Source organism: Hibiscus syriacus, unplaced genomic scaffold (genome assembly GCF_006381635.1).
Source record: "Hibiscus syriacus cultivar Baekdansim isolate YM2019G1 unplaced genomic scaffold, ASM638163v2 tig00110890_pilon, whole genome shotgun sequence".
Taxonomy (NCBI): domain Eukaryota; kingdom Viridiplantae; phylum Streptophyta; class Magnoliopsida; order Malvales; family Malvaceae; genus Hibiscus; species Hibiscus syriacus.
Genome location: NW_024062900.1, coordinates 15373807 through 15445895, shown reverse-complemented (window position 1 = coordinate 15445895; position 72089 = coordinate 15373807). Strand labels below are relative to the sequence as shown.

At 35.2% G+C, this 72089-nt stretch overlaps 3 protein-coding genes, 1 long non-coding RNA gene and 4 pseudogenes across 8 annotated transcripts; 4 read left to right on the top strand and 4 right to left on the bottom strand.

Annotated features, from left to right (window-relative positions):
* The first annotated feature begins 15300 nt into the window (after positions 1-15300).
* On the top strand, positions 15301-15892 carry LOC120144858. The gene is made up of 3 exons (XR_005518075.1): positions 15301-15347; positions 15591-15723; positions 15820-15892. It is a non-coding gene; the product is annotated as an uncharacterized LOC120144858 (long non-coding RNA).
* Positions 15893-18701: 2809 nt separating this feature from the next.
* LOC120144771 lies at positions 18702-21764 on the bottom strand. The gene is made up of 6 exons (XM_039158749.1): positions 20939-21764; positions 20392-20472; positions 20275-20340; positions 20057-20081; positions 19667-19820; positions 18702-19358 (listed from the first exon to the last, which is right to left on the bottom strand). The coding sequence occupies exons 1-6, from the start codon at positions 21762-21764 to the stop codon at positions 18702-18704; spliced, it is 1809 nt and encodes a 602-aa protein (XP_039014680.1).
* Positions 21765-33190: 11426 nt separating this feature from the next.
* Positions 33191-34927, top strand: LOC120144770 (annotated as a pseudogene).
* Positions 34928-45552: 10625 nt separating this feature from the next.
* On the top strand, positions 45553-49029 carry LOC120144856 (annotated as a pseudogene).
* A 1290-nt stretch (positions 49030-50319) lies between these two features.
* Positions 50320-51936, top strand: LOC120144768 (annotated as a pseudogene).
* A 522-nt stretch (positions 51937-52458) lies between these two features.
* Positions 52459-56350, bottom strand: LOC120144819 (probable galacturonosyltransferase 3). 5 transcript variants are annotated; one of them, XM_039158780.1, is made up of 9 exons: positions 56073-56350; positions 55388-55440; positions 55252-55294; positions 55023-55070; positions 54804-54941; positions 54393-54536; positions 53979-54316; positions 52951-53893; positions 52459-52785 (listed from the first exon to the last, which is right to left on the bottom strand). In XM_039158780.1, the coding sequence occupies exons 1-9, from the start codon at positions 56145-56147 to the stop codon at positions 52510-52512; spliced, it is 2058 nt and encodes a 685-aa protein (XP_039014711.1). In that variant the 5' UTR covers positions 56148-56350; the 3' UTR covers positions 52459-52509. The 5 variants fall into 5 exon arrangements, with proteins under 5 accessions (XP_039014711.1, XP_039014712.1, XP_039014714.1 ...); XM_039158781.1 differs by having other exon boundaries at positions 56085-56350; XM_039158783.1 differs by having other exon boundaries at positions 52460-52785; positions 54804-54915; positions 56085-56350.
* A 3149-nt stretch (positions 56351-59499) lies between these two features.
* On the bottom strand, positions 59500-62219 carry LOC120144820 (probable serine/threonine-protein kinase PIX13). The gene is made up of 6 exons (XM_039158785.1): positions 62111-62219; positions 61545-61876; positions 60572-60707; positions 60294-60436; positions 60036-60159; positions 59500-59890 (listed from the first exon to the last, which is right to left on the bottom strand). The coding sequence occupies exons 1-6, from the start codon at positions 62175-62177 to the stop codon at positions 59520-59522; spliced, it is 1173 nt and encodes a 390-aa protein (XP_039014716.1). The 5' UTR covers positions 62178-62219; the 3' UTR covers positions 59500-59519.
* Positions 62220-63619: 1400 nt separating this feature from the next.
* Positions 63620-65606, bottom strand: LOC120144499 (annotated as a pseudogene).
* Positions 65607-72089: the final 6483 nt, after the last annotated feature.

The window sequence follows — 72089 nt, the reverse complement described above, 5'->3', positions numbered from 1 at the left end:
GTAATTTAATTCGAAAAGGTGCAATTTTGGTAATTATTTTAAAAAGGGTGCTATTTTTGTAAAATGATTGACAATTTGTTGACCACCTTTGGCCAGAACTTTGACCGGCTATTAAACAACCGTTAATCTTTTCCGAGAATACCTATCATGACAGTTTTCGACGTCCCGAATCCGTTTTTGGGGTCGGTTTCACAAAATTCAAAACCGAAAGTCTCTGAATCTTTAGTCAAACCCGTTGACTTTGATTTTGACCAAGAATTCAAATTTTCGAAAAGTCATACTTTATGTTTTTCGACGTCCTGAATCTGATTCTGAAGTCCGTTTTGCCACATTCTGATCCGAAATTCCCGAATCGAGCTTGTAAACCCAAAAGGCTTAATATTTTAATATTTTGATTATTTAATTGAGATTTGGTCAAGGATTGATTCAATAAAAATATTTTATGAAGGTACTCGTGTTTCACCTGAGCAAGGATCAATTAGGTCCGGTGTTATCCGTTCGTTAGATCATCCTGAACCGCGTACTATGAGAATTACCCGTAGGTTTCCGTATATTATTTAAATAATATTTAGATTATTTATATTAGGATTTCAATATGGATTTTTCCAATTCGTAGGATCTAGCGCTGCAGCAGAACATGATCGACAGACCCAGTAATAGGCTTCCCTATCTGATTTCCCAGACTGTTACAGGTGTGTTTCCTGACAGTGTTATTTTACTGTTTTAAACTATCATATAAATAGTTTATCTGATTTTTGACCTGGATTCTGATATGATATTTGACCTGAATTTTTATATGATACTTGACATGGACTCTGATTTGTACTTGACCTGAATTATGTTTTAATTTTTTATATATATATATCAGTTATAAGCGGAATATGATTATTTGGGGGGAATAATGTTGGAGGAAGTATACCTGGAGGTTCCTCTGCTGTGTGCTCAGGACCTTATTTACCGGCTCCTCTGCTGTGTGCTCAGGGCCTTACTGGACTTGTTGGTGGGTGTATGGTTCTGGGGAACCTACACAATTTGGACTTGATGGATGGGGATAGTATTCATATTTTTTAAAAAAATAGAACATGTTTGATAACTGATTTTACTGGAATATTTTATTCGTATGTTTTATACATTGTTTGGAGCACACTGAGCTTTTTAGCTCATTCTATAGTTTTTATCCTTTTTTAGATAACAACAGACCGTGAACTAGCAGATTTGGCATCAGGGGAAATCAACTACTTATTTTGTACGAACATATATTTCTATATGTTTTTCAGTTATGTTTGGCGACATGTATTTGCTATAATTTTGGACATATCTGTATTATTAATAGTTTGTTCTATATTATATTTAACGTTCTATAAGTTATAAAAAAACCTCTGAATGGGATATGTGACCACTTAGGTTTGAGTTTATCTTACAGACAGGGTCTGGGGGGTTACATTTGGTGGTATCAGAGTCTTCGGTTTTAAACACTCGGACTGTATATGGGTCCTAAACTTTGGATTTTTAAGAAATTTAAAAAAATGTCACCTTATTTTATAATTTAAAGTTTTCTCGGGATCCCTGATGCTAATCTGACATATGTTTCAAATTCTTTCTGTAGAGCCTTATACGATGAATGCTGCTAGAGGTCGTAGGACAGGACGTGGACGTGGTAGAGGGCGAGTCGCTCGACCTTCTGTTACGATAGACGATTCGATGTCACCACGTGATCCTCCTGTTCCGCAAGTAGATCCGACTCTTTCTCATGATGATCAATTTACTCCTGTGAGAGACCCTCCCGTCACTGAAGATGAGGATTCTGAGATGAATGAAGACGCCGTTAACAGAGCTATCTTCCGCATGTTTCAAAGAGCTGCTAGAGCCCCTAGTAACATGACTGCAGTGGATATTTCAAATTCTTTGGTTGCTACTGGTGTAGTTCCATTCGAGGGCATTACTGGTGGACCTCCGACAGACGCTGAGTAATGGCTGGAGGACACAGAGAGGATTATGGATGAGATGGACCTCAGACCTAAGCAAAAGTTAAAGGAGGCCCTAACTATGTTGAAGAAAGAAAGCTTCAGATGGTGGCAATCCATTTCTGGTAGTATTCCAAGGAACCAATTAACAAGGGATCTTTTCAAGACGCGCTTCCGAAGTCGCTACATCGGAGAGAGATATCTACAGGAGCGACGCCAGGAGTTTCAGAATCTAGAGCAGGGTAATATGTCTGTTATGGATTACGAGGTGTAGTTCATCCGATTGAGCCGTTATGCTCCTGGACTTGTTGACACTGAGACATATCGATGCTTGAGGTTTGAGAATGGACTCAGGTATGAGATCAGGAGTCGAGTCGCTACCCACCGAGAGAGGAATTTTGATGCTTTGGTTGAGATAGCCAAGACTGTTGAAGAAATAGAGCGACTGGGTATGGAGCACAAGAGAGATAGTGATCGAGCTCAAACCCGATTCAGGAGGCCTTCTGGTTCTGTTGATTCTTCTGTATATCCTAGCAAGAGAGGATGGGGTGATTCCTTTCAGAGAGGCGGTGTGAGTGTCAGACCTGCTGCATTTGGTTCTTCAGCTGTTCAGCCTTCTAGACATGGTGGATCTTCTGGGTTACAATCTTTGCGGACATGTGATTATTGTGGGAAACATCATCTTGGAGAATGCAGAATGAAATTGGGCACATGTTATAAGTGTGGTTATGGTGACCATTTTTTGAGGGACTGTCCAGAGCGAGATCGTTCATTTCAGACACCAGCTCGTACTCCCGCTAGTTCTCATAGTACAGTTCAGACTCCAACACGGGGACGTACTCAGGAGAGAGCACTTGGATTGGCTAGCAGAGGCTGAGCATCTCAGAGTAGGGGTCCAATCAGATCTGAGGCCAGACAACCTACATTGGTTTACACTGCTAGACTTCGACAAGATCGTGATGGGCCTAATGTGACTACATGTACTATTACTATTCATTCAGTTCCATACTTTGCATTGTTTGATAGTGGCTCTATAAATTCCTATGTATCACATTCCGTTTCTGAGGGTCTAAATATTCCTGTTGAGAATACTGAGCATTCGGTGATAGTTCAAAGTCCCTTAGGCAAGTCCATTGTGTTGGATCGTATTTATAAAGAGTGCCCTATTGAGATCAATGGAGAGCTTTTTCTGGCTGACCTGATGGAGTTACCTTTGGAAGAGTTTGATTTGATTCTCGGCGTAGATTGGTTGGACAAACATCGAGTAAATATTGATTTTGAGGCTAAGAGAGTTGTTCTGAAGACCCCGGATAATCGAAAGATTGTAATGATCGGGGAACGTCGTGGATTTCTGACAAATGTTGTATCTACTTTGATAGCTGAGAAGATGATCAGGAAAGGTTCCGAGGCGTTTCTTGCTTATATATTGGATACTAGGAGTTCTCAGTCTGATATTGAAGGTATCCGGATTGTCAAGGGATTTTTCGATGTTTTTCCTGAGGAGTTGCCTGGATTACCTCCGGATAGAGAAGTTGAGTTTGAGATTGAAATCTATTCTGGTTCCACTCCAGTTTCAATGGCTCCTTATCGTATGGCCCCAAAGGAACTTAAAGAACTGAAAGTCCAACTCCAGAAGTTGTTGGACAGGGGATTTATCCGACCCAGTGTATCACCGTGGGGAGCCCCAGTTCTCTTTGTCAAGAAAAAAGATGGGACATTGAGACTTTGTATCGATTATAGGAAACTGAACAGGCTCACGGTTAAAAAAAATATCCTTTGCCCAAAATCGATGATCTATTTGACCAATTTCAAGGGGCTTCTATCTTCTCAAAAATAGACTTGAGGTATGGGTATTATCAACTCAAAGTGAAAGATTCAGATATTTCGAAGATTACTTTTCGAACTCGGTATGGGCATTATGAGTTTTTAGTGATGTCGTTCGGGTTAACAAATGCCCCTGCTGCTTTTATGGATCTGATGCATAGGGTGTTTCGACCTTATTTGGACCAGTTTGTAGTTGTGTTCATCGATGACATACTGGTTTATTCTAGAAGTGAAGAAGAACATGAGGAGCATTTAAAGATTGTTTTACAGACTATAAGGGAGAATAAGCTATACGCTAAGTTGAGCAAGTGTGAATTATGGCTCAGCGAAGTGACTTTTCTTGGACATATCGTTTCTGCTGATGGTATTCGGGTGGATCCAAGCAAAATAGAGGCTATTCTGAACTGGAAGCAACCCATGAACGTTTCTGAGATTCGTAGTTTCTTGGGCTTAGCTGGTTACTACCGTCGTTTTGTTGAGGGGTTCTCCCTTATTGCAGCTCCTCTGACGAAACTATTGAGGAAAGATGTTCCATTTATCTGGTCTGAGAACCAACAAGCTAGCTTTGAGAAACTGAAGACTGTTATAACTCAAGCCCCAGTACTGATTCAGCCTGAATCTGGGAGGGATTTTTCTGTCTACAATGATGCTTCTCACTCTGGATTAGGTTGTGCTTTGATGCAAGATAGGAAGGTTGTCGCTTATGCTTCGCGTCAATTAAAGCCGCATGAGCGTAACTGTAACATCCGCAATACCGGGTTAGTGACCAAATTGTAAAGTTTTAGAATTTGGTGACTAAAGTATAAGAATGAAATAGTTCAATGATTATTGGATATATATGATGAAGGTTAATTAGTAATTATTAAAGGAAATTAAGGGTGAAATGTTCATTTGACCAGAAAGATTTTTATTTTTCTTTTAAAGGTGATATAAACGTGGGAAGGGTGAGAAGAAAAGAAAGTTCTGGAGCTGGGTCATTTCCTTCCTCCTCTCTTACCGTATGCTCCATGGCAAAGGTAAGTTTAATTTCAGTTGGTTAATTATGGAGTTTTAAGCTTAGTTTTGATTCTTTGGGTATTAAATAAGCTTAAGGAAAGCTTATATGGGATTTAAACAATAAGATAAAGGAATTATGAAGGAATTTGCAATATGAGTTTTAAGATGAAATTTTGATATGGTATGGTTGTTGAAGTTTTATGGATGAATTTGACTTGTCATCAATCTAATTAAGAAGTATGAAGTGTTAGAATTGGAATTAGAACACATTGAAAATTTGGTATGATTCTTGAATCTCATATGGAAGATAGGATTTTGAGGTTTAAGATGAAATAAATGAATATAGATTGGTTTAAGTATGTGTAGTAGAGTTAAGAATGAAAAGGGGATGATATATGAAGTGTTTGAGAGGAAATGAAGTAATTTTCGAGTTAAAAATATGATTTCTGGGCAAGGGGAATCGGTACCCATTCAAGGGGAACCGATACCCCTTCAAACGACAGAATTCCAGAATGTCATAAGGGTATCGATACCCCCAGTAGGGAATCGATACCCCCCTAAAGGAAATTGTGAATATGGGTTTAATAAGTTCGTTTAAGTTGCTAGTATCTAATTACAAGGTGTAGGTATCTAATGATTGCCTCAAAATATATATTTATGTAGATTCTGCGCGTAAAGCAATTCCAGAACATTTGGCAAGTAAGATCGATCAAGGGAAAGATAAGAGATTGAAATTGACTAGTGAGGCCAGGTGAGTGCATACTAGTGATATGTAGTGTTTAATGGAAATAAGACTTGCGATGAGTCTATTTCCTAGAGTAATATGCATGAAGTCATGGACATGATTATGTGTGGTTATAATTATATGTGATTATCTGTATTACATTGATTGTATGTATGCATGACTAAAGATAATGATATGTTTTGTATATGCTATATATGATGTATGTAAGACTTTAATATGTAATAATGGAAGAACATGAGATAAGTTATATGATAGAGTCATAAGAAATGAAATGAACAAGAGAGAATAAGATAATCAAGTATAAGTTATATGATATGGTATAAGTGATTATACGAGAAATGTTAGGAGACTCTAAGAGAATAGTATGAATTCGAAGGCATAATAAGGATACATAAGTAATATAGGGAAGATTGATAAATTAAAGGAAACTATGGTTTATGTATTATAGTGAAGAGCTACAAAGTTTTATTAAAGAGTATTGTGGAAGTCATGAGAAATTGAACTAAATAAATAGATGGTTTATGTGAGTGGAAAAGGAAAATGATATAAAATAAATGGAAATTATTTATAAGATAGCATGAGACTAATTGAACATGGAATATAAACTTTATAAAGGAGTACTTGGGTAAAATCATTATATGATACAATTATAGAGTATTACTATACAAATTATATTAAAATATGATATATAAGAATATGAGTAAGTTTATAGGATATTGATAGGACATATAAGAATATTTAAATGTATGCTGATATGAAAAAGGGAATACAAAGAAATGGAGCATAAGGTAGATAATATGATATCTGTTATTATATATATATATATGATATGATATATGTCATCAGGTAATATGAAAGGACTCTGAAAATTGATATAAGCTACGTGAAAGTGTTCTAGGTGTTTCTATATGTTATATGAAGTATATGATCTTATGTAAACAAGATATGATAAGTATGTTTACATGAATAAATGTGATTGGGTGAGAAATGATAGAAATTATATGAAAACATGATATATGTGACATGTGAATTATATGGAAATGATCTACGTGTAAGTGAACTATGTGACTATGTGATAATATGAAAAGAAGCTATGTGATACGTGATATGTGAAAGCGAATTACAAGTTTATGTGAATATTTGAAATGAAATAAATGATAACGCCCATGTTATGTGTCATGAGAGCTAGGGGTATAGTTGGCATGCCAAGAGTCGAGGGTCTACGCGGTCCTTCGGGACATATGTATATTCTTTGGAACATGTGTGAAGTCTTGAAAGACACATACTTGATCCCTAGTATATGTATATGATTCTTAAGGAATAATATGTGGTCCTTATGGACATTATTATATGGCACTACGGTGCAATTCTACGCGGCACTTCAGTGCAATTATACGAGCTGTGGTGACAGCATTAGTGCACAACCTCTATAGACTCACATATCGATAGTTCTCACATATGTACATGGGCTAATCCAGAGATATGAACAAATATATGTTAGTGGTATGATAAATGTTATAGAAATGATATGATGTTGTGTGTGTATAGTGTTTGATTGAAAAGGTTAACCATAAAAGTATGTGATTACATGATAAACTGTTAATGATGAATTATGTGTATATATGTATTTACTGTAATTAATCTGATATGATTTTATATGATACGAAGAATGCATGGAATTGGTATAACATGATAGAACAGAACATGCATGTATTGATATATGTTATAAAGTGCATTATAAGTTGTTATGTCTCACTAAGTCTTCGACTTAGCGTGTGATTGTTTCACACGTAGGTTTCGAGAAGAGTAAAGAGTAATGCGGAGCAAGACAGGTCAGTTTTCCTTACCAAATGTCAGATCAGAAAATATAGGTACTGTATATAGAGTGTAGTTGGCATGTAGTCTAAAGATATAAATTGTATGAACTCTGATATATTTTGTAAACGATTTGAATAAGTTAAATGTTATCAAAGTTTTTAAATTACTCACTATTTTATACGAATAAATGTTTGAAAAGTCAATGTGACACTTCGGACTCGTATCCGGGTCAGATACAGGTTGGGGGTGTTACAGTAACTATCCTATTCACGATCTGGAGTTAGCTGCCGCAGTTTTTGCTTTAAAGATCTGGAGACACTACCTATACAGAGAGAAGTGTTATATTTATACTGATCATAAGAGTCTGAAATATCTGCTTACTCAGAAAGAATTGAATTTGAGACATTGTCGCTGGTTGGAGCTTCTAAAGGACTATGATTTGGAGGTAGAATATCATCCAGGGAAAGCTAATGTAGTGGCAGACGCCTTAAGCCGTAAGACGATATCAGATCTCAGAGCCTTATTCGCCAACTTGAGTTTATTTGATGATAATAGTCTGTTAGCAGAGTTGCAGGTTAAGCCTACTTTGGCCGAGGAGATTAAGACCAAACAACTTCTGGATAACCCATTGCTTTCCATTATTGAGCAAGTTAAACAAGGATCGAGTTCAGAGTATACTATGGATCAGGATGGTATTTTGTGTTTTCATGGTCGTTACTGCGTACCTAAAGATGATGATTTGAGGCGAGTTATTCTTCAGGAGGCTCATAGTAGTTCTTATGCTATGCATCCTGGCGGGGACAAAATGTACAATAATCTCAAGGAGCGTTACTTTTGGACTAATATGAAGAAAAATATTTCAGATTTTGTGGCGAGGTGTTTGAATTGTCAGCAGGTTAAGGCAGAACACCAACATCCATCTGGATTATTACAGTCAATTAAGATTCCTGAGTGGAAATGGGAGCGCATTACGATGGACTTCGTTACTGGTCTTCCTCTAACTCATTCTAAAAAGGATTCTATTTGGGTAATTGTTGATCGACTCACCAAGTCAGCTCACTTTATCCCTATTCGGGTTAATTATTCTCTGGACAAACTGGCTAGATTGTACATTTATGAGATCGCTAGACTTCATGGTGTTCCGTTGTCTATCATATCTGATCGAGATCCGAGATTCACCTCCAGGTTCTGGAAAGCTTTGCACGAGGCTCTGGGTACTCGTTTGAATTTCAGTATAATTTTTCATCCTCAAACTGATGGACAGTCTGAGCAAGTAATTCAGGTGTTGGAGGATATGTTACGAGGTTGTGTGATTGATTTTCGTGGTAGTTGGGAAGATTTCTTGCCGTTATCTGAGTTTGCTTACAATAATAGTTATCAGGAGAGTATTTGTATGGCACCGTACAAGGTTCTGTATGGACATAGATGTCGTACTCCTATATGTTGGACAGAGTTACATGATAGAAAAACTTTGGGTCCAGACTTGGTTCGAGAGACTGAAGATACTGTCAGACTGATCCGTGATCGCTTAAGAGAGGCATTTGATAGGCATAAGTCATACGCAGATAAGCGACGTAAGAATATTGAGTTTGAGGTTGGAGATCAGGTTTTTCTCAAGGTATCTCCATGGAAGAAGGTATTGAGATTTGGACGTAAGGGTAAACTGAGTCCGCGATTTATTGGGCCGTATCGTATTCTGAAGAAAGTCGGACCTGTTGCTTATCAACTTGAGTTGCCTCCCCAGCTCAGTCGTATTCATGATGTTTTTCATGTGTCTATGTTGAGACGATACTGTCCAGATCCAGATCACATCATTCAGGTTGATGAGGTAGAGCTGAGACCTGATTTGTCATATGAGGAGGAGCCTGTTCAGGTTTTAGAGAGGGATGAGCGAGTTCTTCGGAATAGGCGTATTCCAATGGTCAAAGTTCAGTGGAGTAATCGTAGCCCCTCAGAAGCTACTTGGGAGACATTGAAGTCAATGGAGGTTCAATTTCCTCATCTATTTTCATAAGGTAAATTTCGAGGACGAAATTTCTTGTAGAGGGGGAGAATTGTAATAACTTGAAAATTTCAAAATAATATCTAATTGAAATTTGAGAATTTAATTGTGTAAATTAGTGAATTTTGGGGACTAAATTGAAAGATTTTAAAACTTGAAGCTTGTTTTAGAGTTAAAGAAAATTTAGGGACCAAGCCTTGAATTTGTCCAATAAAAGTAGGTATGTTGGATGATATATACGTGCAATTGGTTTCAATCAGAAACCAATTGCTCCAAAAATCCCCTTCCCCTATGCCAATTTCCAACGACGATCCCGACACCGTCCGAATTCCGATCGTCGTTTTGAAAGCACCATCGTGTTCGTTATCGAGTCAGGAACAATTCCCGTAAATTAATTGAAGCGAAACGCTGCCAAACGCCGTGAATTTCAAGTCAAAGCATCGACGTTTTTTTTAGCTCAATCACCTAGAAAATCCTAAATTCATCGCCGATCGTTGCTCCGTTTACGACACCTCCCGCACCATCGTGTTCCTTGTGCCGTTCCGAGTCCGCCAGTGTCATCCTCGGTTTCCGTCGACGACGGCGCGTGGTGAGGTGAAGCAGTTAAACTTTCCGATTTGTTGAAAACGAGCTCTCCGCCGTTCAAAAATTTGAACTGATCTTTGTAAGTATCTAGAAATCGCTCAAAATGATTTTTAAGAATTTTCTGTAATTTTTCCGACGCTTATAGACGCCGCACGCGCCCCCACACGCCGCCACTGCGCGTGGGGAAGACTAAAATAATCGGTTTAACCGGGTTTTCAAAGGTTTGACCGGGTTTGACCCGACCGTTGACCGTTGATCGGGTGATATTTTGGGAATTAATTTGAAATGGGTGCTATTTTGGGAATTTAATTCGAAGAAATGCTATTTTGGCAATTTAATTCGAAAAAAGTGCTATTTTGGGAATTTAATTTGAAAATGTGCTATTTTGTAATTATTTTAAAAAGGTGCTATTTCTGTAAAATGATTGACAATTTGTTGACCACCTTTGACCAGAACTTTGACCGGCTTTGACTGGCTATTAAACAACTGTTAATCTTTTTCGAGAATACCTATCCTGACAGTTTTCGACGTCCCGAATCCGTTTTTGGGGTCGGTTTCACAAAATTCAAAACCGAAAGTCTCTGAATCGTCAGTCAAACCTGTTGACTTTTATTTTGACCAAGAATTCAAATTTTCGGAAAGTCATACTTTATGATTTTCGACGTCCTAAATCTGATTCCTAAGTCCGTTTTGCCAAATTCTGACCCGAAATTCCCGAATCGAGCTTGTAAACCCAGAAGGCTTAATATTTTAATATTTTGATTATTTAATTGAGATTTGGTCAATGATTGATTCAATAAAAATATTTTATGAAAGTACTCGTGTTTCACCTGAGCAATGATCAATTAGGTCCGGTGTTATCCGTTCGTTAGATCAGCCTGAACCGCGTACTACGAGAATTACCCGTAGGTTTCCGTATATTATTTAAATAATATTTAGATTATTTATATTATGATTTCAATATGGATCTTTCCAATTCGTAGGATCTAGCGTTGCAGCAGAACGTGATCGACAGACCCAGTAATAGGCTTCCCTATCTGATTTCCCAGACTGTTACAGGTGTGTTTCCTAGTAGTGTTATTTTACTGTTTTAAACTATCATATAAATAGTTTATCTGATTTTTGACCTGGATTCTGATATGATATTTGACCTGAATTTTTATATGATACTTGACATGGACTCTGATTTGTACTTGACCTGAATTATGTTTTAATTTTTGATATATATATATATATCCGTTATAAGCGGAATATGATTATTTGGGGGAGAATAATGTTGGAGGAAGTATACCTGGAGGTTCCTCTGCTGTGTGCTCAGGACCTTATTTATCGGCTCCTCTGATGTGTGCTCAGGGCCTTACTGGACTTGTTGGTGGGTGTATGGTTCGGGGAATCTACACAATTTGGACTTAATGGATGGGGGTAATATTCATATTTAAAAAAAAATAGAACATGTTTGATAACTGATTTTACTGGAATATTTTATTCGTATGTTTTATACACTGTTTGGAGCACACTAAACTTTTTAGCTCATTCTATAGTTTTTACCCTTTTTCAGATAACAACAGACCGTGAACTAGCAGATTTGGCATCAGGGGAAATCAACTACTTATTTTGTACGAACATATATTTCTATATGTTTTTCAGTTATGTTTGGTGACATGTATTTGCTATAATTTTGGACATATCTGTATTATTAATATTTTGTTCTATATTATATTTAACGTTCTATAAGTTAAAAAACCTCTGAATGAAATATGTGACCACTTAAGTTTGAGTTTATCTTACAGACTGTGTCTGAGGGGTTACATAATAACTTACTCGATTATTTAGTTTTCCCTTTGGAAGGTTAATTGAAACTATGTTCGAACATAGAGAGTAATTTACCCATTTTCATCTCTGATTTTAAATATAATTCCTGTACCAATCAGATATTGAACTCCAATAAAATACAACAAATCAACAACCAAAAATCATCTGTACACTAAAACTATGCACACTTTATTGTTTATAAAATCATTTAATTTAATAATATCACATACTAATATTACCCTAAAAACATTTATAATAGAATGTGATAATTCTAATTCAGATTGTTTATGCAATGAAATTCTCTCCTATGTTACAAGGGACTAACTTCAAAAATTTAGAAGATATTAAACTTATAAAATTATAGGACATGAAAATGGATGATCAATCAAAAATACAAAAATTATTTATATTTTTAAGTATAATAGAAATAATACTCTTTCCTTTCAATCTATTTGTGCACATGCTAGCTCATGACTCCATTCAGCTACAAATATATTGTTGATTCTTTATCAGAAGAGAAAATTTTAAGAAGGAAGAAAATTAGACTATATTCAATATATATATATAGAGAGCTGCAAAGACGACGAGGGAGAAGAAGCGTAAGAGAGTTACAGTGGTCGAGAAAAATCCCTCAAGGCCGTAAGGCCAATCACAATGGAAAAGGTTAACATGCTCCGCCATGGAAACTGAGTTGAAAATGCTTCAGACTCGATCAGGGTTAACTCAATCTTTCAACGGCTTCGTGTATGTATATATAGAATTGCCTACTTCCTTACATTCTTCAATCTTGAACTTCTTCAAGATCTCCTTGGCATATTTCTTCTAAGAAGATGAAGATTTAATGCTCAATTTGCTTAATTTTCGTTCCACGAAAGAAGGTTATCAATTTGAGATTTGTCAACTCAAAAACTTTCATCATTTCTTGTTTGAATTGACATGGTTATGTTTAATTTTTGTCGATGTTTTATCGTGTCGGATACAAATATGTATCTAATTCGTAATTTGAAACTTGAAGGTTGAAGGAAAGAAGAAAGCGCTCGATAGAGGATCTAAGAGCGTGACATTTCGATTGAAGGCACTGACCTTTGTCTTTTATTCACAAATAATCCGATCACGCAGGCATATATGAACTGTGCACAGGGGTTTAACAGACAACACACATGAACAAGGCTGATAGCCTGATACAAACCAAGATGAGGTGGGAATTTGATTTGATTTGATACCACTTCGAAGACAGTTTCATCGTCCCGGAAGAACAACGCGTTCCTTCTGTATTGTCTTTGCATATTATTTGGTTACCAATGCAAGTCGAAATTTACTTTAAAAAGACTACTTGTCAGTCAACCTTGGCTTTTTTTTTTTCATCTGTACTTGCAGAGAACAGTAGAGAGCTGATTGATCAGGAAAATACTTCGTCTCCTGGAATTTGTAAACCTTATCTTCAGCCCCAACAGAGTTTTAATGCAATTAATAAACTCAAAGTTAGTTCTACTTCTTTCAACTTTCTGGATAACTTCTAGTGCTATAAGCTTGAATATTCTCAGAGACAATGATATTCTACATAGACCTCATTAACCCTCGCTGTCTTAGCTCAGCCAGTAGAGCTCGTGGCTTTTAACTCATGGTCGTAGGTTTGATTCCCACAGACGGCGATTCTTCATTGAACTTACATTTTAAAGTTCTTCCTTAGTCATCCACGAATATAAAGTCAAACATTTAGGATCAAAATACTTGACATGATCCGGCTGTAGATCTTTATATTTTATTCGTCTTTATTGTTTTGTTGTTTTGTTTGTAAAGAAGAAAACCTAAATTGAACTCCGAGTATCCTTGTTAAACTAGGACTGGGTTTTCAAGACATCGTTGTTAACATGAACACTGCTAAAGGGTGACCTGAATCCTATAAATATCAATCAATCCCCTCATTGTTCTGTAGGTGTTTTCATGATAAACAAATCATGAAAAAGTGTAAATTCTCAGCTGAACATATGGGACAGTGGTGCAATCTTCCTAATTATATTTTAGCTTCGATCCGTTCGTATCATTTTGGCAAACATCATACGAGTTTTCTGGCTGTTTGCCGTTAATGGAGGTTGGCTCCACCTCCACTTAAATGAATCCCTCGTCCATCATCGGAAACATGTCGATATCCATCTCTTTTCCACTTCTCTTGTAAAAGTTCGGATTGCAGATTCTATGATCCATTCTACAATGCCTCGTAGGAATCTCTGATCTCGATAAGTTGATCGATGAAAGAATTTTCCACTCCAACTATGGCTGGTTGCTCATGTCTCAGGCTGCTCAACTCTTTTTCTACCACGCATTCGCCAAACTAGGGATCGACGTACCCCTTCCAAGGTCTTCCTACATTGTTCACATTAAATACTGGGCCAGAATGTGCTTCTCATCTTCGCCAACTTCACCCGATTGCATGGTTTTCGGTATCAATGATGATGATCCAAGAGAAGCTGAGTTCAATCATTTGTCGAGGACAAGTTTCGATAACAAGCGTTCCGTTGCAGTGAAGAGAATCAAATGGTTCGATTCATCGGAATGACAGCCCTGTTTTCTAGAAGGGCGCTTTCTATTGTTTAAGCATAGATGAGGAATTCGGTCTCTGATCCCAAGACAAGGGACAGCCGTCGTTGAAAGATATTCGACAAGCTAAAACATCCTTGTGAACTAACTCAAGAGACTTTTTGGTCGAGTTGAACGGCGAACTGATTTTGATATGCCTCGGCCATATTGGAAAGTATGTCAGGGTTTTTCGACTTAATTGTGACTGAAAATTCAGATGGGAAGAAGTTGACAGTTTAGGAGATACGATGATTTTTGCAAATAGAACAGGCTGTGTTTCCATGCAATCTCGTACAACGGGGAATTCCATATGTTTTCCAATCTTCGACAGTGGAGGCAATGGCTTGTTTTATTCACTTGCATCACGTATATTTCACTCACTTAGAGTCAGTATAGGCTAGAAAAAATTTGGTGGAAATAAATTTCGATCCGATTTTAAATGTAAAGCTTGTGAAAAGAGAGGTAGGGGACAACGTTTGTCTACCCTCATCCACCTCCTGCATTGGAGTAGAAAAAGAAACTGCGTTTACTTGGTTGGTTGTTTTTCAAGAGGTGAAAACATGTAGTATGCTGCATTTATTTCCCATTTATCCTTCCAGCATTCAATTCAACAACACTAGTATTAACTGTTCATCCTTCTCAAGTTAAGGATAATAGACCTATTGAAAAAAAAATTAAAAAAATCCTCACTTCAAATAGAATTTGTAAATTAGTTAAAGGAATCAAATTTTACGCGCGCGTTTTTTACCCTTTGTTATTATCACACTTTCTTTCTCAATGACTTTGACTTGGCAAAACAAAGCCAAAACCGGAAGAAGAAAAGGAGTGCCTCACTCTGAGCCTCTCGCTCACTTTTCATCTCCCATACTTTCCTCTCTTCTTTCCCGCTTACCAAACAATACTTCTCTCTAAATCAGACTCTTTTATTTTGTAGTTCGAATCAAAAAATCAAAGACAAAGAAAGGAGCAAAAACTGTGTTGATGGCGTTGAATTTGTTTTCCATAGTTGCAGGCAATGCTGAAGGTTCGTCCTTATTTCCTTCTGTTTTGGTTTAGTTTAGTAGTGGTCAACCTAATTAACTTGTTTTGGTTAGCAATAACAGTTTGCTTTGTTCTTGGTGTTAAACAGTTGATGCTTGCCAATGGTTTTATATTACATGTGACAGCGAAATATTTCCTTCTGTTTTGGTTTAGTTTAGTAGTGGTCAACCTAATTAACTTGTTTTGGTTAGCAATAACAGTTTGCTTTGTTCTTGGTGTTAAACAGTTGATGCTTTGAATGCCTTAAAGATCAATTTGGGTAACTCTAGTGACGTATTTCAAAGTTGGAACGCAACCAATGAAAACCCTTGCCAATGGTTTTATATTACATGTGACAGCGAAAATAGTGTGACAAGAATGTAAGTTCTACTTGTGTATCTTTTTGCTATTTCAGTTGGTGGTTCTTCTGAGTTTCTAGTTTGATGTGATAAACGCTTTTGCTTTTGTCAACTTAGTGATATTCAGAATGCCAATCTTTCTGGTCAATTGGTTCTACAGCTTGGTCAGCTTACGAATTTGCAATACTTGTAAGTTGATAAGTTTAGTCAGGTGAATATGTTTTTTCTCGTTTTGTTAGAATTATTCTGCGCAGTAAAAGATAAATAAATGGAGGGAAAGCACAAAATCAGCATTCTTTGCCAAATGGTTTTTGATTGATTTGAATGAACACATGCTCATAGGATGTCGGAGTTAAACTTGGGGTGAAATTCCAGCGTTCCAGGTTAGGAAAAAAAAAAAGAAATAATTTGTAGGCGCAAATTTTCGGTGCTTTTATCGCTGTGCACAAGCTTTGTTTGTAATGCCATCTTAACCCCGGAGAAGGTTGTATATCTTTTGGGTTTTTGCACATTCATTAAAAGATACTGACTCAATTTTTAATGACAGGGAGCTATATGGTAATAACATATCTGGGATAATTCCGGAGGATCTCGGAAATTTGATCAACTTGGTGAGCTTGGATCTTTACTTGAATGCTTTAACCGGACACATTCCAGCTACTCTGGGCAATCTTAAAAGTCTTCGATTCTTGTACGAATACTTTTCACTTTTTTTTTAATGTGGCCAATTTATTAAATTTATTTCTGCTCTTGTTTTCTAGTATATATACATGATTTTAGTTATTATATGTAGTCAGCCATTATTAGCTAGGATGAAAGCACAATATAAATGATGCTTTCTTCCTGTGGAACAGGCGTCTCAACAACAACAGCTTGACAGGTCAAATTCCAATGTCCATAACTGCTATTATGTCCCTTCAAGTTCTGTGAGTGTTGCTATCAGATTTTTATTTCCACATTAGCTGTTTTATCTTGGCTTCAAGAACAATAGATAATGGATAGGATATTTTATCAACCGATGCAGCGATCTTTCAAACAATCATCTAGAAGGAGATGTTCCAGTTAACGGTTCCTTCTCCGTCTTCCTTTCTTGACAGGTTTTTCATTTATGCTATCAAACCCCTTGGCTCTTACGCTTCCTTACCACCAGCGCTTGTCCCCTCTTTTTCATATATATTACTCTTAGACTAGTGTTTAAGTTGATGCATCTCATTGTCATAGTTTTAGAAACAATCGACTCAATCATCTGCCTCCCATCCCACCACCAGCTTCAACTTCATCAGGTTCAGTTTCGATTTTATTCTTATTTCCTTTCTAATATCTTCAAACTGTGCCAAATTTTGAAGCATGTTTCTTTTTATTAGTGTTTTTTCTTCGTCTTTTTTCTTGAGATATTCCTTTCCATTTTCCCTGCATTTGAAACTATTTTGGTGTTACCACATCTATGCATACTGAAATTTAGAAAACAGAAAGAGAATTGTATTTATTGAATAAAAACGTTCCTTTTACACATATATATACAACCACTGAATAACCACTAACATTCCTAACTAACTACTTAACTACACATTCTGTTATCCCCCTCACGTTGGAGCATACAAATTTTGAATGCCCAACTTGAAAATTGACCTCTGAAAAGAAGCTGTAGACAATGCCTTAGTGAAACAGTCTGCCAGTTGATTTTGAGAGGAAACTGGCATTAGAACAATAACTCCTTGCCGCAACTTTTGTCGAATCAGATGACAATCAATCTCTATGTGTTTCGTGTGCTCATGATAAACAGGATTTTCTGCAATTCGAATAGTAGAGAGATTGTCACAATAAAGACTAGCCCGCTACTCTGCTTCACTGGATGAAAGAGAAACTGTCTGTTGTTTCTTGGACTTCCAAGAAATTAAAGCAAAACCTAGAAAAACACAAAAAACCTGTGAGTGATCACTGTGAATCAGGACATGAAGCCCAATCAGAATCATTGAAGGCCTTAAGCTTCAGATCATTTTCTGCTGGAAAAAACAAACCTTGACCCGGAGTTCCTTTTAAATATCGAAGCACTCGATGAGCAGCAATTAAATGATCTTCAGTAGGGACATACACAAATTGAGAAAGCTGTTGTACAACATATGTAATATCTGGTCTAGTGTTAGTAAGATACAACAACTTACCAACCAACTTCCTATAGCCAGTAATATCAGAAAGAGGTTGACCCTGAGTTGTAGAAAGTTTAGCATTTGCAACCATAGGAGTTGATACAGATTTAGACCCTAAAAAAACTGTTTCCTGTAGCAGATCCAAAGCGTATTTTCTTTGACACATATTAATACCACTCTTAGAACAAGAAACTTCGAGTCCTAGAAAAAATTTTAAACTCCCAAGATCCTTAATTTTGAACACATCATGCAGATAAGTCTTAACCTTACAAATTTCCTCCATATCTGCACTAGCAAAAATAATATCATCCACATAGACAACTAAAACAATAAACTTGGAACCTGTACCTTTGAAAAACAGAGAAAAATCAGAAGCAACTTGGTTAAAATTTTGAGAAAGTAAAGCAGTAGTTAACTTCTCATTCCTCTTCCTGCTAGCTTGTTTCAAACCATAGAGACTCTTATTTAGTTTGCAAACAAGACCAGATTGATTAGTAGTAAAGCCGAGGGGTAAATCCATGTACACTTCCTCTTGCAAATCCCCATGCAAAAAGGCATTATTGATATCTAATTGACACAAGTTCCATTTTTTTTGCAGCAGCAATAGCCAAAAAAGTCCTTAGTAATTTTTGCTACAGGGCTAAAAGTATCAAGAAAATCAACCCGACTGTTGTGTATACCCTTTTGCAACAATCTAGCCTTATATCTTTCTAAAGTACCATCAGACTTAAGTTTTGTTTTGTATACCCATTTACAACCTATAGTTAGTTTACCTCGAGGAAGCTGCACCAAATCCCAAGTATTATTAGCAGCTAAAGCTTTAATTTCAGCATTCATGGCTTCCTTCCAACATTAATGTTTAACAGCCTGACTATAAGTCTTAGGTTTAGTAAGTATAGAAGCACTACAGAGATGAGACTTATGGCTACAAGAAAACTTGTCATAGGAAAGCACCTGAGCAATACTGTGAGAGGTAGTTCTGGTTTTAGGCAGAGATACTTTTAAATCCTTATATTTTTTAGGTAACTGAATGTTCCTAGAAGGTATAGTGGATTGAGGAAGTACCTCTTTGGAAGCTGCAGTAGAAGGAATCACAAGAGGAGGTACTTCAGGACCTGTACTATGAAGCACTTCAGCAGAAGGATATACAGATGGACCAACAACAGGTTGAACCTCGTCAGGTGGCCCACCTGAATAGACAACATCTTCAAACAACATGTCATCAGAATAAGCAGGCAACACAATATTTGAAGGAGAAGAACAACTCAGATTATCTCTAAAAGGAAAACTATTTTCAGTAAAAACATCTCTTGAAACAAAAACATATTTGTTTTCCAAGTCATAAAGCCTAAAACCTTTAATATTCTTAGGAAACCCAAGAAAAACACACTTAACAGCCCTCAGATGCATTTTTGTTCTTGGCTTAGGTAGGAAAGAAGCAAAATCTAAACATAAGATGATCCAAAACAGGCTTCTTCTGATATAGAACCTGAAAAGGAGTCGAATTACCTAACACAGGTGTAGGAGTAACATTAATAAGAAAAATAGAATGTAAAACACAATCCATCTAAAAAAAGAGAGGAAGATGAGCAAGTATCCTCAAAGCCCTTGCAACAGCCAGGATATGTTGATGCTTTCTTTCAACTATACTATTTTGCTGTGGAGTGTGAGTACAAGAGTTTTGATGCACAATGCATTTTTCTTTGAAAAAAATCAACTAAACCAAATTATTTTGCATTATCAGTTCTGATGCATTTTATTTTAGCAGAAAATTGAGTCTCTATAAACTGATAAAACTCAACAATTAATCTTCTTACCTCAGACTTTGCTTTCATAGGGAAGATCCATAAAAATCTACTTTTACCATACACCACAGTTGAGAAATAAGTGTGTCCATAGATGCTCTTAACAGGAAAAGGACTCCATACATCCATATGAATTAAATCAAAACAAACACTGGAAACAGACTGACTAACAGGAAAAAGGAAGTCTCTTATGTTTAGCCAAATGACAAGTCTCACAATCAAGAGTAGAGTCAACAAATACATCACTGTTCAATTGAGAAAAAAAACTCATTCTCTGCCTAGCAGGATGTCCTAGCCTATTGTGCCACAGATTACCAGACAAAGTATTACAAGCAAAAACATATGAATTCTGAGTTTTACAAATCTCCAACTCATACAAACCATCAACCAATTTATCTATACCAATCGTCTTCCGGAGTTTCAAATCCTGTATGACACAAAAATTAAGAGAAAGAATTAACAACAAGAACCATCTTTAGTAATCTGAGAAGTAGAACTCAAATTTAAAGCAAAACTAGAGATAAGGAACTCATTTTTAAGAACTAGACTTGGTGAAAATTCAACAGTTCCTATGTGTGTGACCTTAACCAATTGATTATTTGGCAACCTAAAAAACTCACCATCAACAGGAGAACATTCACTAAAAAAACTAATAGAGTTCACAATGTGATCAGTAGCTTCTGAATCTACAATCCATTTAACATTAGGGATTTGATTAAAACAGGTAAAGACCATACCTGAGCCAGATGCTGCTGGTGCATCAAAAACAGAAGAGAGAGCATTGACCTGAGAAGCTGAAATTTGTGCAACCTCTCTTTCTTTTATTAAGGACATAAGCTATTGTATTGCTCCTTAGTAAGAGAAAAGGAACCACTTCTTGCATCAAAAGAATTAGAAGCTACTAGGGCTGAGCAACGAAACCGAGAAAACCAAAAAACCGACACGAACCGAGTAAAACGGTTCGGTTCGGTTTGGTTTGACCTTATACGGTTCGGTTTTCGGGTTGGTTTAAAGAATCAATTCTATTGATTCGGTTCGGTTCAGGTTTTCCATATGGAACCCATTTGTTCCATATTGAACCGAATAGACAAAAAAAAATTAATTTATAGTTTCAAGTGAATTTTTCATTGAAAAACCGATAAACCGAACCGAAAAAACCGCATTATCGAACCGAACCGAAAAAATCAGTTTCATATAATTCGGTTTTACAACCATTCGGTTTGGGTTCGGTTTAAATTCTAAAAACCCATTTATTTCGGTTCGGTTCGATTTTTAGTAAAAAACCGAACCAAACCGAATCGAATACACCCCTAGAAGCTACAGGTTCTTGGTTGTCAAAATTAGAAACCCGACTTGCTTTGCCAGTGTGTAGTCGATTAGAACTCTTATAACCAGGTGGGAAACCATGCTTGCGATAGCATTTATCCACAAAATGCCCATTTATGCCACAATATGTGCAGGTGGGCTTTTTACCAGAATTGAAAGATCTCTTCGAGTTATAATTGTTTCCAGAGTCATCCATTTGTACATTCTTATTACTAGACATATACCTTCTAGCAAGTAGTATATTAGATTCATCGACAGAAACAGTAACGCTAACAGACCTTTCATGCTGAACAACAATGGAAAATATCTCGTTTATAGTAGGCATAGGTTTCATCATAAGGATTTGAGATCTCTGAACAGAAAAACTCTCATTCAACCCTTTCAAGAATTTGAGAATAAAATCTTGTTTCCTATACTCTCTAACAGAACAATCGCACGTATTCAAGGGTCGCAAATTGCACATTTCATCCCACACAATTTTCAACTGCGTATAATAAGCGGTGACAGACAGCGTACCTTGCTGCAAAGAAAAAAAATCTTGTTGTAGATAACAAATTCGCATAAAATCTCCTTGAGAGAACCGATCAAAAAGATCTGCCCAAAGATTGTAAGCATAATCGATCCAAATCATGCTTTGCCTAAATTCAGAACTTAGGGTTCGTTGCAACCAAGAAAGCACAAGATTATTGCACTTTAGCCACGCTCGATACTTCGGATCATCCTCCCTAGGAACCTTGATCGAAACATCGACGATTGGTAATTTGTTCTTGGAAATCAACGACATCTTCATCGACCTCGCCCACTGTGGTAGTTGCTCCCTGTCAACAGCGCAGAAGTAAGAACAAGCGACGGATTTTCATTCGGGTGAATATAATATTCACTACTCGGACCATCATTCCTAAAAATTTGGATTGAATCTCCCTGACTTCAAGAACTATTATTCTCTGATACCATACTAAAATTTAGAAAACAGAATAAGATAATTGTATTTCTTGAATAAAGACGTTCCTTTACACATATATAGACAACCACTGACTAACCACTAACATTCCTAACTAACTACTTAACTACAAATTCTGTTAATGCAAACTGCATAGAATTTCTTTTTCTAAGGTGCCTTTAAGTCCAGAATTCAAATCTATCTTTCCACCATCAGTGTAGGTTCCTGCTAGAAATGTAATGTTCATGATAAAGGTGTAGTAAGAATATTTTATAATTTTTTAACTTTGTAGTTTGCACCGGCAGATAACAGGGTTTGGAATAGTGGGTGGGCACTTGATGTATTTTATAACTCGCACAACATTATTAGTACGAACAAAATACAATGTAATACTAGTTTCGAATAGTTTACAAATTCAACTCTCAAAAAAGCTTTGCTAAGTTCTATTTATTTTCATTCACTCTCTCGTTTTTTTCACTCACATTACTATTGTAGATGCTCATTTTGTCCGGGTTTATAGAAAATTACTTGTGACCCAACTCGTACCCAAGACAATTGAAGACCCAATTCAGGTTCAATGATCCAGTAGAGCAGCCTCTGTTCCACGTGAGAATTCCCTAAAATAAAAACGGTTATGGGGAGTTAACAAGCATGAATGAGAAGTTACCAATAAGATTGAGGTTTATAATGGTATGAGGAAACTGAAAAGAGGTTCAGTTTTTATTTGGGGTAACCATATCGAGAGGACCACGAAAAAGGAGAAGAATTTTTACACCATAACAGGGGGGGACATCCATCAGTTATCGCGAAGACAGAACCAAAAATAACCAGGGGAACCACGCTTTACTGTCTTGTAATAGGGGTATTCTGAAACAGAAATGAAGGAGAAGGTTTCCAACAATTGCAAAAGGAGTGTGATATAGGGTGTGTTCATGGTTTGAAACAAAAAAATAAACAAAGGTATGGATTTCCTTCAACAATTGCATGCAACCATATTTCCTTTTCCATTTATTACTTTCGAATCAAAGTAAAAGAGTAAATAGATTTGGGTTTTTCGAGTTACCTTGTCAGTGGGTGTCAATACCGGAGCAAGCTTTGGGGTCTGAGGTTGAGGAGTCTCGTCGGCCGTAGAACTTAGGGGTCGTTGCTTGTAGGTTCCGGGGTCGATTCTTGGGTTGTAAGGGATGAGAGTGAGACGATAGGAATGGAGGAGATAGGGAGAGAAGAGAGCATAACGGCTGTTGGACGATAAATGAGGGCTAGGTTAGCTCCTTACCCAAAATACCAGATATATTTTATGGCCAAAACGGCGCCGTTAGTGAGTTTAGGGATCCTGTTTTGCGCGTGGTTATGTGCCGCTTGAGCCATTCAACTTTTTGGTTTCATGCATTTTGGTCCATAAATCATGTTTTCTGTTTCCAATTTTGCATCTTTTTTTATGCGCTTTAATTTCAGTCCCAAATATTATGTTATTTAGTTTTTGTTAATTTAGACATTTAACTTCTGAATTGTTGCATGTTCGTTTTAGTCACTAAATCACATTTTTCAAGTTTATAATTTTATCTTCATGTTTGTAAGTGTTTCTTTTTTTAGTCATCTGTTCATATATCTTTTTTACTGTTTACGCATTTGGCTCGTAATTTTGGTTAATTGGCATTTTAGTCTTTAAATCTAATTTGTTGTGTTTTTAATTTGATCTTTGTATTTCATGCGCATTTAATTTAAGTCACAAATGTTGGTTATTTGTTTTTGTGATTTAGACATTAGGGCTCCAAGTTTTACATGTTACGTTTTAGTTCATGTTTAAGTTTCTTACGTGTATGTATGTGATTAGTTAGGGTTCGTTTCGGGTGTATACTTATCCTAGGTTTGAGTGATGATGATATGTGTGCATATGTTATTACGGTTCATAAGTATGGATTTAGGTGTAACATATATTTTTATTTAATTAATCTTTGCATGACATCATTTTTGCATAATTTACATGATAGCCTCACGTGCATAACTTGACTCTTATTACATAATTTAACTAAGGGTAATATCCTTTTAATTTAAAATTGTTGAAGTAGGCAGTCATAACTGATTTGAGGTCTACTTTTAATGATTTTAAAATAAAAGTGTATCCTGAAAGTGAAACAAAAAAATTGATTTGTCACCTAAAATTTGGGAACGAGAGAAAAAGAAATGTTCGTTTATTTAAATATATCGAGAAAAGGTTGTTATATCTTTAAGATCTGGTCTCGATATTTGTAAATAATCGAACATTCTTTATCTTTCTAAAATGACTTGGTAATTTTAATTTAATTCGTTTGAGTGTTCTTGAATGTTTTAAATTTACATTTTTGTTTTATGGGATCAAAATTCAAATTAACTTCGAATTTGTAAAGTTCATTGCAAAAACGTTAATTAATCGATTAGGTACCGATTTAGGGCATTGTGGGGGTGCTAATCCTTCCCCGCACGTAACCGACTCCCGAACTTGGATTTTGGTACTAATTAATGCGGTTTTCAAAATCTCACCTTTTCTCACACCTTTAAAAAAATCGTTTCGACAACTATATTTATTAACTTCAATCATCTAAGCGTTTATATAGGCACTAATTAACCGCCTCCGTTGATCCTTGTCATAAAAAAACTTGTTGCCGCTGCTATTATCTTTTTGCCACCTTAATTGATAACCCTTCTTAATTGATAAGTAATTTACAAATTGCTTCCAAACATCAATTTGATGCTACACGTTTTATCTCCAAGCTTTGTCGACCCACCATATTATCTTCAACTGCCACATGTTGGATAATTGATGCCTACTTCATTATTTCAATATTGCTACATTTTCATTCTTTTAACATTTATTAGCTGATGTCACTTTAATGTTCTCGACATCTATAAAAAATCAGGTTTATAATTTTATCACCCTTAAACTTGATTTTTATTCCGAACTTTTCTTTGAGTCGGTTGAATATATCAGTTTTCAATGACTTCGTAAAAATGTACGCTAATTGATTTTCAGTTCTGCAGTAGACTAATTACAGATTTTTTTTCTTCACTTGCTCTTGTTTAAAGTGATGTTTTGTATCAATGTGCTTGCTTCGACTATAGGAGACATGATTCTTTGAGAGAAATTGTAGACCTGATGTCAACATAAATTAAAGTCGGTTCTTCTTATGTCAAATTTAGCCCGTTCAAAATATTCTTCAACCACATTGCTTGGCAAGTGCACGCTGTTGCAGCTATATATTTTGTTTCACATGTTGAAAGAGCTATCGTTTGTTGCTTCTTTGAAAACCATGAAAATGCTGCAAAGCCGATATGGAATAGATATCTATAAATACTTTTTCAATCATCCAAGCCTCCCTCGTAATCACTGTAACACCCATATCCGAATCCAACACGAATCCAGTAATCAAAGTGTTACACGAAACCACTAAGGTGGTTAACTGCTAAACCCAAAACCTTATTTTCTTTCTATTTCATAATATGATATGATTACCAAAACAGACATCCAAAATAGTTATAAAATCTTTTCATAAATCGGAGCTCTATGACACATAGATTTAAATCAAACAATACAATTTAAAGTTTACATCTCCAAATACACAAGTAAGGGTCCTATAAATAAACATGCCCACTACAAGTTACCATACAATACTCTGTGAGGAATGTTGGAAATCCTATTACGACGGTGCTTCTTGAACGATTCAATATACTAACTTGCAAACGAAAACATCCAAACGCTGAGCTTACAAAGCCCAACTGTATAATCGCTAATCTAGATTAACATACGAATATCATAAATATAAACATGATGAAAGACATGGTAATAAGCAGTAGGTACATGCATGATCATAATCAAGCGTTATCTACTTAAGGTACAATAGATATATCATTATAGTTTGAGCCTCATGCTTCCCTCAGTTTTCTAATAAGATTCTCGCCAAGAGTATACATATATTGGGTCTCTAACCACAATACCAAACAATAACATAATGCAATAAGCACAAGACATAACAAAATATCGAATATATATATGGTGGCATTGCCATCGATTAACGAAAGTGCCTTAGCACTGGTATTAAAGTGCCTCAGCACTGATACGGAAGTGCATTAGCACTAATACTAAAGTGCCTTAGCACTGCTCGGGATATATCCCGATATTTCACATACATATACTTTAGATGATAGTCATGCATACAAGTAGTTCGGATGTCCTTATCGTTTCTCAAGTGTCAAACAAAGGCATAAGTCTTATAGAATCTTACATCATAAGGTTCTTATGTTTATCACATATATCATTATTATCATGTGGTTATCTTATCATTATTATCAATTACAACACAAGTAGGTGAGATCGCTCCCTCACTTACTATTATTTCATTCGTTCTCTCTCATAGAACGTTATGCAAGAGCTTAATAGTATTTTAGTGTTTTATACCTTCAATTCATATTCATTACTACCCACTTGGTATGTTATAACTAGCCTAACACTTGATTCAGAGATAATTCATTGACAAATACTCCCTAATCATTCTCATCACACTTCCCATCAATTCACCCTTGAATTAGTAGAGTAACTTACATATCTTTGATTATAGGTGTTCAAGTAGTACTCGTTTTCCTCTATCATGCTAGTCGCGTTGTTCATTGTCTCAGTAGCTGGCACAACTTTCAAAATGATCTTTCGTTCACGATTACTCAATATGTGTTTTCCTAATATGGTTACTTCGATTGTAACCCACTCCTAAGAGTATTTCTAAGTACCTTTTGCCATTTAAGTCCCTCATGGACTAAGTCCCTCATGGACTAAGTCCCTCATGGACTAAGTCCTACCATTACGGGTCATTTTTAGCTCTTACGGGCCTTAACAAAGTCAAATCTAACCATTTAAAATGAGTAGTATCGATACTACTAGGTAAAATATCAATACCTCTATGAGTATTGGTACCAAAAACGACTATAGGATTGTAAAATTTACTCATAATATTGATACTGTTACCCTCAGTATCGATAACAGAGCTACAATATCGATACTACTCGTTAGAGTATCGATATTCTCTATATAAAACTCCTAGAAATTGTCCTAATTCATCCAATATCGGTATTGTTCGTCCAATATCGATACCTTAACATAGAAAACTTAAAAATAAACTCCAAAAACTTAAAAAATCCTCCTAACCACTCTAGTTTGGTCCCAATAAACTTCTAAAGCTTAGGAGAGTTATTTGGGGTCATCTAACACTATAAAAACACTATATTTACACCAAAAACATCATTTAATCAAGAATCAAACAAAACCCCTAAATATGGTCAAATACCTAAATCTCTAACAAGACATCACATTTAGGAAATTCATAATACAACAAAGGATTAGAAATAAACTACCTTGATTAAAAAAATCCTGAAATAAAGCTCCTTTAGCTAGCTATCACTATTCTCAAAGACTTGGATGACAAACCCCTATTTTTTTCTTGCAAACAGGGAACCTAAGGCTTTGAATCATTAAAATGAAGTTGCTGGAGGGATTAGGAATGAAATCGAAGCTTATAATAAGTATAAATGGCTCAAAGGACTCATATTTAGCTTTGACACTTAGAGAGGAAATGTGAGAATGAATTATGGAGAAAATGAATTATGGAGAAAATGAATTATGGAGAAAATGAAATAAGGAGAAGAAGATGAAGAAAGATGTAAAACCCTTATCTTTTCACAATTGGGAGAATCACACTTTTGATCCTTCACATTTTGTGTTATATCAAAAAATCTCTTTTTATAACCTTTTGGGCCAGATTGTAAACCCAATAAACTCTCGCTCGACCCAATGATTTTAAATTACAACTTTACGAGTTCCACATACCTCTCACGTTAACCCGAACTATTAGCTTAAAATTTGGGTGTTACAATCACTATCAAAATAACCAACTAACTTTGAATTTTCTAAATATGTGTAGAACAGACATGATCCATTGTACCTTTAGCATGTCATAAAATTTTCTCTGCTGCAATCCAATTGTCATGTTTTGGCTTCTCAATGAATCTACGTATCATTCCCACAATGTATGTTATGTTCGGTTGTGTACTAGTCAGATACCTTAGACTTCTAACGATGCTTTTAAATAACATAGGATTTACTAGCTCTCTTGTTGAATCAACACTTAATTTCATGCCTAGTTCTGCTTGAGTGGTAACTGACTTGCAATCTTCAATTATGAATTTGCTTAAAATTTGCTCTGCGTACTTCTTTTGTGAAATAAATATTCCATCTTGCTTTTTCTTCACATCGACTCCAAGGAAGTATGACATTTCACCAATATATTTCATTTAAAATTCTTTATTCATAACTTTCTTGAAATCATTAAACATACCTGGATTATTTATCATGAAAATCATGGCATCCACGTATAAGCATGCGATCATGATATCACCATCTTCATATTTCTTCGTATATAAAACATGCTCGTATAGACTCTCTGTGTAACCATTTCTCTGAAAGTATTCATCTATTCTTAAGTTCCACGCTCTTGGAGCTTGCTTTAGTGTGTATAAAGCTTTCTTCAATCGATAGACTTTATCTTCATGCCTTTTTTAGTGTATCCAGGTGGTTGTTTGATATAAACTTCTTCTTCTATGTATCCATTAAAAAGGTTGACTTCACATCCATATGATAAATCTTCCAATTATTTTTTGCTACTACTGTTGTGAAAAGTCTAATGGTCTCGATCCTTGCTATTAGTGTAAATACTTCATCATAATCTATTCCTTGTCTTTGTTGATAGCTTTTGGCAACTAGTCTTGCTTTGTATTTCTCAAATTTTCCTTCTTTGTTGGTCTTCTTCTTATATACCCATTTGACTTCAATTGGTTTGTGACCTTTTGGTCGTCTTGTTAGCTCCCATATATCATTTCTTTTTTATCTATGCAATTTCTTCATTCATAACATTCTTTCACTTATCATCTTCAATTACTTCTTCATATATTATTGGATCATTGTTTGCAAGTAAACAGAAAAGTGAAACATTTTGTAATTCATAATCATTGTAAATTTCTAGTATTGTTCTCTCCCTTATAGATCTTTGAACTTCTGTGGGAGGTACTTCATGATTTTTCATTCTGTTGCTACTATTGATGTTGTTGTTTGATGACAATGATGCAGTTAAGAAAAACATCATCTTTATCTTCATAAAAAATAGTCCTTTAACTTTCTTTTCTTCTTTGCTCCATCTCTAGTGTTTTGTTTCATCGAACTCAACATCTCTTGAAATTATTACCTTCTTGGTAAGAGGATTATAGAGCTCGTAGGCTTTGATTCTTTCATTATAACCAATGAAAATATATTTCTCTATTCTTTTATCAAACTTTTCTCTGGTCTGTATAGGAACATGTGTATATGTGATGCACCCAAAAATCTTGAGATGTCTAACTCCTAGTTTCTGACCGCTCCATGCTTCAATTGGCATCATATACTTAACACTCTTTGTTAGACATTGATTTAACAAATAAACTACAAAAACAAACAATTTTGGCCTAGAAATTTCTCGGTAGGTGCTTACCTTTTATCACGCTTCTTGCCATGTCAAGGATTGTACGATTCTTTCTTTTTGTAAATGCATTTTGTTGATGTGCATATCTAATTTTCAATTGATGGATGATGCCATGCTCTTTTCAGAAATCTTCAAATAAATTTGATGTATACTCGTCTCCTCTATTTAATCTGAGTAATTTTCAAATATTGGTTGCTTTGCTTTTTTGTCATTGCTTTGAATTCTTTGAATTTCTCCAATGCTTTTAATTTCTTTTTCAAGATATACTAAAATTTTTCGACTAAAATCATCAATAAAAGTTAGGTAATACATGTTTCAACCAAGTGATGGTATGTCAAAAGGATCAGCTATATTTGTGTTTACAATATCTAACGGCCTTTGGGCTTGCCAAGATCTGCCAACTTCGAAACTTTTTCTGTGTTGCTTTCCTTTGATACAAGCCTTACATAATTGATTTGGAGAGTTGATCCCTGGTAGTCTTTTCATCATAATGGCCATCGATAGCAACTTCAACCCCAATAAACCAATATATTCGTATCTTAAATGCAATAACCATGAATCATCTTTAATTTCCATCTTCATGCACCTTTCTTCCCCTGATTAAATATCAATGGCAAAGAGACAATTTTTAGTCATATCAACTTTGGAAATTAATTATCCCTTATTTTTTATAGAAAGAGAGCGATTCCTCATCTCCACTTCATATCCTTTTTTCAGAAGTTGACCAAGGCTGATAATGTTGCCTTTTAAAGCAGGTAGATAATATATATCTGAGATGTAATTATTTTCTTCATTCTTTTGTGTAATCATAACTTCACCTTTGGCTTTGATTTCTGCGTGCGAGTCGTCTCCAAATGTTACTCGACCATAAATTATTTCATCTAACTTCATGTACAATTCCTTTCGACCGCACATGTCATTGCTGGCAGAATTGTCAAGATACCCAATATTTTTCTTGAATTCTTTATTTCCTTTGTAAGCGAGGAATACATGAGATTTTTCAACTTTTTTTCTTTAGGTATTTCTATATTATTTCTTTATTTTTTTTATTTTTGGAGCTGATTTACACTCGTAACTATTGTGACCATATTTTATTATAGTTATATCATTGTACCTGAGATTTATTTCCTTATTGATATCTACCTTGGACTTTAAATCTTTGTCCACGACCTAGTTTTTGGAAAATTTCACTCACTTGAGTGGTGTCATATGATCAACTACAGTGTCCACATACTCCTCGTCCACCTCTATTTCTTCCACGACAACCACCACGATTTCCTTGGTCGCGTGTGTAGTTGTTGCTGGCTTCACCTTCGTGGATAGTCAGCTTACTTTGTAGGGCTTACTCTAAATTTTTAGAGTCTTAATTTTGCGTCATATTCTGCTTATGGGCTTGATGTGAATCTACAAGATCATCGATCGATATCTAGGACAAATAATTTGATTATTCTATTACGATAACCACGTAGTCAAATTTTGGCATCAACGATCGCAAACTCTTTTCAATCACTCTGACTTCATCGAATGATTAACCATTTCTGTTCATTTTATTTACAACCGCTTTTACATGGCTAACATAATAATTAACACTTTCTATATTTTTCATTTTTAGCTTTTCAAATTCAGCTCTAAGCTATTGTAAATGTACCTTTTTGATTTTTTGGCACCTTGGAGAGATTTTTGAAAAATCTCACATGCTTGTTTTGCGGTCTTTGCATTAGATATTTTTTCAAAGGTAGATTCTTATACTCCTTGAAAAATAAAAAGTAAAACCCTCTTGTCTTTCTTACAGGATTCCTTCAGTATGCATTTCTCTTCAATGATCAAAGTTTCTTCTGTTGTTGCATTTTCAAGTTTAACATAACCTTCCTCGATGATATCCCAAACAATCTTGGGAATCAAATAACACATTCATTTGGATACTCCAGATACCATAAGTTGTCTTTGCCAACCTCAAGATTTATGGTTGAATCATATTAGCCATATTCACCACTACGTGAATTCGAACCAAACTCTAGATATCACTTGTTGGAAATATGAGTGGGCACTCTTTGTACTTTACAACTTGCATGATATTATTAATATGAACAAAATAAAATACAACACTAGCTTCGGCTAGTTTACAGACTCTACTCTCAACAAAGCTTTGCTAAGCTATATTTCTTTTCATTCACTATCTCTCATTTTTCACTCACATTACTATATTTATTTATTTATTTTATATAAACAACTAATTTTTATTCAAAATAAGAAATATTCCAAATTAAAATGAATATTTACAATCATAATCGTAAATTAAGCACATAATTAGAACAATTTCCTGTAATCATTGCAACAAAACTAGCAACTTAAGATTACATAAGGGCCATAAAAGGAAAGATTAAAAATTTAATCAATAAAGATATATACAAACAGATATGATCGCATCGACAAACGAATCAAAAAAATGGATCAAGTTATTAAAAGAACAATCATAATTTACCTCGATCAAACTGCCTAGTAAAAGTTTTCAAGAACCTTTTCAAGCTTTTGGTCGTGCTCACACCATTCCTTCCCTCTTTAAGGCTATTTGTCCTCGAATCGTAATCGCTATAAAGAGAACAATCATACTTGTCAAGCTAAAAAAAATTTCTGGCCATGGGAGAAGTAATCCAACTCAAATTATCTCTCCTTTGTTTTGAAATAGACAACTTGCTTTGGCTTCATATCCTCGAGAATTTGGACAGTCAAACTTCCATTGAACAAGATTGGCTAGTTGAGGAAAATTGCATCACGAAAGATCTTACTATCATCTTGCCATGGCCTCAACAAAGCATCTACATCAATCATCCACACTAATTGGAATGGTTGAGGACTCTTCATTGACCTTTCATTTTGTTCCACCAAAGTTGATCTTGATTCATATATGCAACTTCCTTCATCTTTGATCTCACTACAAATCTATTCTTTGGTGTGACAACTAGTTTCGAGAACATTTTATTGTTATTGTTCATCTTTGCTAGAGACTTCAACACTTGAGACTTGTTTGGTGTCGAGCAATTCTTCTCTGATCGAATGTTCTTTCGGTGTATGTGTCCTTCCTCTTTTAGAATTTTCTTTCTCCCTTCTGGAAATAATTTTGTCCAATTTTTCTTGCAGTGGAGTTAATTCACAACGTAGCAACTTTTGAAATTCTCGGAGAAAAGCTTCCTGGGAAAAATCGAATTCTCAGGACATGTTGTACCTTAATTAACTAGCTCTGATTAAGGACATCATTTTTCAATTAAATGGAACTTATAAGATTCGAGTTAGAATACTTCTGTTGCTCTCTTTATTGTTGCACTGCATAATTATTATTTCAGTTGGCTTATGGTTAGTCATTGTAACTTGAATTAAAAATTATAATAGTGTACTAGTTATTGGTACGTTGGATTGATTTACTAGTGGTCAACCTGATTGAATTGTCTGCAGATATTTATTCTTTTTTATTGAGATATTCCTTGCCATTTTCTCTGCATTTGAAACTATTTTGGTGTTACCACATCCATGGAAACTGCAAAGAATTTCTGAAGTTTTTTTATAAGGTACCTTTAAGGCAAGAATTGAGATCTATCTTTGCACCATCAGTGTCGATTCCTGCTAGAATGTAATGTTCATGATAAAGATGTAGTAAGAATATTTATGATTATCTAACTTCGTAGTTTCCACTGCCAGGTAATAGGGCCACTGATGCTATTGTAGGAGTTGTTGCTGGTGATGTCCTTCTGTTTTTGGGTCTTGCAATTACATTCGTTTGGTGGCGTAGAAGGAAACAACAGGTTCATTCCAGTAATTTACCTGGTTAGTGATTATTTTGAAAGATAATCTTAACTGAAACTATACCATTATAGGCATGCTTATTTAATTTTCTTTATAGCTGAGGACCCTGAATTTCAATTGAGTCAACTTAAAAGGTTTTCATTGCGTGAACTGCAAGTGGCAACCGATTATTTCAGTGACAAAAACGTGGTGGGTAGAGGCAGTTCTGGTACAGTTTATAAAGGTCACTTAGATGGTGGTTCCCTTGTGGCGATAAAAAGACTGAAACAAGGGCATACTCAAGTCGGAATGCGGCAGTTCCAAGCAGAGGTAGAACTGGTAAGTATGGCTGTGCATCGGAATCTACTACGCTTACGAGGCTTTTGTATGACCTCTACAGAACGTCTGCTTGTCTATCCCTTTATGGTTAATGGTAGCGTTACATCCTGTTTAAGTGGTATTGTCTGTTCTCTCCTTATCTATTTAGTCTTGCATTTCTTATTACAATGAATCATCTATTGATCTGACTTTTTACATGGCTCTAGAGCGTCCAGAGTCTCAAGCACCACTTGATTGGGGTGTAAGGAAACAGATTGCTGTGGGAGCTGCCAGGGGGGTTGCATATTTGCACAGTCATTGTGATCCTAAGATTATACACTGTGATTTAAAAGCTGCAGATATATTATTGGATGAAGAATTTGAAGCAGTTGTCGGAGATTTTGGGCTGGCAAAACAAATGGACTTCAAAGATACCCATGTCACAACTGCTGTTTGTGGCACAGTTGGTCATTTAGCCCCTGAATACCTGTCTACCGGAAGGGCATCGGAGAAAACTGATGTTTTCAGTTATGGTATTATGCTTCTTGAACTCGTTACAGGACAGAAGGCTGTTGATCTTGCTCGGCTTGCGAACGATGATGATGTCATGATGCTTGATTGGGTATGTACTATCTTCATATCATGCATAACTCAATAGTAGCACCATTCCAAAGTTTGACCTTATCATTCTTGTATAGTGTTTGGAATGTTCGATTCTTGCTTCACTTTGCTTGGATTAACGTTTTGTCCAATAATTTGAACTCCAGCTTGATAGAAATGCTGACATTTCAGGTAGAAGGGATTCTGAAAGACAATTTGGATTAACGTTTTGTCCAATAATTTGAACTCCAGCTTGATAGAAATGCTGACATTTCAGGTAGAAGGGATTCTGAAAGACAATAAGTTGGCTACATTGGCAGATTCTGATCTTGATGGTAATTACGTAGATGAAGAAGTAGAACAACTAATTAAATTGTCTCTTTTATGCACTCAAGGCTCCCCAATGGCACGTCCTAAAAATGGTTGAAGTGGTTAGAATGCTGGAGGGTGAAGGGTTGGCAGAAAAAATTGAAGATTGGAGGAAAAAGAAAATGTCCTGCGAAGAGTTGAAACATACCCACCATCCCATTGTGAATTGGATTATTTTAGACTCCACTTCTCGCATCCTTCCAGATGAATTGTCTGGCCCTAGATGACCCTTTCTGCAAATACTTTTTCTTGTCGTTGTAGTGTCGGATCGACAATCGTAAGATTTTAATAGCATCATTTCAACATAGGGGGAACCAGAGGTACCACTCGGTGACATGCCAGTAAGATAACAAATCTATGGATCAATGCCAACTACGTCTAAGCTCACCAAGATTCATATTTTATTGAGAGGCCTAGCTGTGGGATTGCTCTTTTCTTTCTCTTAGTTATGATGTTGTAATCATTATGTTAGTAATGGACATGGCAAGTGAAGTTTACATGTATTGTGTATTGTTTTGTGCTGATTTAAACTGTTTACTTTTTGTTCTAGGAAAGCAAAAATTCCCTTGATAAACACCTTTTAACCCTAAAATCCCTTCCCACAGCATTGAGAAAGCAAAAAATAGGGATTTTGCTTCATCTTCTTCCACTTTCTAAAACCATCATTAAAGAACACTCCAAGAACCTTAACTGAGAGGAAGTAAAAAAATCCATTGAAATCCTTGTTGCACGTTAACTTTAAAGATATATTCCAAGAGCTTTCGAGTCAATGTTCATTTTAGTATATAATTAGCTTGTGTTCTTTTAGCAAGGTAATGAGTTCCCAAACTTCAAGTTCCACAATTTTGATCCATGCATGTTCAAGTTTTGATTATAAATTTGACGATGGATTATGATTTTGATATGTTTGAATGTGTTTGAAGTGCAAGAAATGGTTGAAATCTCTAAAATTATTAAAAAAATTACCGAGTAAATTATTAGTTCGAGGCATAATACGAGGTGAGTGTAGTCGTAATTGTGTCTATTATTGTATTTTTATTGTTTTAATAACACGTGTGCAGATAAATTGCCTGCTTAATTGTAAAAATAGACTACAAAATGAACTTTTACTAACATGCTGTCGCAACCGGCCCTTCGGTGAAAAGTCGATTAGTCGTAATGATGAGGTTTTGAAATGATTTTAAATCGAAAAGTTTGGAGTAGTCACCAATCATTTTTAAGGTATAATTGAAACACCTAAAATCAAGTAATTTTAATAAAATATTTTATTTTATAAAAAATACTAAATTTTAATTTGTGAAACTAGAAATCGGGTTCGGGAGGATGTCGACTTACTAAGACCAATAACAACCACCCTCAGGCATGTAATGCGAAAGCTTAATTATGGATCCACATAAGTGAACATTGTCTTGATGTTTGAGAAATCATGATATGTGTTTTGAAAATGATGTTGATTTATTTCGGGAATTACCAGCAGTCACATCCTGGGCATAACACAGATGATACACTGTTAATTCCATGATAAATGAACATTGTCTTGTTCTTTTAAAATCAAAATGCAATCACATAACTATGAACCTAATTAAACTAGGTGAATTAATTAAGGCTTTCTCTAACCCTAGGGTGTCAAATTATGAAATTTAAGAACCTAATTTATTTTAACTAATTATTGAATCGAATAATCAACTTGGATTATTGGGCATGCTAATGTGAAAGCCAAATCGAATTATTCCCTAAATTAAAGAACTAAAGTAATATTGAATCTAAAGTTGACGCTCTAATATATAACCTAATTAATTATGTCAATTATGAAATCGAATAATCAATTTGGACCCTCGGACATATTAATGCGAAGGTCAAATTGAATTATTCCCTAATTTAAGAAAGATCAAGGACTAAATTCAAAAGTTCTAAAGTTTAGGGATTGTATCTAAAGAAGTATAAATTCAAGAACTAGACCTAAACATAAAATACTAATTAAGGACTAAATTTAAATAATCTAAACCTAAGAGTGCCACTATGCTAGGGCTAACATGTAATAGATGAACGGCAAACAGCCAGAAAACTCAACATTGTTTCAGGTGGTCAATCCGTTATAGTACAAGACAGGAGTCTCTATGACTTGTTTCTGGAGGCCTGTCGATGCCATTTTTATCTGCGATTGACTTCTGTTCATACAAAATTCAACATTTGATTTATTTTGCTTTCATAGAATTGAAAATTTATCTGGGAAGAACATTAAAATAGAAAAGGAAGCGTCGTCTGTGGGAGTCGAACCCACAACCACATGGTTAAAAGGCACGCGGGTGAATAGAGTTGCAGAAAAGTATTCTCCTATAATACTAGAAGTTATTCAGAAAGCTGAAAGATTTGAACTCCATTGAATGCCATTTCTATTTCTGTGATCTATTGTGCTTGAGTTTTATTAGCTTAGGGATATTAGAAGTAGAAACTGCAATATTGAGAGGGATAGCCACAAGATTAGTGAACGCATTGTGGAGAGATTGAATGTGTTGTTGATATAGTACCACCTAGGTCAGATGTTAGAAAATTTGTAGAGTTATTAATGCCTCCAGTCATCTGAATGAGTGCCATCGATAAAAAAAAGGATTCCATAAATACTCACATGATGCATTAGTCTCATAGTTCCATCACCACAATGATTTTATCTGAATGAGTCTACTAATATTTTAAGTTTGACATTTTTACATCAACGGTTCAGAAAAATCATCACAATAATTCATTTAATTTCGAAGATTAAATCTGAAATATATAAATCATGTCGAAGCTAAAAAGGGTCTTATGTGCGGCAATCTAATATACGGTTAAGGAAAAGACGCTATCGGTAGAATAAATAATATTTTAAGTAACACTCTATCTAAAATTTTAAAAAATAATAACATTTCCGGTAATATTTTTACTTAACAATATTAGAAACTGCCTGCCAAAAACTCATCTTGCTATTCCAAGATAAAAGTTTCCATAATAATTAAAAAAACGTACACGTTGGGAGAGATGATTAGTGATTGATGAAATATGGTTAGGTGGAGCGAAGAAAAAACAACGCCCTTAAATTAATGATGATTATTATTTATTTAAAATGGAAACAAGAAAGCAACCAAGCTGGTGTTTTTGAATATTCTTCAACTTGACTTGGAATCACCCAATCATTTTGATCATACACCTAATTATATTATGTCATGTAAGGCGCCACGCCAATTTTAATGACTGAATTACCCTCTTGCTAAATTTTTTTCTATACTTTCTAATTTTGTTTCGCCTCCAAACATCTTCCAAAAGCCCAAGGGATTATTATTTCGGCTTAATATTTCATCATCTTTGTAGCTTACTATAATTTTCATGAGTCCACTGTCTATTTTTTTATTATGTGCTACTTTTTCTTATTAATCTTCCAAAAGCCCAAGGGATTATTATTTCGGCTTAATATTTCATCATCTTTGTAGCTTACTATAATTTTCATGAGTCCACTGTCTATTTTTTTATTATGTGCTACTTTTTCTTATTAAAATATTTAATCAAATTAGAACGTGTTATTTATTATGATAATCAAAAAATAAAATAAAATAAAAACTCATCGTAAACAAGTAAAAAAAACAAAATAATATATAATTTTCAATATTTTTCTCAAAATATAAATTTTCCTTAATTTTGAAAACAAAATCTATAAAATTGTTTAAAATGTAAGAGATCACAAAATGAGGGAAACCATATTTTATAGTAATAAATTTTGGAATTTTTTATTTTCATTTTTATGAGTCTTTTTTAAAGAAATTTAAAATAAAAAAATAAAAACTCTTAAATTTAAATCAAACCATCAAAATAAAAACTTTATGGTATAGGAAAATTCTAGAACTCCCGACGAATAGTGATGAGCGCGACTAAAGATGAGCATCGATAAATTAATTTATAAAACGTTTAAATTATGAAGTATTCAACGTATAATTATAATTTAATTGAAAATATAATTGTAATTTATTTAAAATACAATATTAATTAAATTAATTTTTTAATCTTATTTTTTTATTATAATTAGATCAAATAGTAACCCCTAAATTAAAAAACTCTAATTTGTTTTAAATCTTTGAACTTTGAACTTCTCGTTGCCACCACAGTTATCGCCGTTGTCGATATCTTTTGTCGTCGTCGATTTAATATTGTGTTCATTCTTCCCGAAGTGGACGTCATTCACCGCCATTCGTGCAAACAACCCATGAAGGTAAGCTTGATTAATTTTATTTTGTTTTGAATTTAGACTAAACTGTCATCGACGAGTGGTGGTTCACCGGCTGCCGTCGTCGTCATCAGCAACGGTCATGGATTACGGCTCCTCTAATCTTCCTTCCCTAATCCCCTTATTCCAAAACTCTAACTATGACCTTAACCCTAATTTCCTAATTAATCTAATTATAAAACCCTAATTTCAAAATTGATTACCATAATTCTCAAATTAGAACCTCAATCATAAATATCAAACCTTAATTCCTACGTTTGAACCGTTTTTTTAAATCCATTACCGAATTCCCAATTTGAAATTTGAACAAGTCGTATCGGTACATTGGCTCATGTGTACCGGTACTCGTGCATCTTTGTATCGATACAAGTCGTGTATCGATATTATTCTACATTATTTTTGTCTAGGGTGTATGTGTACTGATACACTATGATAGTGTCTCAATACTATCTATTCGATTTGTACATTTACTGCATTTATAATGCCATTAACCATTTCAATAATGTTACTTTCGTTTATGTTTGTGAAAATACATATTTTTTTCGAGATGGATAATAAAGTTACCAAAATGCAAAAATAGTTGGACAAAGCTAGATACAAAAATGAATCAAATTGTTCAACTTATACTGAAGAATAACATATTTGATTATCCTATTAATGATGAGAAACATATAGAGGATGAGAAGGCAATTGAAAACTTCATTGACGAAAGCATATAGGATAAGATTGGTAATGAATTAAAAGATTACAATGAGAATGATATGAATATGCTAAAATGAAAAACTTCAGATTATTGCATTAAATTTTATCATGCCTATGAAAAGGTGAAAGGTTTTAGAATTCGAGTCGATCAAACAGTGAAAAGTTGAAACGATGGTCACATAATTGCAAAGAAAACGGAACAAAACGTGAACAAAGATCAGTCATCCGAGTTGGGTGTGGATTATTTATTAGATTCAAATTTGATGAGCGATATCAAATTTGGAAAGTTGTTAAATTTCATGCATAACATAACCATGAAAATTGCTTACACCAGGTATGTAATTAATCCAAAAGTAAATTGTTACATATTAACTTCTATATGATATATATGTATCTAATATTCTTTAATAACTTATTTTGTAGGTCATTCCAGAAAATTAGTGGGTTAGACCGAATTAAGATTAAAACATGCACAACTCTGAAATTAGTCCAAGTAAAATGATGCGAAATTTTGTGAATAAAGTTGGTTCAATTAAGAATGTTGTATTTATGCTGAAGGATTTGTACAATTATCTATATAGAATCAAATGAGAATAAATGCAAGATGGTAATGTTGAAACGGTGATGACATATTTATATGGAAAGCAAGAATCTTATTTTTTTATTTTTTGTGAGACACACGAGGATAAATTTGAAAACTTAGAGAAGTTATTTTGGGCCAGTGGTATATCACGCGCAGACTATAAAGAATTCAAGCATGTTCTTGCATTTGATACGACTAACTAGTGCAATGAATATAACAAGTCGTACATTTTTTTGGTTTGTGTTAATCATCATTGAAACACTGTTTCATTTGGACGTGCATTGGTTGTGAATGAGAAATAGGATACCTATGTGTAGATACTACAACAATTGATTGAAGTTGGAGATGGCCACAGACCTTTTACTGTTATTAGTGATAGGATAAGGTCATGGTAAATGTCATGGCTGAAGTACTACAGGGGCAAAACATAGATTGTGTTTATGGCATATTATGAGGAACGTGCAGTCTTATACTGATCATAGTTTTCTGGGTTTTTGAGATGCGTTAAAAAATGTATAACTGAATTAGATTTTGAAATGAGTTGGAAAGAATTAGTAGACAAACACAAAGTTTAAGGAAGAAGACGAGTTCAATAATTGTATAAAAATAAAGAGAAATGAGCATAAGCATAAGCATATTTGGAAGAATGTTTTTATGCATGTAACATTATATAGACTTGATTTGTATTGAATATGATATTTATTTATTGTATTTAAAAAAATATATATTTTGTTATGCAACAATAAGGACTACTCAACGGTGTAAGTCAATGAATAGAATATTGAAAACTTGGTTGGACAGAAAGGTAATGTTGTATCAATTTGTTGAGAGTTACCATAAACAACTCCAATCTCTAAGATGGGATGAAGGTCATCAATACTACAAAATAAATGATGAACAACAATATTGTGACGGTGTGTTGGCAAGTTTAAAATGTAATGCATCCCAAGTATATACAAGAAATGTTTTTGCTACACTGTACAAAGAAATGTCATACGAGAGCTATTATTTGGTTAAAAAATAGAAGCATGGAATGAGTGCATGTGTTATTGGTTAGAGCATGTTGAAAAGGAGAACTTGTATTTTATACTTAAAGATACCACACATGATACCATGTATTGTTGTTATATGAAGTTGAAGTCTGTTGGTTTTCCATGACGTCATATATTTTTCGTTTTGAAATATGAAAAGGCAAAAGAGATACCTCAAGGATGTATAATGAAAAAATAGACTATTTATGAGAAAAAAGATGTTGGATTACAAAAATTAGGATTCATATGTTGAAGATAATAATTCATCAGCAGTTCAAGTCAGGTATTCCATTTTAGCCTCTTATTGTATGACTATATGTCAACGTGCATAACAAACATTCAAAACTTTCAATGAGGTTAAATATCAATTTGTAAAATTGAGCCTCAAATTACAAACGGTGAAAGTGAGAGGTAAAAATGAGAATCGGTAAAAGTGGATAAACTTTTTGAATTGGAGATCTTATAGTTGTTGAAAAAGAATTAAGAAAACCCAATAGAACAAAGCGTCAAGCTTCATCGTCCAACCAAACATATGTTTCAAATGATGAAGATGCCAAGTTCGACTTGCATAAAACCTCTGAACCTTCTCTGAACAAGTTTTCTAATTAGGATATGAGGCATACTGATGCATTTGAATTAACTGGATACATGCCCGACACATATAAAAAAGATGACATATCCTAGGTAATTAAATACGAAATATAACAATGTTTACTCTTTGTTGTTATGTATTTGTTGTTATGTACGTTGATAATATTTTTTTGCAGGCTGCATATACTAATGAATTGAAAAATATAGAAAATGATACAACTATTTTGGATTGCAACCAAATAAGAATTTGTAAAGTGTTGTCTCGTCCAAATAGTTGAGGATGACAGATGACGGTTTCGGTTATCCTTTTCCATGTCCATTGTGAGAATTAGTTTAGTTATGTTATTCTATTCTAGATATACATGCAGTTATGTTATTTTATTCTAGATATACATGCAAAACATACTACTCATATGCACTCTTAAGTTTTGATCTTTCAGATTGTGTGAAGTTAGTTTTTTACTTAACTTTTATCTTATTTACAATTACGATGTTTATGGTGTTTTGTGATTTTCTTTTCATTGCTTTAACGCACTGTAAAATACGATTATAAAACGTATATGAAACAAATTCAAATTCAATGATGGAATATAAAAGTTTTTTATATAATTTTTAAAAAGTAAATAAAATATATATATGACCACTAAATTGTTTGAAACAACTTCAAATTCAAATATGTTTCGATACACATCGTGTATCAATACTGATAAATTATGTGAAATTTTAATGTATTTTGATGGTATCGATACGCACCATATACCTATACACTATGAATTTATTGTAATTACAGTGAGTATTGTGTGTATTGATACTTATAGTGTACTGATACTGATAAATTATGTGAAATTGTAGTGTGTTTTGACAATATTGATACGCACCATGTATCAATACACTATGAATTTATTGTAATTACAACGAGTGTTGTGTGTATCAATACGTATAGTGTACCGATACAATTCAAATAAGTGTACTAGTACGCGCAGGCCTGATACCTATAAATAGTGTCTTATCCAATTTCCTCCCTCCCCAAATTTTATCAAACCCTAACCCTAAAAACACACATTTCTCTCAAAATCATATCATTTATCACTCAAAATCGAAATTCATTCACGATTTTTGAAAGGCTTTCAAGGGATTTCATCTCCGAACAAGTAAATGTGCATACCCATTACATCATTGACGTTTTTTGTAGGTATTATTTCGATTTTTTAATAAATTTTCTCCACTATTTTATTTTTTTTAGGATTTTGCATATATATTGAACCTTTTTAGGTTTTTAGTTTTTACATCTAGGTTGAATATTTCGATTTAATTTACTTGAATATGATTTTTGTCTTTAGGTTTTTACATCTAGATTAAATATCTAAAATGGAATAAAATTCACTATTCTTTTATACAAAACAACAACAACAACAACAAAACTCAATTCCCATATGCAATGGGGTAAGGGGGAGGTAGGGTAGTAGGCTGCCCCCAACGCCAGGTTGAGAGTATCTTCCGTGGAAGACCTCCGACAGTCAGAGAATTAAAAATATAGATAAAATGCAATGCATGTATAAATAAATAAATAAATATATAGTTGAACAATATTCATATGCAGTCATTAATATCACTTGCGCGTCTGTAATGGGAAGTAATCCCTGCCAATAAATCCCTGCGAAAAAATCTCTGCATATAGACAGAAACGTAAGACCCGACTAAATTTAAAAGTGAAAAGAATTGTACACAGAAGTCAACGGTAGCAAGCCTCAGTTCTAAGCCTTCATAAATACCAATAACAGAAACGTATAGAAAGTGGAAGTCATGGAAATTACTTCAAAGGCATTAAAAGAAGACAGAGATGATACACCCTAAAGATGTGACCCACACTACTCGACTACCCTAGTCTTAAGTCTCCATACTTTCCTATCAGAGGTCATGTCCTCGGAAAGGGCTAAATCCATCAAATCAGATCTCAAGCAGTCTTCCCACTTCCGCCTTGGTCGTCCTCTCCTTCTGACACCGTCGACTGTAATCGACTCTACCCTCATGACCGCATCCGACGGTAGTCGCCTAAGGACATGCCCAAACCACCGTAGTCTTCCCTCCCTCTATTCTTTTATACAATGTGATTATTATATTTACATGAGTTTGATTTTTAAATGACACCCAAATCAAAACTTACGACTAAATGTTGTCGTTTAGATTTACCGTCTTTAAATCAGCCCAAAATCAAACCTCAACCTCAACTTATTTTATCAAGTCTTTTGACACAACTTTTAATGAACCCGAAGTAATGAACCAAAGACAATGTTTGATATGTTAAAAATTTTATTCTTAGGACTGAACGTGTTGCTGATTTTGAATTTATGTTTGATCCCAACTTTAAATTTCCTTATTTTGGTCTTATAAGACATTAGAAATTTATAATCTTTTTTAAGCTCGAAGCCGAAACATTTTGGCGGTTTGATAAGTGATAAGGCCACGCCATGCCACGACAACCTTTTCACCTCAGCCACTCGTTTTCTTCCATTATATCAGCCGTCGAGGCCGAGGGGAGACTTTTATATTTACATTTTTACCTTCCAAATTATACTTTTAAGACAGCTTCGCTTTCCACGGAAAGAGTGCGTTGTCTAAATTGGGGAGTGTTTAAGTCCTCCAAGGCTCTACCAGTCGCTTCCTTACTGACCATCGAGGCTATTTTTGGCATTTAAAGTTTTTTCAACAAACTTTATTTTTTATTAATAGTAATTTTCATAAAAAGACAACATAGGACGTCATTAGTAACGAGAAAAACTTGAGTCAGTGGCTCGACCGTGGCAGAGAAAAATAAACATTTCCCTTCAATTATTTCTCATTAATTTATTTATTTATTATTTACTATTTATGATTTATTATTTTATTTAAGGAGTAATAAGTCAAAGAATGAAAAAGGGAAAAAATCAAAGTTTTAATTGATATGATTTATCATTGTACCATAAGCTTAATTAACATAAAATTTTTATAAAAAAAACGTATCGATAATAATTAATATCAATCGATGAAGAAAAAGATTAGAGGGTGTTAAATTTTTCCTAAAAAGAAAAGTGGTGCTATATTTTTATGTAGGGTATAACGCAAATGGTCCATCGACTATAGGAAATTATTTTATTAAATCTTTTGACTATTAAAAATTATAAAATTATCCTTCGATTATGAAGTATTATTTTATTGAGTCAATTGACTATTGAAAGTTACAAAATGATCACCTGACTATTCAGTATATTCTAGACTTGTTCTTTTTCATTAAAAATTGACGGTTGTTTAAGCTGGATATTAACATGATGATTAAGATATAATACTCGTTTGAGATTTTGGAAGCAAATTTTATCATATCACAATCAACAAATTAATGGTTCAGCTTAGAACATCGTCTATTTTTTTAACAAAATGTGGTCATAGATAGTTTTCTCACATCGCTCGAATATGATTAGTGATATGTCAATTGTCTTTCAATAGTTTGATTTTCGTTTGTGATTCGTTTGTTGTGTTTGAATTTTTTGGTCAAATTTTTAATTTTTTTCTTATATTATCTTTGTGTGATCTTAAATGATTAAGTTTTTATGTCAATATTTATAAAAAAGATAATCATAAACGTTTAGTTTAAAATTATAAGTTTAAATTTTATTATAATTTTAGATATTTCATCTTATTTAATAAAACCGTTTTTTTAAATGACATAATTTATGATCAATATGTACATTTATATATTATGCATTAAATGATATTTGTATTATTTATAATAATATATAATGTTAATTATTAATTATATTGTTTCCTTTTGATCATATTATGAATTATCAGATCCTCGCTTCCGTACCTCTCCTTCTCATTTTTTTTTCACTGTCTCTATTTTCTCAAGTTCTATCTTTTCACGTTTTGTTAGAGTTTTCTTCTGCTTTTGTTCGTACCAAACTTTTATCATCTAGATTCTCCAGCTTTCTCAACATGCCTTTAGCGGCGTCTCAGATCCTTCAGGTTGCTCTATATTTGGATTTCTTCACGGTATATATACAATTTTCTTTTCATTTCCTTCGAATTTAATGGTTTTATTCACTGCTGCTTATAATTATTCCATTGATTTTGTTCTCAGTTTTGATTGCCGAACTTGTTTCTTTAGGGTAACTTTACTTCTTACGTGTTTCAGAATCTCATGATATATTTACATTTGTATTTTGTTGGAACCTTGGAGGGTATATTGATCATTCAAAGAAGGAAATAGGGTGAATTTTCCTTGTTTTGGTCTTTATGCACAGTTTTAATCTTGATCGAAAGTCTAATACGCGGCTGAACTGAAACTAATCTGAGTTATTTTTTTACAAACTTTTTAGTTCACTTATCTATTTTTGAGAGGATGCAGTCTTTTTTTCTTTTCTTATTTCTGTGTTGTGTATGAGTGATTCCATTTGGTTTTTAAGTTCAGTTCTTAAGCTATTTGTGTAGTTTCAGAACTACTGTTTAAGACGGAAGACTTTTTTAAAAAAAAAATTGGCTGTAGTTCTTGTGATATAAATGGCTTTATTCTTTTTTCCAGTTAACTCTTTTCTTTTTTATCATGTTCTTTGTTTCTTGGTCTATATGAGCGTCTACTTTTGTCCTTTCACAGAGTATTAAGATGTTATTAAGTTCTAATCTCAAGGGATTGGGTTGAAATCGATAAACGTGTTTCTGGTCACCAAAATTTACAGTCTAATAATAAATCTGTTATATTCAATCTTAAGTTTCTACCATCTAATAATGTATAACTTCCCCTCGTTTAAGTTTTGATGCTAGTATTTAATAAATGCTACTGAAATTGTTATTACTCAAGTCTAATGTATTTAGATGGTTTTTAATTTGGACCCAATAGTGTTGCTTAAATTGTTTTTGCTTGTCAGGGTTAATGAAGCTAATCCGTCTGTCAACCAGGAGCACAAACCGCTCCATATATCGGTTTGAATCTACTTTCAACGTTCTTATAAAAGGATTTTGTCCTAGAAACGTTGTCAGGTACAACAGCTACTACTAAGCCTTTACATAGTTCAAGTCTGTGCTGTTATTGTCAACGCTTGATAAAATGGACCGAGCCGATACGTCTGGGTTCGTAAGCGGAGGAGGAATGTTGTCGGGATATCTTTTGTTAATTTTTTTATGATAATTATACCAGTTAGTAGCATGTGTTAAAGATTTTTTTTTAAGTTTGCCCTGCCTCCTCTTCCATAGTGTTATAGTTCACAGCATCTATGGATTTGAATAAGAATGTACAGTTTCCCCATTTGTCTGAACTCTTGAAAAACGAAAATTTTGGTGATACCACTTTATGCCTGAACTTTCTTGGCTATGGAGGAAGCAACAAGGGGGGATTTGGAAGTACTCGAAGCGATCTTCATACTGGTCTTTCTACTGCCCCTGATGACGGCTGCAGGTTGGTTCTAGGGTTGGGTCCAACTTCAAGTGTATGCGATGATTATCACAATATTGACCTCAACAAGAGAAAATCATCAGCAACTTCTTTCATACCGGGTTTGCCACCTGAGGATAACTCTATCCTAAAACTCGGCCTTTCTGGAGGTACCAAGGAAAGTATGAATCCGTTGGAATGTTCATTGTTGACAGACACTGATGTTAGTATGCCTCTTTCAAACAAAATGCTACCTGTTGTCGATGAGGGTTCTACTTCGGGAAAGAAATCTGGTGGCTATATGCCATCACTCCTTTTGGCACCAAGAATGGATAGTGGGAAAGCCTTGGTGCAAACACGTGAACTTTTCCAGTTTGGAGCTGATTCTCATTGTCATCAATTACATCAAAGTTGTGAGCCCTCTAGTCAGACGGATTTCTCGGGTTGAAACTCTGTCTGAGAAAACCACCACTATGGCTTCTTCAGATAACCGAGTTAGCAATTCCAAGAAATGCAAGTTTTCCGGTTGCTTCAAAGGTGCAAAAGGGGCAACTGGTCTATGTATTGGTCATGGAGGCGGACAAACATGCCAAAAAGCAGGGTGTAATAAAGGCGCCGAGAGCCGTACCGTCTTCTGTAAGGCTCATGGTGGAGGGAGGAGGTGCCAGCACTTGGGCTGCACTAAAAGTGCCGAGGGTAAGACGGATTTTTGCATAGCACATGGTGGAGGCAGACGATGCGGGTTTCCTGGAGGGTGCACAAAGGCCGCACGAGGTAAATCCAGGCTCTGCATCAGACATGGTGGGGGGAAAAGGTGTAAGGTTGAAGGCTGCACCCGCAGTGCTGAAGGACAAGCTGGTTTGTGCATATCTCATGGCGGTGGGCGTCGGTGCCAGTTCCCAGCATGCACTAAGGGTGCTCAGGGGAGTACCATATTTTGCAAGGCTCATGGTGGCGGAAAACGTTGCATCTTTGCTGGGTGTACTAAAGGCGCTGAAGGGAGCACGCCATTGTGCAAAGGACATGGTGGGGGAAAGCGTTGCCTCTACAATGGTGGCGGCATTTGTCCCAAGAGCGTGCATGGTGGCACCAATTTTTGTGTTGCACATGGTGGTGGGAAGAGGTGTGTAGTGCCAGGCTGTACAAAGAGCGCACGCGGTCGCACCGATTGTTGCGTCAGGCACGGTGGTGGAAAGCGATGCAAGTTGGAGAACTGCTGCAAGAGTGCCCAAGGAAGCACAGATTTGTGTAAGGCCCATGGTGGGGGCAAAAGATGCTCCTGGGGAGAAGGCAAATGTGAGAAATTTGCAAGGGGCAGGAGTGGTCTGTGTGCAGGTCATAGCAGCATGTTGCAAGAGAGGGAGGCAAGCAAGGGAGGAGGGCTCATTGCCCCCGGAGTTTTCCATGGTCTTGTATCGGCTACATGGACCTCAGGAAGAAGCTTCAACAACAATCACTCCTCCTCGGGGAACAGTGTCATTTTCGATTGCATCGATTCACAGACGAAAAGGCAACAACTCATACCTCCACAGGTATTGGTTCCATTAACTATGAAGTCCTCATCCTCGTACTCAAGTTTCCAGAGTTCCGAGCAGCAAAAGGAAGGGATAAGCAGGTACGACAATCTCATTGTCAGCAATGTCAGCAGAAAGAGTTTCGACTTCTTGATCCCAGAGGGGAGGGTCCATGGTGGAGGTATCATGTCATTGCTTAATGGGAATCTGAATAACCCCATTGACGGACTCTGAAGTCAAAGCTCACTGGCCATGAAGGAACCTAGTTTGGGGTTTAAGGTTATTTGTTGAACTGTTTATAAGATTTGGTTGCTTTAGTCTTGTTTTAATCAATAGTGGTATCGTGGTCACAGTATTTGTTTTACAGCATTGGCCAATAATGCATGTCTGCTATAATCGTTTCCCAAGTTTATAATTGTTGTAGATTAGACCATTCTGTCATACATCTACTGTTTGTGGTGGTGTTAAATTTCGTCCCCGTAATTGTATTATTTGAAATGTTAGTCTTAAGCATTGAAACAATTAATATGATGTGAATTTCTTTTCATGGGTCAAGAATAATAATCTTAAATCAAAAGAACAGTGAGATTAAATCCCTAAAGTTAAAATTAGAGGAGTACATATCCACTGTGCGAAACTACAGGGACTGAGAGTATAATGATTGTACGTGGCAGTGGCACTGCTTTTTTCAGTCTTCCCCCAACACTATATAAGGAGAAACAGAGCACTCATTCGGAACTCTCTCGTTGTGAGTCAGAAAATACTCCACACGGTTGGCGCTTCGTATTCATCATTAATCCTATTTCTCTCTTTGCAATTGGCTTTTTTCACAAAAGAAGATTCAACCTTCGCCGCTCTTCTTCTTTTAGGTAATGTAATTCAGTCTATCTTCTTTCAATTTCATTTTGATTCTCAGAATGCGAATTCTTTTGTTTGATGCGTTCTTTTGCTGGTTTTCGTGTCGAAATAGAATCGAACCGGCTGAATCGCTTTGGTTTTATTCTTATTTTTTGAATCTCTGATCATACATTTCATTTTGATTTTCTGTATTATAGAATGTCCTTGCTCTTTTTTCCCCCCTGCTTTGAGATCGTCGAGTTTTTCTCCTTGGCTATTCTTTTTTTATTTTAAAAGATTTTGATTTTTCTTTTCCGTGAAGAAATTTGAATTTCAGCGAAGGGTATGATTCTTTTTCAACCGGGCTTTGCAGTCTAAAACAGAAAACGGATGAGATACTTATTCGGCGGGAAGAGTTTATGAGAGCCCAAAGGGGTTTGGGCTTTAAGAACTCTTAATCTTTGAACATAATCTTCTCCTCTCCTCTTTGATGTCAGTGGACCTGAAAGCATTGCTTTTATTTTTGAACGCTCCAATGCAAACACCTAAATCTGACAAAGCCAAAGGCTTCAAAAACTATTAAACCTAAATTTGCTTTCAACAATTTTATTTATTTTTGCTTTAGTAAAAAGCCGACACGTGGCTAAATATACCCCGTTCAAACTTCATTCCTGCATGCCAAAAATATAGAACACCAACCCCCCCAAATATACATGCAATTTGAAAACGATAAACAGAAGGCCATGATACTGAAAGAGAGGAGAGGAGTCAATATTTTCTCTTTTCCTTTCCTTTCTTTTCTTTCATTTTCTTCCTCCCCAATCAACACCTATTGTTGTTTGGGATTTTCTATTTTCCTTGGCAAAATCTGATAATTGGGTAAGGAACAATGGCTCCAAGCAAACTCAAAAAAGCCATTGGGCGAGTCAAGAACCAAACCAAGATTAGGCTAGCCACAGTTAGCGGCAGCACCTCCCTATCGGACCTCGATGTCGCCATCGTTAAGGCAACAAACCACAAAGAGTATCCGGCTGACGATCAATACTTCCGAGAAATCGTATGCATAACGTCATACTCACGGGCCTACATCATCGCATGTGTTAACACCCTGTCGAAGCGGCTCAACAAGACCAAAAAGTTGGACCGTTGCGCTGAAATCTTTGATGTAGATCCAAAGGCTATTGGCCGAGGCGATCCTGCATACGAACAACAGTTTTTCTTTTCCACGAGGCGTGGGACTCGGATACTGAACTTGTCGGATTTCCGTGATGCCACACGGAACGATTCGTGGGTAATCTCTACCTTTGTGCGTAGTTACGCGTTGTACGTCGACGAGAGATTGGAATACAAAATTCAAGATAGACGTGGAGAAAAGCTTTATAAAACAACGTCGAGAAAGAGGAAGAGACCAACGACAAGAAAAATGCCGGTAAAACCTCTCACTTTCGTGACATGAAGACGGAGCAGATATTTACGACATTGCAGCATTTGCAACAGCTGCTTGAACGCTTTTTAGCTTGTCGACCAACAGGTGAATTTCTTTCTAGAAGATCGTATTCGTAAAAATACATGTCCTCAATGCTTACGATATTTTCTGCCGTCAAGGGAAGCAATTAGATGAGCTCGATAACTTCTATTCATGGTGCAAGACTGCCGGCATTGGACAAATTTTTGCCTATCATGAAATCGAGAAAATCACACAGAAGAAACTCGATCTTATCGATGAACTTGTGCGTTACAAGAAATCTGCAGCGCAACAGATTGAGGATGGTTTACCTAAGGCTGAACCGGAAGCGATTGAAGATGTAAATGTCGTTAAGGTGTTGCTGGCGCCGGAGGAGAAAGTGCGACAAGGACCTGTTGAAAAAGAAGCAGAGAAAGGAAAGGAAGGAGATTACTCAAAAGGTATAGTCGTGGGAAGAGAGTTTAATTATTTTAACCTAGGAAAGGATGTCATGTCGAGTGAAGAGCAAGTGGAAAATTCGCACCAGCTTTGTTCGACGGTGGTGTGCTGGCCGGGCCTTTGCCGGGTTCAGGATGGGAATCTTTTGAGGACGAAACTGATTGGGAATCGGCCTTGGTTCAATCGGGGAGCAATTTCAACCATCAGAAAGCAAATCTCGGAGGTGGATTATTGATGCTCGATGGAATGAATCAACATGGCCAATCAATGAAGGCCATGGCTTCACAAGGTTCGGCAACAACAGGAAGTGCGAGTAGCGTTGCATTCGGAACAGCCAGAAGATCAGCAGTGCTGGTGTTACAGTCACCACCTTCGTCGGATGGTAAGAACATGGGAACTAGCAGTGGAGGTGATCCATTCGCAGCGTCTTTCATAGTGACACCACCGACGTACGTGCAAATGTCGGACATGGAGAAAAAGCAGAGGCTTTTGGAGGATGAAGTGATAATGTTGGAGCAACACACAAGGAATGGATTTCAAGGAAATGCTGGAACGTGGACAGTCCAAACATCTCCTTACAGTCGAGGAGAGCATCGCTTTTGAAGCTTTGAGCTTTTAAGCTTTTCTCATTCAATCAAATTCACAGGCTTTAACTTCCATCCTCTTTTTCCATTTTTTTTAATTTTTTCCTTCATAATTTTTCGTGATTGTTGAATCAACTTGACGCGCCAAATTATTAAAATTAGAGTATCAAAAGTTTTCATAGGACCATATTATGTAGTCAATTCGGTAATCAAACTACATAAATTGTATAAATTTAACAATGTAAGATTTTACTTCAAAAAATAACGGACACGTTTATATATCATATGAAATGTGTATGCAGTTAAGAATAAGTAAATAACGCTACATACACATTTTTTATTTTAAAATTTATTTTGTAAAAAATGCTACATTCACTATTTAAAAATATTTCTTATAAAAAATCCAATCACTAAATTTAAAATTAAAATTAAAAAAAAACTTTAACCAATGCTTGCATATCTCTAAACTAATAAAAAATGGTTAATCCAATGAAAGCAATAAAGAAGTCTAAAAGAATTTCCTCTTTTAACTTTTTCTTTACCTTGATAAAAGAATTACAAGAGTGAAAGCAAAAGGAGAGAAGAAATGTTGTTATTCGCTAAAGTAGCAGAGTTTAAGGTAATAGTTATCAAGCCTTACATATTTGGACCAGTATGACTTGTACTTGGCCACAGCCAGATCCAACCATGGCTTATAGTTTCCATTGTAATGGATGACTGCTGCATTTTCTATCTCAGTTTGGTTGAGGGCAGGGTCGTACCCAAGTCCTAATACGTGCCATGCCCGGTCCAGTGGATAGGTCAAGTTATAGAAAGTGATCAGTCCCGGTGGCAATGTGCCAAGCTTCCAAAGAGTTCTATCCTCGTTCTGCAAAAATAGATTCTTCATCAATGACAAAATGATGTGTAAGAACTAATGATAATTCAAATGGTTTTGAAATAATGTTAAAATGCAAGTCTGCAGGACACTGGAGTTATCAGAACTTCCCAATATGAGGATTGAAACATGTGAAAAGCATTAGTGAACTGTTACCATATCTTGCCAATGATGATAAATTTGCGTGATGTTTCGATTTTTCCACTCCTTCAAATCAAAAATATTCATACCAAATGCCCAACCACAAGCATCTGAGTCAAAGTTCTCAGAGATTTTCGGGTTGCTGAAGTTGAGATACTTGTCGAATCTATGAAAGCTCCCTTTACAGGTCTGCACTGCACCATTCACCATTCCTTTCAGATCCACGTCCCAAAGAGGTGTTAAATCCTTCTGAACTACAATATCATCATCCAAAAATAAGATCTTGTGGAGTTTCGGATATACTTCGGGAAGATAGAATCGAAGATGATTTAGCATCGATAAGTATTTTGGGTTCCTGTACTTGAGATTGTCAGACCCAACAGAGAGAGAGGATGGGTGAGTCTTGAAATAATATTCTTTAACTCTGGCAGATTCAAGTTGTCGTAGAACGGAACAGTAAGAGGAATTCAACCACTTGAAATCATCAATGTTCTCAACCTGAACTGTTGACTTGTCAGGAGCATTTAAGATAAACCACATTCTCATTGCAGCAAAATTAAGTTTATCAGTCACTATATGGAAAACATGTTTCTCGGGCTCATTTGCATGCAGCACTGTAGAATTGACGACCACAGATGTTGCGAGTATGTTATCAGAAAATATGGCATAATGGTAAAACGAAGGATCTTCAAGCTTTTCTAAGTTCAAATCCCTTCTGTTCTGATATCCATGAAAGTAGTAGTCTGCAGCTAGCTGCAGAGGTAGGCAATGCAATGGTTTTGGGACAGTTTTTGCAGCTAGCTGAATCAAGAAGGCACTTCTTTTCTTTAAAGAATCTACATTATCCTCTGCTGACTGGAGCATGGCTCGAAGCTTCCTTGCAACAGTACGGCAATCATAGAGTTGATCCTTTGCTAAAGATAGAACATGGCCCATTGCTTTTGCCTGATCAAGTGAACTGGAAAAAGAACAACGTACTTTTGCATGAAAAACAAGAACACGTGTATCTGATAATCGATATAGTTGACATAAATTTCTCGTACCTAGTATGAATATCAGAATCAGAATTAGAATCTCCAATAACACGGAGACTTTGACCAACATGTTTCAAGAGAGAATGGTAAAGATCGTTTTGGTTCTTAGACCTAGCGATGTTTGCATAGGCTTTGGCCATAATAACCTGGTCACGCATAAGCTTCAAGGTAGAATCAGAGTTAGGATTTTCATAATCTCTTCTCCATAAACTATATTTTCCCTTGACAACGGGGTACATATTTTTCAAGTTCTCAATAGCCGCTGTTGCTTCCATCTGCTTGTCAGCCTCTGTAACTTGGCGGACAAGTTCTTTAGTACGGAGATCCCTCCTTTTTTTCCGCAACATCTAAAGATGATACTATCACAAATTTCAACCATATAAGGCACACAAAGTAAATACACATCAGTGTCAGACAATTTACCTGGCGCTTGAACTTGACAGGGCTCCATGATGCCTGGTGGCGCTTTTCAGTTTCAACTTCTTGCAAATGGTTATCACCAATAAATTGTTCAGCATTTTCTTCAGATGTGGTGCTAGCTTGGTAGGAATCTTTCAGTTTAAATATCTAGGAAATAATTACAGAACTGGTAATGTCAAGGTTTTGAGCAAGGAAAAGGAGATAGACAAGTGTTCATAATGAAACTTCCTTTTCCTGGCCATATAGATCACATAACGGTTGAAAAATGTATAAGCTGATAAAACTAAACTACTTAGCTCATACCCTTAATTTCACTAAACTTGCTATTTTGATAAATAAACATTGACATTTTAAGTTTTTTAGTATAGGACCATGAATAACTAAAACCAGTTTTATGACAACAAATGGAAGTACCTGTGAGCCATTTTGTTTGTTAGGATCTCCATCGATAGGGTTTTCCAGAACCCAAGAAGCAGAAAGGTCCGTCATTTTCACCCTACTTGTTCTAATAGTCCCAGAAGCATCGCTGTAAGTTGCAATTATGTCAATATCCTGAATGAGACAAGTTTACATGAGAATTAGTCTAATTATCAGCTAAGAATTAAAATAAAAATAAATAAATCCATTCATCACCTTCTCATTGTCATTGAAAAATAGAGGAGCAGAGGAAGCTGCCAGTTCCTGCTCAGTCAACATTTGAACCAATGGTTAGTTTGTGCAACATATTAAAGAAAACAATGGATCATGCACCTCGATAAACTGTGAATATGGGCAAAGGCATCATACATCACAATTATGAAAACTACGTAATTTTGATTGATCAATTTAGAAAATGATTCAAATCTACAATATATAAAGGAACCTTTCTGCCATACAGCTTCCGATATGCTTTGAGTCCTCTTCCACTGCAAGACATAGCATAAAACAAATAATCAAAATCAATTAAATTAAGGGGGGAATTTTCTGAAAACAGAACCCAAAAAAATTAAAAATCTCACATTGTTTTGCTATCTGATATCTCTGCATCAACAATGTTTATACTGAAAATAACCTGAAAGAATAATCATCTTAACTACTTTAAAAACAATAATTTGCTAATAAATAGAATGGGCAAAGATCGGATTAAACAAATAATTATCTAATAGAAGTTGCCATTTTTAATTTTTTACTTTAAGGATTAATTTGGGTTAAGTTAAATCAAATCATCACAAAATGATCTGAAACATCTATAATCAACCTATTAAAACCCTAGAGAGAACAAAAACATAAAAGTAGGCTAAGTGGCTAATTCAAATCCAAATTCAAGCAGACTTGTGGGTTGGGGGGAGGAAGGAGATTTTAGAAAGGAGAGATATCAGAGCGCTTACGAGTATTAAACATGAGAGTAACATGGAAATGAAGCTCAAGAATAATAATAAATTAATAATTAAAAGCTTACAAAAAAGATCAAATTAAACAAATGGCTATTTCATAAACGTCGGCATTTTTTTTTCATTTTGAACTTTACAGTCTGTTATAATTAACTTTCAGATCAGTTACATAATAATCTAAAACATCTACTATCAATCCATTAAAACCCTAGAGAAGACCAAAAAAACCGAATAATATGCTAATTCAAATCCGAATTAAAGCATGCTAATAATAAACAAAAAAAAAGGAGATTCAAGAAAGTAGGAAAGATACCAAAGTGCTTACCAGTATAAAACATGTGAATATAATGGGAATGAAGGTCGAGTAAATGCTCGAAGCAGCTTCCATGGAGATACAGAAAGAGAGAGCTTAGATTTTGGATTCTACTTAAAGTCGAGCGGGAGCGTGACGAACGGGATTGATATACGTTATGAATCGCAATCGGAATTTTCCGCCGGTTATTTTTTTTTCTTTTTGGTCGCCGTTTGTTTTTTCGACTCCGCGTTGCGTTTCTTTAAACCCGGGAACTTTGAGAAGCACGGGACAGGAGCTAGTGAGATTCCGGATCCCAGAACCGCGGTGCTGCCTTTTTATTATTATTTACTTCAATTTTGCCGGTCAAAGGGATGGATTTAAAAATACTAATAATAATGATATAGGCTATGGGAAAGGGTGATAGAGTCTAGGTTGAGACATGTTATTAGGGTTTTGGAAAATTAATTTGACTTTATGTCAGGCAGGTCTACTACGGAGGCGATTCATCTACTTCGACGGCTTATGGAGAAATATAGAGAAAAAATAAAGATCTTCACATGGCATTTTTTGACGCGTATGATAGCATACCCCGTGATACGATCTGGACGACCTTGGAAACGAGACGGATCCAAACTGCTGATATCCGGGCGATTCGTGATATGTACTGTAGATCTACTACATACGTCAGAATTACAGTTGGCGACATCGAGGCATTCCTGGTGGAAATCAGACTCTACCAGGGGTCGGCTCTTAGTCCTTACATCTTCGCCTTGATTATGGACGACATCTATTGTGCGACACCAGACGGTGTTCCATGGTGTATGCTTTTCGCTGACGACATTGTCCTAGTTGCTTAAACAAAAAATGAGTTGAATAGTAGACTGGCTACCTGGAAGACTGCTTTGGAAGAAAAAGGTCCAAGAATCAATATTGAAAAGACAGAATATTTATGTTCAAACTTCAGTGGGAACCAAAACGATGAAGATGTAGAAGTTTGCATCGAATGACACATTCTCCCCTCAAAGTATTGTTTCAAGTACCTAGGGTCTATGATACATAAAGATGGGGTGTAGATGATGACATTACATATTGTATAAAGGCGTGATGGCTAAAGTGGAGGGTTGTTACTGGAGTTTTGTGTGACAAGAAGGTGCCTCTAAAACTTAAAGGAAAATTTTATAGAATGACAATAAGACCAGCGCTGCTGTATGAATCAGAATGTTGGGCTATCAAGAAGGATCACGTTAGGAGGATGGAGGCCGCATAAATGAGAATGCTTCAATGAGTATGTGATAGGACTCTGTGGGACATGACACCAAACTCTGCAATTAGTATGTCCTTGGGGGTAGTGCTTGTATCTGAAAAATTGAGGGAGGGAAGACTACGGTGGTTTGGGCATGTCCTTAGGCGACAACCGTCGGATGCAGTCAGGAGGGTAGAGTCGATTACAGTCGACGGCGCCAGAAGGAGAGGACGACCAAGGAGGAAGTGGATAGACTGTTTGAGATCTGATTTGAAGGATTTAGTCCTTACCGAGGACATGACCTCTGACAGGAAAGTATAGAGACTTAAGACCAGGGTAGCCGAGTAGTGTGGACCACAATCATAGGGTGTAGCATCTCTGTCTTCTTTTTTAATACCTTTTGTAGTAATTTCCATGACTTCTACTTTTTATACGGTTCTGTCATTGGAATTTATGAAGGCTTAGAACTAGGGTAGTGGAGTAGTGTTGCCTTAGTTTAGGTTTTAACCCATTTGACTTTATACCTTCTCGTAACTTGCTATCACTGACTACTAGATATCATTCTCTTCATGTTTCCTCTTTTTAAATTTAGTCGAGACTTACGTTTTCTATCTATATGCAGAGATTTTATTTGCAGGGATTACTTCCCATTACAGATGCACATTTGAAGACTGCATATGAAGTCTGTTCAACTATGTATTTATTTATTTTATACATGCATTGTATTTTATCTTTATTTTTAATTTTCCGATTGCTGAAGGTCTTCCACGGAAGCTGCTCTCTACCTGGCGTTGGGGGCAATCTACTACCCTACCTCCCTCTTACCCCATTGCATATGAGAATATGGTTTTATTGTTGTTGTTTTTGTAATAATAATGGTATGTATATATATATATATATATATATATATATATATATATATATATTTACATTTACCACCTACAAATTAAGACGATAAATTTAACCGGAATTGAATTTTGATTCGGAATATTTATAGTTTTTGTAAAAATATAATTTAAATTTATATATTTATTTATCATCTAAATATTTTTGAAATTGAATCATGCCTTCATTATCTGAAATTAGTGTCATAAGCGATTACCTACAACCACACCAACAATGATGTCCAAACACGAATTAATTTATTTCGATGATTAAAAGAATCGTTGTTTTTCTTAAAGATTACTGTCGAATATCAATGACTACATCAAAATGATTGAGTATTAATTGTCATATAATTAATAATATTAAAAAAATATACTATTTTATAATCACCTTAACTTAACAAAAATACATGATTCTTCGTAATGATTTCGTCTAACGACATGTATATAATACTAAATAATATGATGTAAAATCTTAAAAGATTAGTATTTAAATTTAAGGCATTTAATATTTACTAAAATAGTTATTTTATTTCTTATTTTTTTGAGTATTTTAACTTTTAATAGTGCCTAAGCTTGCAATTTTCAACATGTTTGAAGAATGATACCGACGTTTGATTAGCAAAGTCCTTGCTAATCTTGTACCCTAATTAATGAATATTTATTGGGGGATTTTGTAAATATCATTTGGGGGTTTAGGTTAAGTGATTATGCTTCTGCCTGTAGCAAGAGAAATTGGCACTAATAAAGGGTCCCTCCACATCTTTTCCATTAACACAGTGTGGGAGAGGTGGGATTTTAGGAGGAGGAGGAAGTAACCAGGAGAAGAAGAAGAAAAAATAAGCTGGAGAAGAAGAAGGGGGTGGGTTAACAGGGGGTTAACTGCAACGTCATCAAAAACTAGTGAAAGATAACCGCAGGGACAGAAATAAAATCGAACTAAAAGTTTGATGATTGTACTATAAATTTCAAAAGTTGAATGACCAAAATACAAGCGCCCTAAAAGTTCGGGGACTATTTATGTACTTTACCCTAAAAATAATTACAATTCTAACAAGAAACCAAACACAACTCGCACTTACTAAAATAATTACAATTTAACTATTACAGTAGCCATGTATCCAACATAAGTCACACTGAAAATTGAGCTCAGATTCTAAACAAATACAAAAATAAAGCAACGGGAAAGGGAAATGCTTGTGGAACAATTAACATGTTAATATTGAGACCTGCAACAAATCCGGAAGATGTTCCAACTCACCTCGGCTGTGGACTATTCGTGTCAGCTTGTTTTGTTTCATATTTTGGTGCAAGTGGAGATCGATGGTGCAACGGCGGCTACTGGTGATGCCTACGATTTGGTTGACTTGCAGTGTGCTTTCTCGGCTCTTTCGGGTTCTCGTTTATCGACTCGATCTGTTCCAAAGTGTATACGACTTCTTTCATCGATGGTCGGTACTTCGGTTCGGATTCTAGACATTTTAAAGCAAGCTGGGCAACTCGAACTGCGGCTTTGGAAGGATGTTTGCCCTCCAACCGATGGTCCATTATGTTCTTCAATTTCCTTCTATTGGATAAATACGGTTTTACCCAGTCCACCAGACTATGTTGCCCACTGGGGCGATTTGTATCTAGTGCTCGCAACCCTGTTAATATTTCAACTAAAACGACACCGAAACCGTACACATCACTCTTTACGTATAAATGTCCTGTTAAATCAGCAGATGATTCACGTCATGAGAAGTGCAAAGTGGGGTTTTGCTCGATTCTCTTGAAAATGCAACAATATGTAGAGCAATGCAACGACATCACATATGAAAACACCCGAATTACTGAAAGGTTTCGGAGGATTACCTGTAGCAACATACTCCGGAGCTGCATATCCATATGTGCCCATTACCCTTGTTGTAACATGCGATTGGCTGGCCGAAGGACCCAATTTGGCCAACCCGAAATCTGATAACTTGGCAGTATAGGACTGCAATGTAACCAAGCCAAACCACATTAAAATTCATGTCTCCTTTGTATGTATTCAAAGAGAATGCTCTGCACTTCATCAATTATTGAGGTCTTTAATTTCTAAACGAAAACACAAGTTGCATGGAAAGTTACCCCATCGAGTAGTATATTTGAGGCTTTGAAATCTCTGTAAATTACTTTCTTGTCTGAAGAGTGCAAGAAAGATAGGCCCTTTGCAGCTCCTATCGCGATTGTAATTCGTATTTTCCAATCAAGAGATTGGACAGTAGAACCCCCTGGTAACAGAAACCATGATGCGTGTGATGAACAAAGTTAACTCGCCAGAAAACAGAGATTGAAAGTGTGCACACATAAAATATATCCTCACATGATAAAACCGGAGATATAAACAACTAATGTTTAACTCTTACTTCCAAACAGATGGTTTTCCAAGCTACCCTTCTGCATAAACTCGTAAACGAGAAGAAGCTCTTTATCCTCCCAACAGTATCCAAGAAGCCTTACAAGGTGAGGATGAGACAACCTCCCCAAGAAATTTACCTCTGACTGCACCAATAAATGACAGAACAGAAGCTTTAGCAACCACGGATGTCTATACGTTTTAAATATTCGAAGAAAACCAGTAAAACAAGCAGTAACCAATTCCCAAAATGCAGGTGTGGATATGTGAGCTATGGATGTACATCATTAAGAGAGATTTTGAAGTTCTATAATATGTACAAGCCAAAAGCGCCTTTGCAAGATGACATGGAGCGATATTATGATGTTATACGAGATATGGCATTCGTAAAACTATCTGAGCAACCACTGATGTCTATGTTTTAAATGCTTGAAGAAAACCAGTAAAACATGCAGTAACCCATTCCCAAAATGCAGTAACCAATTCCCAAATTGCAGGTGTGGAAACGAGAGCTATGGATATGCATCATAAAGAGAAATTTTGAAAGTTCTATAACATGTACAAGTCAAAAGCACCTAAGCAAGATGAAATGGAACAATATTATGATATGGCATTCGTAAAACTATCCGAGCTACAAATTTTGGGGGGTGTTGGTGGGGCACGAAAACCGGTTATTTCAAAATGCAAACTGAAAAAGGCACTTCCAAAAGTGGCAATGTAAAGCATAATAATATGGTTTAGCCTTGAATAATTATTCACTTTTCAGTCCTCTTCACTTTGCATAACAAGCTTTGAACTCTAAAGACATCATCTTCCATAGATAGCAGAAAACTTATTTGTTTCTTTCAGTTCTCTTTAACGAGGCATTTTTGGTAATTGGAAGCTTTTGTCTAACACACATGAACGATTCAGCTGAGGAGTATCCATGGAATAATTAAAGAAGAAAAAACAAGTAACAATATCTAGAGAATCAATGAAATTACCTGCCATTCCTCAAATCCTTGCCAACCCTCACAGCTGAGTTTCTTAACAGCAATGGGGGTTCGAATTCCACTCTTCCCTGCCGCCTTGTCATCGAGCCAGCCCTTGAAGACTTTACCGAAACCCCCCTCACCGAGCACCATGTCAGGCCTAAAGTTCTTAGTGGCAACCTTCAATTCTGCAAAACTGAAGTCCCTTAGGTTAGGGGTGGGCAAAATTTGCCCATTTTGAAAAGCCTCATCCCCACTCGAAGCCGAGAACCTGCTGTCCCGGGAGATGTTACTGCCCCTAGATGTTGCAGTTGAAGCTGTGTTGCTGGTTGACTGAGATATAACTATGGAAATCCACAGAATTGAAATATGCTTAGAACAAAAAGAACATGCATAGTACATTTTCCAGAAATACACAAGCCAATGACCAAAATACAACAACAAAATAGCATCAATATCTGGATTTTGGTGCCGAGTGCAAAAAGATCTTAAACAATCAATTTCAAGTTCATTATTTAGCAAAAATACGAAACAATATATGTTTTGAAGAAGAAGAAGAAGAAGAAGAAGATAAATACCTGAACTGAGAAGAGCAGTGGTCCTTGGTGTTGGATTATCAGCTGGAGAACACCAGCAGATTCCCATCTTCAAAATATATCTTATCCCCAGACCAAAAACAAAAGCAAATATATATTTCCAACAAGCTGATGATAAGAAAAATAATCAAAATTCTTGCTTTAATCAACCACAAGGAAAGGGGTTTGCTATTTCACATCAGTTGACTTCAATGTTGGTTTTCCTTTACACAAACTGGGTTTTCTTTATTCAAGAAAATCAAACAACTAAACTTTGACAACGGAAATAAATAATAGAAATATACATTGCAAGCAAACAAAATTTAACAGTGCATGTGCTCTGGGTATATATATATATATATATATATATATTTTAAAATGAAAAGACAGAGTCTTTGGATCTTAACGGACGACACAGAGTTTCTTAACGTATCTTGGGTCAACCGCCATGTCGGATAAGTCAGTCAAATCAGCCAAAATAAAAGTCTAATTATACGTTAGTCCCTATATTATGCAGAATTTGATATTTAATCTATCTCTACTTTAATTTAACATAATTTAGTCCTTTACTTTTATAATGTTTTTAGTAGGCCATATTATCAGTATGGTTGGATGTTGTCCTTAAAGTGATGATATGAATATTTTTATAGATTATTATTTGATAGTAGAAAATTTTAAAACAAATATTAAAATGATATTATGCATCTTTTGAGTGGATTTTAATAAATTTTATTTTTCACTAACAGTGTACATGATAATAATTTATTTATTACTAATATTCAGTCACATAATTAGATTTATATAGAAATTCAATCAATAATAAATTGGATGTTAATATAATATTTAAAAGTAAAAGTGACGGTAACAATATAATCAATTTGGATCTATAATAATAATAATATAAAATAACAAAATTACATTAAATTAAATATCAGATTTTAGCATAATTGAGAGACTAATACTCCAGATTTCAAGTGAAGAATTTCACGTTTATTTATTCCATTGTTTGAAGCTTCAACTTTGCTTTGGTAAGCATTGTGGAATAGGACCAAATGGAAAAGTTAATAATTATTCACGCCATCAAATTAACTATTTTAAATTAATAAACAAACTATATGAATACAACATGATAAATGTATAAACGTACCAATCGCGCTAAAAAATTCAAATTATCATATATTTTAAATATTTTTATTGATAATTTATTTTCGTTATTAGAATTTTATAAGTTGGTCGTCTCCTAAAATAAACCCGCTATGAAAACAGAGAACTTATTCAACTTCTTAATGCTTAGTTGCTATTCTCATGTCATGTAAACTCACCAGAGTTATCAGCTAGCTGCAATGAAGTACTCTTACAGGAACTCCAACATGATCAAAACTGAATAGTAACTCCAAAATCTTTATTTAGATTTGCAAACACGAAGGAAAGGGAAGTGATTTACAGGCATGGCAATCCTTGAAAAATAAAAACAACATTTCTAATATCATACAAAATCTTTATTTAGATTGGGTTCTACGAATGCGATTCGAACGAGTAGTAGTTCGGAGACCTCACCTTCGTTGCGAGATTGCATGTCTGGTCTTTCTCAGATAAAATCTCCATTACAGAAAGCCAAGTCCCTGAAAGTGCAAGAACGGCTCCAAAGGTCATAATTCCAACATCCAAGACGCATCCCTTCCATCCCTGCTCGTCCTTGAATGCCAGCAAAGGTAATATGAACCCCAAACAGCAACACGCGCTGCTTCCGATCAAGGATAAGAAATCCGCGAAATTCGGCACGAACAAAGCTACCAAACTTACAAACAAAACAAGTAGCCATCTTAGCCACAAGCAGTACCTCCCTCCCGAAAATCGCCTCTCCACAATCTCATAAACCGGATTCATCATTAACGGGAAAGTGAAAAACAAGTTGATGCAAAGGCCTAGTTGAACCAAAAAGCTGATCCAGCCAGGCCCCAAGTTAGAAGTTACAATATCTTTGGTTGCAGCACCAAAAGCAATGTAACCCAGAGCTCCAAATTCTCCATACATCAAAGTAGTCAAACCCATCCCGAGTGCCAAAATTTTCCCAAACTTAGCATTGTCTTTCATCTTAGATTCTATAAGCAAAACCATAGCAATCCCTTCATATCCGAAAAGCGCCAAACCCATGCCATAAAAACACAGAGACACCCCCAAAAGCCTTAACTTCCTGTCTTTGCTTCATAGTAAGTCTCAAATCCTCAACCATAACCACTCCCATGGCCCCAATATCCACCACATCAGCAAAAATACTTAATGGAGCTAAATGTGTTAATATTTTAATCGAATTCGACCCCAACTGGAATGGAAAACATCCCCATATATACAAATTCTTCGCCGTAAAACGGCACATCCCTGAGTTTAAACTCGAATTCATGGATGCTTCATTGTGAAAAAGATTGATTAGGGTGTTGGAAACGAATATAAGATATCCAATACAAAATCCAGCTTGAGAGAGAGTAATAAGTACATCAACAACTAGCCTGCCAATATAATTTCAGCAATGAGAGGATAATAATCAAATTAGAATGTTTCCCCCATTAGAATATATACATAAAAACAATAAAACCATCAACAAGAGACAGCTTGCAAGCAAGGAACAGATGATCAATAAAGAAAAGGTTAAAATATGTTCCAAGTCCCTTCGCTCTTCATACATTTGAAACGTAGTCCCTATTCAATTCCGATCGTTAACACCATTAAAATTCTTTAGTTAAATTTAAGTCTATTACATAGTTGCTAAGTTAGTATTTTTTTTTTCTAATTTCAAATTTCACATCAGTCAAAATAAGAATTTTAATAATGTTAATAATTGAACTTGATTTTTTAAATTGAGAAGTATAGGAACTAAACTCTTATAATTAAAAGTAAGAGGACTAAATTTTGAAAGTACTAAGGGTACAGGAACTTAGAACATTATTTAACCTAAGGAAAATTATTGGTGCATTTCAGTTTCATTGTTGAAGAACTTCAAATGATAAGCATGTCATAATCCAGTGCAAAACTAATTATGAATTCCTTTAAGATTCAGACAAAATTTCATAAGATTATGTAAGAAATAAAAGAAAGACAATCTAAATCTAGGAAATAATTCAAAACGTAATTAAAAACAACAAAACCTGTCAGATGTGCCATAAACAGCGAAATCCAGATCGCCAAAACAATTAACTTCGGTGATGCCATTGTCAACTAAGTCAAGCTTACGGCGGATTTGAACCAGAAGCAACATACATTATGTGGTGGAACCAGCAATGAAGAAAAGAATGAGCAAGCCCATGATCCGTCCAGTTCTTTTGAAAGTGTAAGGCATTCCTAAAACACATGCATCGACTATGGCTATAAAAATATTGTCCAATGTCTTTGGATGCGACAATAATGGCTTCAGCTCGCCTATGAGAGGTGTTTCTTCTTCCGGCAGAGGAGACATCAATTTTCTCGAAGATAAGGACGAGTTCATTTCCTTATTAGACACCATGGATGATTGATTCCTCGATCAAAACAAAATTTAGGTTAAAACGTTCTTCTACAGATGGAATTTGAATTTCTTTTATGTGGAAATTTGAATGCAAGATGTGTAGTCAGTAATCACAAAAACAAAATATATTTTTGAACTTAAAAAATGCAAAATAACACACTTTTGATGGAAAGAGATGGAGATGATAAGTGGGAACTTATATTTTATAATAGGATAAATTATGCATTTAGTACCTAAACTATTAATTTTGGTCCGTTCTAGTACCTGAATTTTCAACTTTTTCAAAATCATACCTAACATTTAGTTTTTGATTCATTTTAGTACTCCATCGTTAAAAACTCAAATCGTTTAGTACCTAAACGATCCATTTTTGTTGGAATTTTAGGCTCTATGAACAATAAAAAATATAGCCATGAAGGGGTGAGTTTTATTTTTTGAAAAATTGGGAATTAAGGATAAACGATAGGAAAAATAGGCGCAATGTGGAAATTTGAATGCAAAATGCGTAGTTAGTAATCACAAAAAAAATATATATTTTTGAACTTGAAAATGCAAAATAACACATTTAGATGGAAAGAGATGGAGACGATAAGTGGGAACTTATATTTTATAATAGGGTAAATTATGTATTTAGTACATAAACTATTAATTTTGATCTATTTTAGTACCTAAACTTTCAATTTTTTTCAAAATATACCTAACATTTAGTTTTTGATTCATTTTGTACTCCACCGTTAAAAACTGAACGCGTTTACTACCTAAACTATTTGTTTTTGTTAGAATTTTAGGTTCTATGAACAATCGAAAATATAGCCATGAGGGGCGAATTGATTTTTTGAAAAATTTGGAATTAAGGAGAAACGATAGGAAAAATAAGGAAAAATAAGTACATATAGAAATTTGAATGCAAAATGTGTAGTCAGTAATCACAAAAACAAAATATATTTTTGAACTTGAAAATGCAAAATAACACAATTTTGATGGAAAGAGATGGAGATGATAAGTGGGAACTTATATTTTATAATAGGGTAAATTATGCATTTAATACCTAAACTATCAATTTTGGTCCATTTTAGTACCTAAACTTTCAATTTTTCAAAATCATATAGTTTTTGATTCATTTTAGTACTCCACCATTAAAAACTCAACATGTTTAGTACATAAACTATCTATTTTTGTTAGAATTTTAGGCTGTATGAACAACCGAAAAATATAGCCATGAGGTGTCGAATTTTATTTTTTTAAAAATTGGGAATTAAGGAGAAACGATAGGAAAAATAGGCACAATGTGGAAATTTGAATGCAAAATGGATAGTCAATAATCGCAAAAACAAAATATATTTTTGAACTTGAAAATGCAAAATAACACACTTTTGATGGAAAGAGATAGAGACGATAAGTGGAACTTATATTTTTTTCAAGAGTCATTCAAAGGCATTTTCTTAATCCAAGTCATGAGGGTATTTAGGTCATTTTGGTATTCGAGATAGATTTATTCATTCCATAGCTTAAGGGTATTCAGTCATTCAAAGGCTTGGGGGTATTTTAGGTTATGTCACAATTCAAGGGTATTTCAATCCTTTACTTTTGTCTAGTCTTTCCATTTAATTCATACTTATCATTTATTTCATTTATTTTAAACAATTTTGACAATGAGAGTACTTTCGATAAGTTAGTCTTCAGATGAATGCTCATAAATAAAAAATTATGGGTCTAGAGTCTTCTCAGAGGTTATGAACTGTTTATTAGAAATCTTCCGAACAAAATAGGAACTTAACAGTTAAATCAATAATTTATCAGATTAGATACGAATTTTCAGGGTACTTTTTAAATCAAAGTCAATACGGGCTATTTTTACCTCTAAAGGGTAATTATGTAATTTCTCACCTAAGTATTTTCGATGTCTCAATTTTTAACAAGAGTAATAAAATTTTAAGGGTTATGAGTTTAAACACTTCACTAGTTAATCATAGAACTTGAAATTGTTCCTAATAAATCTTCTAATTTCTTATATGAGTCATCAGAGTTTTATTTAGTTACTTACCTTTTTACGTTATTCAAATCGAGTTTAGAAATAAATAACTATATAGAAGAGACCAAACGTAATCATCCAGGCATTTCGCGATACTAACATGTATCGTAATGTATGCATAGTATAGTAAAGTATTACCTTGATTTTCGAGCTACATCGGTCAAGCATTCAAACTCTATTTGATTGCTATCAAACTGAATCCAACGTCCACTAATATCTCATATACATATCAACATAAATTATATCAAAAACGAAGCTTAATTACGAAAAACGAATTGAATCGAGAGGTTAATCAGTGAAAAATAGCTTATCGAGTTTGAATTTAGCAAAACAGACCTCAAAAATAAACTCAGAACATCAAAAAAACATCAGGATATGTGTTCCTAGAAAAAGTTAACGGCTGGTCAACGACCAATCAACGGTTAACGGATCGGCTCGGCTCGACTCGACTCAGTGATTCAGCTCAGCTCAGCTCAAACAACTCGGTCCAGATCAGCCCAACTGGGTCAGACCGGTTCAATTGGTCAGTAGACTCCCGATTGACAGATGACGTTTATACGCAGGGGGCGGCGTATACGGCACATGCGACGGCTCTGATCATCAGTTTGGCATAAAATTTTCCAATCTTGTAGATCGACACCTGGGAAGTCTCGTGCATGTATTATTTTTTTACGAAACACGGCAGAGTGTGGAATTTTAAAATGTTCAAACTTTTCCAATGGTTACCGGTGAGTGATAACGGTAGAGCAACGATATTGTGAAGATTTTGGTCAGTTTTTTAGCACACGGTGACGGTGAGTCCAACTACGGTTGCGATGAGGCAAGCTGACGCCTTGATCGACCGAAATCAAGGGTTAACCGTAGTGTCGGGTCGGGTTTTGTCACACGATCAAACATCGATTCATGGTGAATGGCGGTGTTGTTCGGTGCAGAGAGGCTCGAGTTTTGGTTTCTGGATGACGATGATTTAAACAAGGGTGGTGGGGGATGAACGGTGGCTGAACGACGAAGAATCGGGGAAACGACGAGGGAACGATTAAGGATTTTAAGTTTGGGAATTGGGGATTTTTGGGTATATCACCCGAACTTTAAGCCTTAAATGATATTTTCATGATAAAATATCAAGAATAGTGCCTAGTCTAAATGGTTAGGGTATGGGGGACCTTACTTAGGGGACAAGGGTTCGAACCTCGTTGGCCACCAACTTTATTTTTTATTTCTTTTCTCTATCTATAGAAAAATGATAAATTTAGGGTTAAGTACCTAAACTTCCCATAGATTCTAAATCGAACTATAATTTTTGAAACTTATAATTTGGTCCCTAAATTAATTAAATTATCAAAAACTTATATAATAAATTTTTTAATTATTAGGGTTTTGACAATTCTCCCTCTTAAAAGAAATTTCGTCATCAAAATTTACCAAAGTAATAAAAATGTGGGAAATGAGATCTAACCAATTCTTCAATGTATCAAGTATCTTTTTAAATGGTTATGATTCATTCCACTAAACCTTAACCAGATGATTATGCACATATTTCTTCTTTTTCAAAATTCCAGAATTCAAACATAATTCTCCTCGTAGAACTAAACATACCTTAATTATCAATCCTTAATCAGAATAACACTTGCCTACTTTCAGTGCGACATACAAACATTACTGTTTTCTTTTATACAGGCAACATTACCTCGAGATTTACACATTTACCAAGTATTCAAACATTTACTTTAATCTCACATAGGTCAAATCATTGAGGTACAAAGCTCATCACTTATTGGGTTTTAAAGTCATAAAATTGGAGCAAGAATTATTCCAAAAATTCTTCAATTTAGTACATCAGTGCAAAACTTTAGGGGGAGAACACCTTATCACAGCTTGAACCAGAATCATGCTCTTCAATCCATTTGGGTACCGGTTCTTAATATCGGAACATCACTTATAAAGTTTATATTGAAAACATGTTGATGTTTCGATTTAACAAATTAAGTTAAATGAATTTTAAGATTTTACAAAAGATTTTCTAAGTATATTCGATGTAATTATTCGAATATCAAAATATTACTCCAAGTCTTTCAAAGTTCATTTTAATCCTTACTAAAGTGTAAAATTGTGTTTTATACTTAAACTATTTTAAAACAATTTTACAAAGTATTTCGAGCCTTAATCGAGCCAAAAATATTTTCTTTTTAAAGGATTTCAAGAAAAATCAGATTGTCCAGGGGGTACAGATTCCCCCAGGGGGTACCAATTCCTCCTAACTAACGGTCAAAAACAGATTGCACTTAGGGAACCGATTCCCCATGAGGTGGTACCAATTCCCCCCACGCTCCAAGCTATTTATTAATTGTTTCTCATCCCCAAACGGCTCCAAAACATCCCCAACGACTATATACGACTTCAAACACATTTCAAGCTATAAATACAAGCTAAGGACACTTGAAGAAGCAAGAGAACAACTATCCAAGCAATCAAACACAAGAGAAGAGTTTTTCATTTTTATTTTATTTTTCTCTTGTAAATATTTTGTGCTTGTGAGCTTAATTCTTGTAAACACCTACCTTAGAGAGTTTTTATTGTTTACATCTTTTATCCTTTTGTAAATGGAAAAGGTTCTAGCTTAGCCCGTGTAAAAGCTAGGGAAAGGTTCTAGTTTAGCCCGGAAAAACTAGGGAGTTTGTAAGGTTACTCTTTATCCTCAAAAGAAAGAACAAATTAGTGATTTTGTTGGAAAATCCTTGGTGAGGAGCTAAGGTAGTGGACGTAGACTTTGGTTGAGAAAGTCGAACCACTATAAATCGATGTCCAATTCTCTATCTTTCAATCTCCTTACTCCCTAAACACAAAACCGTTCTGACCCCTCTTTGCAAACCGTTCCGATTGTCGATTCAAGCTTTCGAAAATCCTAACAATTGGAATCAGAGCCTAACTCGTTAAGAAGGTTTAACCACCTTGAGACGATCCTAGAAGAAGCTCTACCAATTCCCGACACAACCGACAAAGAAATGACTTTTTCCTCCGGTGCTTATTATCTTGAAGAATATCCTATTATGGATTCATAACCAGTCAACAAGCCACCCTTCTTCAATGGAGCAAATTATGCACATTGGAAGAATAAGATGATGTACTTCATTCAATCATACAATCTAGGAGCTTGGTACTCAATCATGGACGGTTACTCCTCTCCACCCGGCAAGTACAACGATTGGAGTAGAGAAGAGCGTAAAATTTTTTAGCTTAATTCTAAGGCTATACATATTCTATTTTGTGCTTTAGGCCCAAATGAATATGGAAGAGTCTCATCTTATTCCAGTGCCAAAGATATTTGGGATAAGCTCCAAGTCACTCATGAAGGAACCGACGACGTGAGGGAATCAAAGAAAAGTCTTCTAAACCATAGCTACGAGAACTTCAAGATGAAACCCGATGAAGACATCAAAGCTATGACGGATAGATTTTCCGTGATTGTCAACGGTCTCAAGGGATATGGAGAAGTAATCCCAAATGAGAAGATTGTGAGGAAGATGATTTACTCTCTTCCAAAGGAGTGGCAATCCAAGAAGACGGCAATCATCGAGGCTAAGAACCTAAAGTCTCTCACTCTCGACGAGCTAATTGGTTCCCTTCTCACTCATGAGATGATGGTGAAGAAAGATGAAGAAAGAGAAGAAAAGAAAAACAAGACGAATAAGAAGAAGAATGAGGACGTAGGCATCAATGAGAGCTATCAAGATTCAAGTGATGAGGTGGATGAAGACGATGATGAACAAAAAGAATAGATGGTCAAGCTCTTGAAGGAACTCAAGAGATTCATGATTTCCAAGGAAGTGAAACATGAATCAACCAAGAAGAAGAGTCACTCGGTATGTTTCGATTGTCAAAGAAAGGTGCATGTCATGTATGAATGTCCTCTTCTAAATAAAAAGGGGAAGAAGGCATTTGTTGCATCTTGGAGTGATGAAGATGATTCCAATGATGAAGATGAAGTAGTCAACCTATGCCTCATGACCACTCAAGAAGATTTCGAGGTATCTTCTAACTCATATGAATTTAATTCATTTACTTTTGATGAGTTACAAGATGCTTATAATAGGTTGTATTTGGTATTTGAGACCATGAATTCCAAATATACAAAATTAATTTCAAAACTCAAAAATAAAGATAATTTGATTTTGAAAGCAAAAGTTGATTTTGAAAATCAAAATGAAATTTTGAAAAATAATTTAGAGCTTTCAAAAATCAAAATAAATGATTTAGAAAAAGAAAATTTTGAGTTAGGTGTTAAGTTTAGCTTAATAAAAGAAAAAGAATTAATTTCTAAAAACAACCTATTATGTTTAAATATGGCAAAATGCTCACATTTCCATTATCATGGTCATATGGAACATACTTGTCCTTTGAAGAAAGGAAAACGTTTTAAAATTAGGCAAGTATGGGTTCCAAAAGAAACAAGG

Excerpts from the sequence above, each read along its gene's own strand:
- LOC120144820 (XM_039158785.1), bottom strand. The coding sequence starts at position 62,177 with ATGGGAATCTGCTGGTGTTCTCCAGCTGATAATCCAACACCAAGGACC. Across the intron at positions 60,437-60,571 it reads GGAAAACCATCTGTTTGGAA|GGGGTTCTACTGTCCAATCT; the intron begins GTAAGAGTTAAA and ends TTCTGTTACCAG. Across the intron at positions 60,160-60,293 it reads CAAATATACTACTCGATGGG|TCCTATACTGCCAAGTTATC; the intron begins GTAACTTTCCAT and ends GTTACATTGCAG.
- LOC120144819 (XM_039158780.1), bottom strand. The coding sequence starts at position 56,147 with ATGGAAGCTGCTTCGAGCATTTACTCGACCTTCATTCCCATTATATTC. Across the intron at positions 55,295-55,387 it reads ATATCAGATAGCAAAACAAT|TGGAAGAGGACTCAAAGCAT; the intron begins GTGAGATTTTTA and ends TATGTCTTGCAG. Across the intron at positions 55,071-55,251 it reads GGAAGCTGTATGGCAGAAAG|GAACTGGCAGCTTCCTCTGC; the intron begins GTTCCTTTATAT and ends TTGACTGAGCAG.
- LOC120144771 (XM_039158749.1), bottom strand. The coding sequence starts at position 21,764 with ATGTCGTTGATTTCCAAGAACAAATTACCAATCGTCGATGTTTCGATC. Across the intron at positions 19,821-20,056 it reads GAAACTCCGGAAGACGATTG|TCAGTCTGTTTCCAGTGTTT; the intron begins GTATAGATAAAT and ends TTTTCCTGTTAG. Across the intron at positions 19,359-19,666 it reads CTATGAAAGCAAAGTCTGAG|GTAATTCGACTCCTTTTCAG; the intron begins GTAAGAAGATTA and ends CACCTGTGTTAG.